Raw genomic sequence first — 72,089 nt, 5'->3', positions numbered from 1 at the left:
CGCAGGTCATAAATAAATAAAGACAACTCCTATGGCTCCTGCCGGTTGTCATACTCATCGACATGCAAGTCGTGATTCCTATTACAAGAACATGATCAATCTCATACATCACATATCATTCATCACATTCTTCTTGGCCATATCACATCACATAGCATACCCTGTGAAAGGATCGATATGGTTGACTAGAGGGGGGGGGGTGAATACGCAACTAACAATTTTTAGCTTTTCTTTAACAAATTAAACTTTGCATCAAAATAGGTTGTCTAGAAATGCAACTAGGTGAGCAACCTATATGATGCAACGAGGATAGGTACACAAGCAAGCAAGAGATATGAAACAAGTAAGCTTGCTTAAATAAAGGCACGAGATAACCAAGAGTGGAGACGATGGATACGAGGATGTGTTGCTGAAGTTCCTTCCCTTTGAGAGGAAGTACGTCTCCGTTGGAGCAGTGTGGAGGCACAATGCTCCCCAAGAAGCCACTAGGGCCACCGTATTCTCCTCACGCCCTCACACAATGCGAGATGCCGTGATTCCGCTATTGGTGCCCTTGAAGGCGGCTACCGAACCTTTACAAACAAGGTTGGGGCTCTCTCCACAACTTAATTGGAGGCTCCCAACAAAACCACGAAGCTTCACCACAATGGAATATGGCTCCGAGGTGAACTCAACCGTCTAGGGTGCTCAAACACCCAAGAGTAACAAAATCCACACAAGAAAGTATGGGGGAACCAAGTATCCTTTGGTGGAAGTGTAGATCTAGGTCTCCTCCTTCAATCCCTAGCAAATCAACAAGTTTGAGTGGCTAGAGAGAGAGATCGGGCAAGAGAGCTTGAAGGGCATCAATGGTTGAGTGAGAGAGGTCAAAGGTGGGAGTGGTAGGTGGGAGAAGCTCCCTTATATAGTCACCCTCAATTTCCAACCGTTACTGTGTTTTTGCACTGCAGCGGTACAACCGGTCCTCGTCCCGGTACAACCGGGACTCACGGTGTAACAGCAGAACCCTACCAAGCGGTACAACCGGACAGGCGGGCGGTAGTACCGGCTAAGAAAGATAACCGGACTAACCGCCTGGCTACCGCACAACCACCGCATCAAAACAGGAGCTTGACCGGTACTTGGGCGGTGCCTGGCCGGAACAACCGCATGGCCTTGAGCTCTTGGGCAGCTAAGTTCTAAGCGGAAGAACCGCTCGGACCACCGGTGGTACCGGTCATCGTGGAACGACCAGACCAACCGGGCCACTACCGCCCAAGAACAGCATCAAACCAGAGGCGAGAGCGGTACTTGAGCGGTATATGGACGGAACCACCGCCCTAGCTGTTGCAGAGCATGGTGGCGGTACCACCGCCCGGAGGCAGCGGTACAACCGCTCGAGCAAAAGCTGGTGAGCGACAAGACCCGGCGGTACAACCACTCCAGAGAGCGGTACAACCGCTGGGCAGAAACAGTGAGCAGGAAAGAGGGGAAGAGGCAAGGAAAACTCTCTCTCACACACACACCTGAGGAAGGCAAAGAGAGGGTGAAAAAAGTGTACGTGAACTGATTCCCCCAGAGCTTCCTAATGAGGATTCCCTCTTGATAGTACGGGTACTCTACGACCAAAGAAAATAAAAACATAGAGGACACGTCTTCGATCTTTTCCTTCGAGAGGTAATAGCAATCCGATGTAAGCCTAAGCATCGAGAACCTGAAACATATATCACACGTTTAGACCACAAAGGGTTGTCATCATCATCCAAAGCATAAAGTAGGGAAATGCCCTTTCAATCTCCCCCTTTTTGGTGGATGATGACAACAATACGATTTGCAAGAGATAAGTCAATGAAATCTAGATGGAACTCCCCCTGAATGTGTGCCCCAACAAGTACTAGCTGTTAGAAGGCATGGGCACACTTTCAGGACTAGACTCCCCCTAGATTTTATAGACTCATGACTCTGAGCTCAAAAGGATAGACAATATAATACTTAGAGGCAATAATAATGATAAAGACCTACGAATAAACGGAGTAGCAAGTCTAGCAAGTCTCACACACAACACGGAACGAAACAAGTCCACAAACAAACACAAAAACACAAGAACAAGAGAAAACAACCCAAGCAGATCCCCGAGACCTATAGAACCCTCTCCCCCTTTGGCATCAAGACACCAAAAAGGAAAAGAGCGAAGCTAGCGACCCAAAGCTCAGGCGTCCTCCTCTGACTCCTCAGTCGCATCTGGATCTTCATCATCAGAGTCATCATCATCGTCGTGATCAGATTCTTCCATGGCATTGTCAGCTGCTGCAAACGAGGATGATGGCTGGGGAGGGGCTTCATCATCAGTCCAGGTGCTATGGGTAGAGATCCAACGCTCCTCTGGGGTGATGCTCTTCTCAGAGCCACTCTGAACCTTCATGTTGAGGTGCTTCATCATTGCAATTTGGCGACGCCGTGCGAGCTTCTCATTGACATGTGCCTCATACATCTTCTTCTGGATGTCAGCCTGGAGACAAAAGGTCTTCTTTACCTTGACAGTAAGTTTGGCCACCCACGAAGGCTTGGCCCCTGGCTCCATCTCAAAGTCCTCATCGTCAGAAGTAGCATAGACATCCTCAGGAGCATGTTCAGGGAAGCGAGGCTCGGCATGCTTCTTCTTCTTAAGGAGCTTGACCTCATGAACAGTGAAGTTGTCTGGAGAAGTGAGGAGCTCTCCAGGACGACGAACAGCCCACACAAAGTTCAGAAAGCACATGACAAACGGAGTGTAGATTGGGACTTTATGGTAGATGACCATGTTGTACATCTCATGCCACAGCCAATTTGACACATCAAACGTTGCCCCTGTCCCCACCATGGTCTTCATAGCAACCATCAAATCAACCAGATATCCATGAATTTCATCTTGATTGCCCATTTTGGGCAAGAGCACATTGCGGAACACTCGGTGCATGATGTCATAGACCTTCTCCAAATCCTTGGATTCTCCAATAATCCCACGGCCCCGAATGTACAGAGGGGCAAGCTTCTCCTTAGGCATGGACTCAGGAAAATCATGAGGGCGAATGCCACCCCTTCCTTGCAGACCGGTATCCTCGTACCCAATAGCATTACAGAAAGCCCTCCAGGGAACGTGAAACAATTCATCGCGACACATGAAGGTGAGAGTGCGCGCATCGTCTTCCCCAAAATGAACCGTGGCATAGAACTGATGGATGAGTTGAACATCAAAGTCACAGTTGACCTGACATGATCTTGACAAGATCAAGCTCCTCGCAGAGAGCTAACGCCTCACCAAAATACTCCATGTTGTTCCTCCAATGATCAAAATCAATCGTCCACTGCTTGGCATATCTATTCTTGTTGTGCTCAAAGAGTTCATGAACAATCCGCACTTGCATCTCATTCCGGAACTGAACAGTGGTCCAACGGGGAGCAATGGGAACCTCATACGGATTCTTTAAGCGGTAGGCTTCCCAATCCTTGGCTTTCCAACGATGCAACGACATGACCACACGTTGCTTAGCAGCTGCAGACTTTTCACGGCGAGTGGGCTTGGTGGGAATCACAACTTCTTCATCATCTGACACAACCGAGCGCAAGGTCCTTCGTGCCCTCTTCTTGGTCTTGCGAGGAGCAGAGCGAGAACTAGAGCCACCTGAGCACACACACGAAAAGAACACACAAAAACCCAACAAGGATGAGAGGATTGCACCCACTAGCAGAAAAGGAACAAGTTGCAACAACAGAGAAGATAGAACAGTGCTTAGTGGTTGATATACTCCGGTTGTACCGGATCTTCCGCCGGCAGTACCGCTCCAGCGGTTGTACTGCCCGTAGGGGTGGTAGAACCGCTGACAGTGGCACTACCAGGGAAGATAGATCTAACCGAGGCATACGAATCACACAAGTAATATTCCGAATTCTAAGTGCTGCAAACAAGACAGGAGGCTAACAAAGAACTCTTCTAAGCCATAGATCGAACACTAAACGCGGAAAGATGGGTAAAGCCCTAGGCAAGGAATAACCCTAAACAAAAATCTAGAGGCAAAGAACACGAGGCATTACCACCATCCATGGGAAGAGTTCGGAAGGCATCCACGGAGAGAATCCACGGAGAGCCAAGGATCCGAAGCACGAGACGCACTCCGGGGCAGGGGTGGAGATGGCCGGCGGCTAGGGCAAGAAAAAGAGGAACGAGGACGAAGGCAAAAGGACAACCCTTCAGCCCCGTCGAGTATATATAGGCCCGTACGCACGCCCCGGTAGAACCGCTTAGGGGAGTGGTTGTACCGCTCGTCTGGTACAGACCGGTGGATGGAGGCGGTACTTCCGGTGCCTGGAAGGCAGCGGTAGTACCGCACGGCAACAACCGGTAGTACCGGACGTGGGTTACCGTGGGATTGTGCGGTGGAACCGCCCAGGCACCGAACGGAAACCCTTGGGACGGCACAACCCGGTACCAGCGGTAGAACCGCTCGTGGTACCGGTTGTACCGCCCGACCACCTAAGCCCAAGCCAAGATCAAATGAGTGCAATCCGAAGGGAGGAAGAAGGGGCACAAAAACAGGAGAGAAACAACACCCTAGGAGAACCTAACACAAAGAGCAAAGAGAGAAAGAGAGAAAACAACACGAGAACAACAAGGCTAACTCCAACTCCCCGAAGAGAGGACGGTGGCCGAGGCCACCTATGTTTGAGTCAATTGGTATGGCACCGCGAAGAATTATCCTTGGGTCCATGACCAAAACTCGTCTTTGAAGCACAAGTACCATCAAATATGGCTAATGTGAAAGACACAATCAATTTATGCATAATGGGGGGAGGGAGAGTTCATTGAGAGAACAACACTCCCCCTATGTCCATGCCTACACCTAAACTAGACAACAAGTTGAGCGTGGTAGAGTGTGCAAGGGTTCAAACCACATTGCTCGAATCAATGATATTTAGCTCATGCCTTAACTCGCGAAATCTTGCTTCATCCAAGGGCTTCGTGAAAATATCTGCAAGGTTGTCATGAGTGTTGACATAGTTGAGCTCGATCTCTCCTCGTCTAATGTGATCCCGGATGAAGTGATACCGGATCTCAATATGCTTCGTCTTGAAATGTTGCACCAGATTGAGATAGATATTGATGGAACTTTCATTGTCGCACCAAAGAGGCACTTTGTCACAAGTGACACCGTAATCCTTTAAAGTTTGCCTCATCCATAGGAGTTGAGCACAACAACTACCGGCGGCAACATACTCCGCCTCAGTGGACGAGAGAGACACACAACTTTGCTTTTTGGAAGACCAACTTACCAAAGAGCAACCAAGGAATTGGCACCCTCCGGAAGTGGACTTCCTATCCACTTTGTCTCCCGCCCAATCGGAATCCGAGTACCCTACAAGCTTGAAGTTTGATCCTCTGGGGTACCATAGGCCAAAGTTTGGGGTATGAGCCAAATATCGAAAGATTCGTTTGATCGCCACATAGTGACTTTCCTTAGGTGCGGCTTGAAACCATGCACAAATTCCCACACTCAACATGATGTCCGGTCTAGATGCACAAAGGTAAAGCAAGGATCCAATCATGGAATGATATACCTTTTGATCCACCACTTTACCATTGGGATCTAAGTCAAGTTGGCACTTGGTGGGCATTGGAGTGGAAGCCGGCTTGACGTCACTTAGCTTGAATCTCTTGAGCATGTCTTGAGTGTATTTGGATTGATTGATGAAAGTTCCTTCTCTTCTTTGCTTCACTTCGAACCCTAGAAAGAACTTCAACTCTCCCACGAAGGACATCTCGAACTTTGAGGTCATGAGAGCGGCAAATTCCTCATTGAAAGCTTTGTTAGGAGAACCAAAGATAATATCATCAACATATAATTGGCACACAAACAACTGCCCTTTGACCTTCTTAGTAAAAAGAGTGGGGTCGATTAGCCCAACTTCAAAACCACGGTCTTGTAACAACTCGGTAAGGTGGTCATACCACGCACGTGGGGCTTGTTTAAGGCCATAGAGCGCCTTATCGAGTTGATACACATGATCGAGAAAGTAGGGATCCTCGAACCCGGGGGGTTGCTTGACGTAAACCAATTCATTAATGGGACCATTAAGAAAAGCACTCTTCACATCCATTTGTTGTAACTTAAAATTATGATGAGAAGCATATGCAATTAACAAGCGAATGGATTCAAGACGAGCAACGGGAGCAAAGGTTTCACCGTAGTCGATACTCTCGACTTGGGAGTAGCCTTGTGCTACCAAACGAGCCTTGTTGCGAATGATAATCCCATGGGCATCTTGCTTGTTCTTGAATATCCATTTGGTTCCAATGACATTGTGGTTCCCCGTTGGCCTTCGCACCAATCTCCACACTTTGTTGCGCTCGAAGTTGTTGAGTTCGTCGTGCATGGCATTGAGCCAATCCGGATCTTCTAGCGCCTCATAGACCTTGTGGGGTTCCACACAAGAGACAAACGCGTGATGCTCACAATAATTTGCTAATTGTCTACGAGTGCTTACCCCCTTTCTTAAGCTTCCAAGCACATTCGTCATGAGATGATCCTTGGTGGAGAGCTTGGATGCAATCTTGGCGGCACGACACTCTAATTCCTCCTCGGTGGTGAGTTGAGGAGCGGTTACTTGATCATCTTGAGCGTCGTCGTGAACTTGTTCTTGATCTTGAACTTGCTCGGGGGAGAGAACTTGACCTTGGGCATCACTTGGTGTGTCAACACTGTCTTGAGTATGATCTTGCCCTTGGTCTTGTTCATGAGGTTGAGGGCCTTCACTTTGTTCTTCAGAAGCGTGTGGGCCTTGGGTTGGTGATGGCTCCACTTGAGTGGAGCATTGACCTCCTTCGGCCACAAGGGGTTCCTCAATGGGTAGGATAAAACCAACACCCATTCTTCTTATGGCTTGAGGAGGAATTTCATCACCTACATCACAAGTGCCACTTTGCTCCACTTGGGAGCCGTTATTCTCATCAAACTCCATGTTACACGTCTCCTCAATAAGTCCCGTGGATTTATTGAGGACACGGTAAGCATGAGAGTTTGTAGCATAACCAACAAATATGCCCTCATGAGCTCTAGCCTCAAATTTAGACAACCGAACACCTTTCTTGAGAATGAAACACTTACACCCGAACACCCGGAAGTACTTGAGGTTGGGCTTGTTACCGGTGAGTATCTCATATGGAGTCTTGTTCAAGCCCTTGCGGAGGTAGAGCCGATTGGATGCATGACACGCGGTGTTGATGGCTTCGGCCCAAAAGTTGTACGGAGACTTGAACTCGGCCATCATGGTCCTTGTCGCATCCATCAACGTCCGGTTCTTCCTTTCCGCAACACCGTTTTGTTGAGGGGTGTATGGTGCGGAATATTGATGCTTGATTCCCTCATCACTAAGAAATTCATCCAAGGTGTAGTTCTTGAACTCGGTGCCGTTGTCACTTCTTATTGTCAAGATCTTTGCATTGTGTTGACGTTGTGCTTCATTTGCAAAGTCAATGACGGTTTGTTGGGTCTCGCTCTTCCTCTTGAAGAAATACACCCACGTGTACCTTGAGTAGTTATCCACAATCACCAAGCAATACTTCCTACCACCAAGACTATCGAAGGATGGAGGCCCAAAGAGATCCATGTGAAGGAGCTCCAAAGGCCTCTTTGAATAAATGATAGTCGTGGGAGGGTGAGCCTTCTCATGTAGCTTTCCTTCGATACAGGCACTGCAAGCACGATCTTTAGCAAAACTAACATTCGTTAGTCCACGGACATGGTCCCCCTTGAGGAGACTTTGCAAAGATCTCATATTGACATGGGCTAAACGGCGATGCCAAAGCCATCCCACATCAACTTTATCCATTAGGCATGTCGCGGTCTTAGTGGGTCGCTCCGAAAAGTTAATCACATATAGACTATTCTCGACATGCCCAACAAAGGCTACTTTAAGAGTCTTGCTCCACAAGAGGGCCACAATATCGATATCAAAGAAAGTGGCAAAGCCCATGATTGCAAGTTGACGAACAGAAAGTAAATTGTATGCAAGGGACTCAACAAGCATGACCTTCTCGATAATGAGATCATGAGAGATGACCACCTTGCCAAGTCCCAATACCTTAGAAGATGAGGCGTCACCCCACTCGACATTGGTGGGCATAGATGGAACCTTGTGCACGTCCACCACCAAGTCCTTGCTTCCGGTCATATGATTTGTAGCTCCGCTATCAAGCAACCATGATCCACCACCGGAAGCAAACACCTACAACAGATCAATGCTTGGTTTTAGGTACCCATTTTGTAATGGGTCCTTTGATGTTAGTAACAAGGGTATTAGGAACCCAAATAGACCATTCAATGTATTCATGAAGAGACCCAACAAATTTGGCATAAACATGCACATCACTAGCACGGCATAACACATAAGAAGGATTAAAATCGCCGGCTTTGTTGGGAGGGGTGACATTGTCCTTCTTGACATTATTCTTCTTCTTCTCCTCGGGGGCACTCTTTCCCTCCCTCACAAAGGTTTGCATGAGAGGAGGAGGCCGTTTGGTCTTGTCATTCTTCTTCTTGTTCTTGGAGTCGGGGACGTACCCAACCCCTTCCTTGGCCACACCTCCCTTTTGGTTGGTCAAGAGATCGTTGAGGTTCTTCTTGCCTTGTATGCAAGTCGCAAGACCTCTCTCAAGTTGCTCCTTCAACTTAGCATTTTCCTCAACAAGATGTATATGCTCACAACACAGGTTAGTAGCATTTGCATTATCAATTAAAACCATATGAGGAAAAGTTGCTTTCTCCTTAGTTAGCTTCACTTGGAGTTGATCATGAGACTCCTTGAGACTAGCGTGAATACCCTTCAAGGCCTTGTGGGCCTTGTCAAGTATATCAAATTCCTCTTTGAGTCTAGCAAGATCAACCCCGAGTTTGGCCTTCTCGGAATTTAGCACACGAGAAACAACAAGGGCATGATCATAATCTTTCTCTAACTTAGCATGATCTACGTTGTGTGACTCCTCAAGAGCCAAACGAAGATCACGCTCTTCCTCAAGAGCATTGGAAAGATCCGATATCTCATCAGCATAGTCACGACTATGTCCTTCCATCTTAGAGATGGTGTCCTCGTGAGCCTCGATCATGTCATTGGCCTCACCAAGTTGTTCCAAGAGAGCAATAAAGTGCTTCTTGGATTTTCCCTTGAATTTGCCCATAAAGGCCTCAAACTCGTTAGCCTCCACATTAGCTCCCTCAAATTCATTAATGTTATCCGTTGGGGAAGGATGATTAATGATGGTAGTTTTGATGTTGGAGGTTACCTTGTTGGTGGCTTTAGCCATGAGGCACTTGGCGGTGATGCTCTCGTTGGGTGAGTCGAAGAGAGACACCCGTGATGTTGTTGCAATGGCAACGGAGGCCATGGCAACCGACTCATCATCTTCATCATCGTCATCGTCCTCATTGTACTCTTCTTGCACAACCAAGGCCTTGGGATGAGTCTTCTTGGTGAAGTTCTTCTTGTTGGGGAACAACTTGGCCTTGTCCTTTCGAATGAGTTTGCCACCATTGTCTTCCCTCTTCTCATACGGGCATTCCACAACGAAATGACTCACGTTGCCGCAATTGTAGCAAGTCCTTACACGTTGCTTGCCCCTTGTACCAATCGAGTTGTTTTTGCTAAAGTTTGGCCTTGAGTTTTTCTTGCTCCAAAATTGCCTTGAAGCAAGTGCCATGTGTTCATGATATGCATGCTTCGTATCTTCGGGGTTGCTCTCCTCTTCTTCCTCTTCTTCATCTTCCACTATGAGCTTGGCCTTCAATGCAAGGTTAGGCTTCTTTGCCCGTTGAGAACGGAGCACCGCATTGTCGGCGGTCTTGTCCAAAATGTTCATGGCCACAAACTCATCCAACACTTCGCTTGAGGTTAAAGTGTGGAAGTCCGGTCTTTGACGAATGACGGAGGACATGGCCTTGTGATAGGGCATCATTGCCTTGAGGAATTTGCGCTTGATCCAATTGTCATCCGTGTCCTTGCTCCCGTGATCTCGTAGTGAGACCGCGAGTTTGGTTACTCTCCGATAGAGCTCACGAGGTCTTCATCTTCCTTCATTGCAAACTCATCGGCCTCATCTTGTACCACTTCATAGTTGGAGTGTTGAATGATTGCGCTTCCCCGGTGAGAGACACGACACAATGCCATGCATCTTTGGCCAAGGCGAAAGGACGAAGATGAGGTAGGTCTTCGGGTGGAATAGCATCTTGAATGATGAAGAGAGCATTCTCATTGAATTGATTGTCCGCGGCTTCTCGAGGAGTGAAGTTGCTTGGATCATGTGGATAGAAACCTTCTTAAATGATTCTCCAAAGATTAGTGTTCACATGATTTAAATGACGTTTAAAGCGGTAAACCCAAGAATCAAAATTCTCATTTTTCACAATCTTAGGGGGAGGACCGGCATGATTCAAATGAGTGGAAGGAACCGATCCACCATAAACAAGTGGTGGTTCCACATGGGCAAAGATGCCGGTGCCATTCTTGCCACTAGAAGAAGGAGCCTTTTCACTACTAGCTTCCCCCTTGTCGGGGATAGCATCCGTCACCTTGTTGGCGGGATCACCCACTTTCAACGGTGCGGTGGATAGTTTAAGCCCCTCAAGAAATTTAGTAAACATGCTTTCGACTTCGGTCGTCATGGATGTTTTCAATGTCTCCAAGGCCACATTGAACTCCTCATGAGAGACCGAAGTTCCCCCATCTCCCGTAGACGAGATCGGATTCACACCGGAGTGTTCCTCCACACCGTCTACAGTATCAACTATACTCTTTGGACGGTAAAGTCCTTAATAAAGAAACGAGGCTCTGATACCAATTGAAAGGATCAATATGGTTGACTAGAGGGGGGGGTGAATAGGCAACTAACAATTTTTAGCTTTTCTTTAACAAATTAAACTTTGCATCAAAATAGGTTATCTAGAAATGCAACTAGGTGAGCAACCTATATGATGCAACGAGGATAGGTACACAAGCAAGCAAGAGATATGAAACAAGTAAGCTTGCTTAAATAAAGGCACGAGATAACCAAGAGTGGAGACGGTGGAGACGAGGATGTATTGCCGAAGTTCCTTCCCTTTGAGAGGAAGTACGTCTCCGTTGGAGCGGTGTGGAGGCACAATGCTCCCCAAGAAGCCACTAGGGCCACCGTATTCTCCTCACGCCCTCACACAATGCGAGATGTCGTGAGTTCACTATTGATGCCCTTGAAGGCGGCTACCGAACCTTTACAAACAAGGTTGGGGCTCTCTCTACAACTTAATTGGAGGCTCCCAACAAAACCACGAAGCTTCACCACAATGGAATATGGCTCCGAGGTGACCTCAACCGTCTAGGGTGCTCAAACACCCAAGAGTAACAAAATCCACACAAGAAAGTATGGGGGAACCAAGTATCCTTTGGTGGAAGTGTAGATCTAGGTCTCCTCCTTCAATCCCTAGCAAATCAACAAGTTTGAGTGGCTAGAGAGAGAGATCGGGCAAGAGAGCTTGAAGGGCATCAATGGTGGAGTGAGAGAGGTCAAAGGTGGGAGTGGTAGGTGGGAGAAGCTCCCTTATATAGTCACCCTCAATTTCCAACCGTTACTGTGTTTTTGCACTGCAGCGGTACAACCGGTCCTCGTCCCGGTACAACCGGGACTCACGGTGTAACAGCAGAACCCTACCAAGCGGTACAACCGGACAAGCGGGCGGTAGTACCGGCTAAGAAAGATAACCGGACTAACCGCCTGGCTACCGCACAACCACCACATCAAAACAGGAGCTTGACCGGTACTTGGGCGGTGCCTGGCTGGAACAACCACATGGCCTTGAGCTCTTGGGCGGCTAAGTTCTGAGCGGAAGAACCGCTCGGACCACCGGTGGTACCGGTCGTCGTGGAACGACCGGACCAACCGGGCCACTACCGCCCAAGAACAACATCAAACCAGAGGCGAGAGCGGTACTTGAGAGGTATATGGATGGAACCACCGCCCTAGCTGTTGCAGAGCATGGTGGCGGTACCACCGCCCGGAGGCAGCGGTACAACCGCTCGAGCAAAAGCTAGTGAGCGACAAGACCCAGCGGTACAACCGCTCCAGAGAGCGGTACAACCGCTGGGCAGAAACAGTGAGCAGGAAAGAGGGGAAGAGGCAAGGAAAACTCTCTCTCTCACACACACACACCTGAGGAAGGCAAAGAGAGGGTGAAAAAAGTGTACGTGATCTGATTCCCTCAGAGCTTCCTAATGAGGATTCCCTCTTGATAGTACGGGTACTCTACGACCAAAGAAAATAAAAACGTAGAGCACACGTCTTCGATCTTTTCCTTCGAGAGGTAATAGCAATCCGATGTAAGCCTAAGCATCGAGAACCTGAAACATATAGCACACGTTTAGACCACAAAGGGTTGTCATCATCATCCAAAACATAAAGTAGGGAAATGCCCTTTCACCCTGCAAAAACAAGTTAGACGTCCTGTAATCGTTGTTTGCATGTTTTACGTGGCTGCTATGGGTTTCTAGCAAGAACGTTTCTTACCTACGCAAAAACCACAACGTGATATGCCAATTGCTATTTACCCTTCATAAGGACCCTTTTTATCGAATCCGATCCGACTAAAGTGGAAGAGACAGACACCCGCTAGCCACCTTATGCAACTAGTGCATGTTAGTCGGTGGAACCAGTCTCACGTAAGAGTACGTGTAAGGTCGGGCCGGGCCGCTTCATCCCACAATGCCGCCGAATCAAGATTCGACTAGTAAAGGTAAGCATATTGAACAAAATCAACGCCCACAACTACTTTGTGTTCTACTCGTGCATAGAAACTACGCATAAACCTGGCTCATGATGCCACTGTTGGGAAACGTAGCAGAAATTCAAAATTTTCTACGCATCACCAAGATCAATCTATGGAGTAATCTAGCAACGAGGGGAAGGAGAGTGCATCTACATACCCTTGTAGATCGCTAAGCGGAAGTGTTCAAGTGAACGGGGTTGATGGAGTCGTACTCGTCGTGATCCAAATCACCGATGATCCTAGTGCCGAACGGACAGCACCTCCGTGTTCAACACACGTACAGCCCGGTGACGTCTCCTACGCCTTGATCCAGCAAGGGGAGGAGAGGTTGGGGAAGACTCCATCCAGCAGCAGCACGACAGCGTGGTGGTGGTGGAGGAGCGTGGTACTCCAGCAGGGCTTCGCCAAGCACCGCAAGAGACGAGGAGGGAGAGGGGTAGGGCTGCGCCAAGAAGGAGATTGAATCGTGTCTCTGGCAGCCCAAAACCTCAAGTATATATAGGGGGAGGGGAGGGACTGCGCCCCCACCTAGGTTTCCACCCCTAGGGGTGGCGGCCAGCCCTAGATCCCATCTAGGGGGGGGGGGGCGGCCAAGGGAGGAGAGAGGGGGGCGCACCACTAGGTGGGCCTTAGGCCCATCTGAGCCTAGGGTTTGCCCCCTTCCACTCTCCCTTGCGCCTTGGGCCTTGGTGGGGGGCGCACCAGCCCACCTGGGGCTGGTCCCCTTCCACACTTGGCCCATGCAGCCCTCCGGGGCTGGTGGCCCCATTTGGTGGACCACCGGGACTCTCCCGGTGGTCCCGGTACATTACCGATAAAACCCGAAACTTTTCCGGCGACCAAAACAAGACTTCCCATATATAAATCTTTATCTCCGGACCATTCCGGAACTCCTCGTGACGTCCGGGATCTCATCCGGGACTCCGAACAACATTCAGTAACCACGTATATCTATTCCCTATAACCCTAGCGTCATCGAACCTTAAGTGTGTAGACCCTACGGGTTCGGGAACCATGCAGACATGACCGAGATAACTCTCCGGTCAATAACCAACAGCGGGGTCTGGATACCCATGTTGGCTCCCACATGTTCCACGATGATCTCATCGGATGAACCACGATGTCAAGGACTTAATCAATCCCGTATGCAATTCCCTTTGTCTAGCGGTACGATACTTGCCCGAGATTCGATCGTCGGTATCCCGATACCTTGTTCAATCTCGTTACCGGCAAGTCTCTTTACTTGTTCCGTAACACATCATCCCGTGATCAACTCCTTGATCACATTGTGCACATTATGATGATGTCCTACCAAGTGGGCCCAGAGATACCTCTCCGTTTACACGGAGTGACAAATCCCAGTCTCGATTCGTGCCAACCCAACAGACACTTTCAGAGATACCTGTAGTGTACTTTTATAGCCACCCAGTTATGTTGTGACGTTTGGCACACCCGAAGCACTCCTACGGTATCCGGGAGTTGCACAATCTCATGGTCTAAGGAAATGATACTTGACATTAGAAAAGTTTTAGCAAACGAACTACATGATCTTGTGCTAGGCTTAGGATTGGGTCTTATCCATCACATCATTCTCCTAATGATGTGATCCCGTTATCATCCATGGTCAGGAAACCGCAACCACCTATTGATCAACGAGCTAGTCAACTAGAGGCTCACTAGGGACATGGTGTTTTCTATGTATCCACACATGTATCTGAGTTTCCTATCAATACAATTCTAGCATGGATAATAAACGATTATCATGAACAAGGAAATATAATAATAACCAATTTATTATTGCCTCTAGGGCATATTTCCAACACCAACGCCGAACGAGAGGGTCTGGCCGGCTCGTCTCCTAACCCTAGCTTCTCACGGTAGGAAATAGAATGGGGATTGGCATACTGCTACGGAAAAGGTACAGAAGGGCTCAGGGTCTGTACCGAGGTGCAGAATTCTTGCGGGTTTAATTTGCAATTTGTACATCCTTCCATCTCACAGCACACATTTTCCATCCAACGGCACAAGACCAAGTTTTCAGGTTTTCGCTGGATGTACGGTTTCCACCAGATGTGTACTCGTGCGGTGTGTGCCCGCGCACTTCTGGCAGCACTGCGCACAGCGCACGTAGAGCGTCGTTCATCGGCACATCAACTTTTCATGGCTCTGTATGTCTCCGGAATCTACCATGGCACACTGTCACAGAAGATCAACATCCTCTGATTGCCCGATCCAGCGTGCCAGCAAAAGAGCAAAGCGTCATCCTAGGTACAGGCGTACAGCCATTAGCCAGACACCACTCCTTGCTTCCAGTTCCACCCCGCGCTCGTAGAAGCACCTCCCAACGGAGACCGATGGCCGCTGCTAAGCCAGCCTGCTCCGCTCCCGCCAATTCCGCCGACGCAGCCAAACCGGCGGCGGCGCCAGAACCCGAGCAGCAGCTGCTGGAGGTGGCGGAGGAGGAGGTGGTCGTCGACTTCAAGCCCAACGCCAAGTGCCGCGTCGACCTCCGCCTCCGCTCGCTGCACCCGACGCTCCCCGTCGCCTTCAAGGTGCAGACCTCCTCCCCGCTCAAGTTCCTCGTCAGCCCGCCGCGCGGCGCCCTGCAGCCGCTCTCCACGGCCACCATCCGCGTCGTGCTCCGCCCGCAGCCGCACGCGCCGCCGTCCTTCCCGCGCTCCCGCGCCGACCGCTTCCTCGTCCTCTCCTCCCTCTCCGCCGCGCACCTCGACTCCGCGGCCTCCGTGCCCGGCGGCGCCGGCGTCGGCATCGGCGCCATCCGCCTCCGCGTGTTCTTCGGCGGGCCCTACCTGCTCCGCCTCGCCGCGGACGCCGGGGACTCCGCGGCCGTGCGCCTCATCCTGCGCCGGCAGCCGCACCTCCTGCCGGTTCTCGACCCCGAGGCGGCCGTGCCGGACGCCGAGCCGTGGGCGCCGCTGCACGCGGCTGCCGCGCGGGGCGACTGCGGAGAGGTGAGGAGGCTGGGGCAGGAGGCGCTCGCGGCGCGCGACAAGGACGGCAGGACGGCTCTGCACGTTGCGGCCGCCGCCGGGGAAGCAGAGGCCGTGGCAGAGCTGGTGGACATGGGCGCCGACTCCGCCGCGGCCGACGCGCGCGGGCGGACTCCGCTGGACGTGGCACGAGAGAAGGGCTACGTAAGTATACCTCTGTCCTTTTTGCACTGCCGTGTAGTAACTTCATGGCTTCAGAGCTTTTAGAATGGACAAAAATTGCACTTTGCGCTAGCGTAGTACTCCACTAGTAAAAAACCAACCACCATGATCGCAGAAAACAACCTTCTGTTGTCTTACTTGGACTCGAAGGTGGCAAGAACAAATTGTCATGTCAGAAAACGTAATTTGAAGATCTTGGCTGGTTTTGTCACGGACAGAACAGTGAGAGAATCAACTGCGGTTCCAGCGGGCTGGGTACTGTACGTAGCTTGGCTTATGTGGCTTGCGTCGTTGCGCTCGTGAACGACACACAGCATCCAATGTTCTTCGGTCTTCTACTCAAAACTTCACTCCAATCTCGTGTAAGAATGTAACGATCGACGACGCTTTTCTTGCCGATTACGCGCAGAAGGAGGTGGTGGACGTGCTGCAGCGGTGGGAGCAGGTGATGACGGCGGCGAGGCGGGGCGACCTCCGGAGCCTGGAGTTCCTCCTCAGCAAGCGCACGGGCCTCCGCGGCCGCGACCAGTACGGGCTGACGGCGCTCCACGTGGCCGCCATCAAGGGCCACTGCGACGCCATCGCCCTGCTGGCGGGGTCGGGGTGCATGGACGTGGAGTGCGAGGACGTGGAAGGGCACCGGCCGCTGCACCTCGCCGTCGAGGGCGGCTGCGCCGACGCCGTCGACCTGCTGCTCGACATGGGCGCCGACGCCCACGCCAGGACCAAGCGGGGCGCCACGCCGCTCCAGATGGCCGACACCATGGGCTATGACGACATCTCGAAGCTGCTGCGCGCCCGGGGCGCCGACGAGGCGGCGGCGGCGGCGGCGGCAGGTGACGCGCAGCTGTGCATCGCGTCGTCGTCTTCCTCGTCGATATCCTGTGCATAAGGCCTGGTTTGCGTCTCCCATTCAGAGTTGATCGCAAAGACAATGTTAATACTGCACTGTATAGGTGACAGAAGTGATTACTGTTTTTTTTCTGTGGCTGTTGATATGGACTTAACAATAAGATGGGACTTTGCGTTCCCCTGAGCAGTTCTAAATGTTTTGCATGTGCACAAAATATATTTTTTCTGAAACATTTTATGTTTTCTGCCCATGAATTAAGCATTTTTTTTACACTCATGCTTGTTTTTTAGCACTGCACTTCCTGATATTCATACTTTGCAAATAACACATTTCTATTCCCTGAAAGAGCCGATTACTCATAAATTTACTAATCTGGAGCGTAATTGTCGTTTTTAATTATTTTTAAAGTAAATATTTATTTACTACTAAGAAATAAGGTCCTGTAGCTCAGTTGGTTAGAGTGTTGGTCTGATATGCCAAAGGTCATGGGTTCAAGCCCCGTCGGGACCAATTGCGATGACTCTTCTCAATGTTTCTTCTAGTTACCTGAAAGAGCCAATTACTCATAAATTTGCTAATCTGAAGACTAGATTGTTCAAACCAAAATGCAGAATAGGCATCAAGCCCTGTCAGGACCAATTGTTTTTTAATTGCAATTACTCTCTATTCATATTCTCTAGACGCTCAATGTTTTTTCTAGTTTCCTGGAAGAGCCAATTACTCATAATTTTGCTAATCTGAAGACTAGATTGCTCAAACCAGAAAGCAGAATAGGCAGACTTTATTCAATGTTCTATTCAAGGAAAGAGCTTGAAGATAAAAACAATTATGCCTTTAAACTTATCATTTTGTTCTTCAAATGGGAAAGGGGCAATTAGTAAATTCTTGTCAACTTTAATAAGTTTCTAACTGAATCTGCAATGGTCGGCTAGGTGATGTATGCAACATACAGTTTCAGCAGTGGAACTGGGAGTCCTGGTGACTTCTTTTAGCCAGGAAAATAATAATCTGTAAATGATCTCGATACTGTATGCATTTAGAAGATGAAGCTGTCACTCAACACTTTCCTATCCAGGGCGAATCTGGTATACAGCTATTTGGTCCCAATGGAATCCATACATCCTTCAGTAATCTAGTCTTTGTCATTGCTCACTAGTGGAAATTGCACCTTAAAACACGTAGCTAACCCCAAATCCTCTGATCTTCTAGCTTCGCCACTGGTCCTATCTAGAACATCACTACTAGAAACTGAGAAATATACTCTTAGATACTAAATTACACTACAAAAGACTGCTGAATATCAAAATACATGTTTGTTGTCACACCTTCCTTGCTTGACACAACCCGTCGAGACGATTTTTCTCAGTTCCCTTTCCACTATAGGCATCCAAAATGTCCCCTTTCGCATCTTATCCAGGTAACATCAAACTTGGAGACTCAGCCTCTTCTCCCAGAACATGAACTTAATAATACTTTCCTGCATCAGGTAATTTCAGAGGATCAAATGTCAGAGAAGAACAACCAGCTCTCCAGTACTCCGGTTTCAACAGGCAAACCGAATAAGAATTTAATAGACAAGTGTTATTAGCAGAAGGTAATATCAGTGCTACAATAGCACAAAAGCTGACAATCTCAGGGCTTGTATACCAGGAACTTAGAATGAAGGAGCAAGGGCTTCGGGATTGACACATGATGGTCTCTTTGCATTGTAGTAGAAATAGGCAATCATTTGAACTAGTTCGTCAGCTGTTCTTATCTCTGTTAATACAATCCATGAGACAATAATCAGATACAGTCAGAGTGAGTATTCCCACCCCTAAGAAAGAACTGGCAAAAGATGTCCAGCCTACAAATTGTCACCTTTAGCATCCCAAACAATAAGCCTCATGTGTGTGCAGATGCAGTTTTTCTTAGACAAATTTGACTAACCTTTTTCTCTGTATAGGATTTTGTTTCCTCTCAAGAACAGCAATTGCGGGCATTCCTTTGCTTGGAGTGCATATGCCAGGTCTCTCTCGATGTTCAGATCAATCTTCACAGTCTGAAATACGTAGTTATATTTAGCATTTGTTAAATTAGCAGAGCAATCATGACAGTTAATCGAACAGTAACCATGATATGATTCACACACCCGTGGAGGTAGCCGATCTTTTGTATCCCAATATACCTTAGTAGCCTTCTCCAATTCTTGAAGGAACCTCCAATTGTCAGCCGCCCTACAAAACACAATAAGCACACTACATCTGTAAACAGTGCTACTGGAGACTTAATTTCTCTGAGGCAACACAAAACATCAGTGAATCTGGATACCAAAGCCAATTTAAAGGCCAGCCAACCCTCTTTTGAGCTCATTGGATTCACCCATGTTCCTAAATATAATCCCCAATGGTTTACAGCTATCCAGTAGACACTAGGAATGGACGAATGGCTTTACCTGTTGTAGCGCTCGAAGACTAGGACGATAAGGGGGCTGGGGTGGAAGGCGAAGCTCTCCCACTCCAAGCAGTTGATCTCCTTGACCCAGCCCCGGTCGACCTCTCCTTCCCAATCGATCTCCACGCCGTCCACCGTCACGTTCTTGATGGAATGCTTGTCGAAGTACTCCGACGCCCGGACCCCCCACCCGACGTCGGCGTCCAGTGGCCAGCTCGGGTCCTCCTCCTCCACCACCGTCTTCTGCTCCCCATCTTCCTCCCCGGGCTCCTCGCCGGAAGCCCGCTCCTCCTCCTCCTTTGGCTTCAAGATGTCGCCTTTGCCTTGGAGGACCTCGGGGTCGCGCTCCTGGATGGAGGCGAAGACCTGCTCGAGGCGGTCGCGGACGAAGTCCTCCACGGCGGCCGCCTCGCTTCGGCGACCGCGGCGTGGTTTGCGGGGCTTGGTTGTGGGGAACTCCGCGGCGGCGCCTTCTGGATTCTGGGGGCCCGCGCGGGGTTCGGGCTTCGGGGGTTTCGGGGCCGTGGCTGGATTGGGAGTCCGTCGCGGCGGCGGCGGCGGTGGCGGCGGCGTGGTGGAGGAAGCGAGGAGGCGTTTGGGGCCGCGGTGGCCATGGCTGCGCCGGGTGGGGTTTAGGCCGGTGGTCGGGGCCGAGGGTTTAAGAGGGAGGAGAGCGGGGAGACGAAGCATTGCGCGCCGGGAAGACGGCAGAAGCCGACGGAGAAGAAAGGGAGCGGCTGGGTTCCAGTGGCTACCGGCTGCGCTGGTGGATGCTATCTGAATTTTGCGGAAAAAAATTATATAAGACCAGGTCTCATGATTAGCAGGTGAGATCCGTCCTGATGGATGACATGTGACATTCACAAATCACAAAGTATTTAATCTCTCTCCCCCCTCTGATTTTAAGTGGGGTGGAGATGCTTTGTGATTTGTGAATGTCACGTGTCAACCATCAGAATGGATCTCATGTGAGACCTGGTCTCATAGAATTCTTTTCCGAATTTTGCCACTGCTGCTGCCCGGTGTGGTGGTGTCCCCTCTCACTGTTGAATTTACTGCTACCTTCTTTGAAGAAAAAGAATACTGCTGCTTTTTTCAGATTTCAGAAAAACTCTAAGTAATATAAATCAGCGACAGGTAATATAAATTGGAGGAGGGAATACATGATTTTAAACCTTTTTTTTGCAGTGCCTGCCTTTGGATGGTGCACATGAAAGAACCAACTTTTGAAGGATTGAGAAGAGACAAATAGAATGAAGAATACATTAGACATCTCAAAAGAAAAAGGAGTAAATGTTTGAGGTCATGTTAGACTTCCTAAGGAATTGGGGCATAAGAATTGGTTAGTAGTTAGGAGAAATTCCTCCAATGAAGCCCTATGTCTTCATGTATTAAACCGCATGAATTTGAATGAAAACGTGTTTGATAGTAGATGATAAAAGAATTTGATAGTACAGGACAAACAAGAAACTCTACAAGTGGCTTGAATGGATTAATTTTTTTCTCCAAAATATAATACAAATGAATCCTATGAATAGTTCTTAAAAATTTCAATCTTGCGAATCAAATAATCACCATAGGAATATTCTTAAGGTCTAAATTCTCTAGAAATCCTATGAAATTTCTTTGAACCAAAGGAGCCTTGAAAGCTCGTACGTTGTCTCACAGGAGATCTCACGATAGCCTTAAGTATATGATCATTAGTGGATTGTGTTTACCGCTACTTATATATTTCTATATCACGTCGCCATGGCTTACTACAGCTTTGTTAGAATGTATTTCTCTCGGCCTAGGAATTATTATATCTTTCTAGTTTCTACAAAATCTTTGTGTTACATGCATGGATTTTTTTTCCTTTCTTGAAACCTGTAGATATGGGTTTTCACCAAGTTATGATATCATGATTATATGATCATCTTTGTTATCTCTTTCCTGCCCCCCCCCCCCTGTTCGAGCTACCAACGTGTTTTGGGAAAAAGCTTCGTGTTTGACAATGTTTTTATCTTTTATCATACAAAAAAAGTTCAGAACATTTGACAAAAAATGTTTGGATGTTTTAAAAATATGTTCATAACATTTAAAGAAAATATTCATCATTTGTTTAAACAATGTTAATGTGCATTTGTAAAAAAATTAACTTTTATTCAAAAAACACTCAACCCTTATTTACAAAATGTTCACCGTGTATATAAAAATGTCCGGCCTATACATAATAGGGTCTCTTTGATTCAAAGGATTTCATAGGATCTTTGAAGGATTAGAATCCTTAGGAATTTTTCCTATGTTGGTCGATTGATTCGTAGGATTGAATCCTGTAGCATTTTTTCCCAAGGATTCATTTGTACTACATTTCACAAGAATTTTAACATCCACTCCAACCTTTTGAAAGAAATCCTTTGTTTTTCCCGTGGCACAATCAAACAAACTCAAATCCTATAGGGATCCAATGGACATGCCATTCCAATCCTACACTTCCCCTATTCCTATGTTTTTGCAATCCTATGAATCAAAGAGGCCCTAAATGTTGAATATACATTTCGCAAATGTTTGACAAGTATTCATAGAATTTTTTTAATATGTATTTGAAAAACATTCAACATGTATCCACAAAATGTTTAGCGTGTGTATGAAAAATCTTCAACATGTATTCAATTTTTTTCACATGCATTCAAAAATATAAGAACTTAAAATAAAATTAATAAATGACAATAAAGAATAAAATATTAAAGCAAAAAACCCAATAAAATTGGCAATAAAAGCATAAGAGAAAAACCATCCAAACCTTCCCAAAACCTGGTGGAAGGTTCCCAAAACTAGTGACTATAGTACATAGAAGCTCCCCCAAACCAAAATAACAAATATTATTGGGTTACCCATTATAGTGATATTTGAAGGCGAGATGAGCATCCATCTTGCAATAAACGATATATAAAAAAGAAAGCTCTGATGATTTCCAATAGCTTGTCATGTTGTGTCCCAAACTCCTAGGCTTTGTACTTTTGTTTAACTGAAGGTCTATTTTCACCCCTTCAGTTCAGGCGAATACCCGCATACACAGTTATTTCAGGCCGATGACCATTAAAACTTGAGCTTAAAATTGTGTGCAAGATACCTGGACTGGTGGCTGATGTTGTTTCTTATTTATTTTGCGAGGTAGATTTCACATTGAATTATTGTAACAGTTGTTTCAGGCTAATGGTGTTGTTTCTTATTGTGGTAGATTTCATTATTTTACTTATAGGATTTCTAACATACAGAAATAGAAAAAAAACACAGGAATATAATGTAATATCATGTTTAATGCTACAAAATTTCATTGATGTTTGATTTCATAGAAAAACAAATTTAGAAGTATAACCAAGAAGTTGGAGTGGATGAAATATTTCAGGTGGATTTTAAAAGTACATGTTAGATACGATTAGCGTTGAACCATTGAAATATGATGCTTTGTTGCAACACACACACATAGCCTAACTAGTGGTCCATATACGTGAGGTTTGATATGTGATTTTTGAATTCTTTATGGGCTTGAAGTCCATGAATCGAACAATTATTCAATAAGAGCCATATATGGGCCTATGTGACTATTCAATAAGAGCCATATATGGGCCTATGCGACTATTCAATAATTGTTCGATTCATGAATCGATTCCTCATACACGCGCATGCATTTCTTAGCACCTGTCATATATATGAGGTCCCAATTTTTTTGGGCTGTTTGGTCTGCAACTAAAGTTACCTTAGGTTGCCACATTTAAAATTAGACAAGTTTTACCAACTTAGGATAGTGTTTGCTTCAAGCCTCACCTTAGGCAAGATGTCTCTTGTCATACTAGAGCCTCACATCATGTACAACCAGAAAGTGTGGCTAGATTCTATTAGTGTTGCCAACTTATGGCTCTTATTCCATAGAACTAACCTTGGGCAAGTTTAGCAAAAAAATATGTGGCAAGATTTGGAATTGTAAGGCCTAGAATCAAACTATCCTCTTAGTCTCATTCCAGGCATGGGATTCTATAAAAATTTCTCAGACATGGAGGAGAGTGGGACCAACATATAAAGAACTCTCTTCCTTGTCCCCACTAGAGCATGAGAAAAGGAGTATTACATGCACACTCATCCATCGTACTCCACGTCTCGCCCATGCGTCTTGTGTTTTATGGATGAGCCAAACTAAACTTAAATCTAGGTTACATATTTTTTGCTCGTTGGAAATGAAGAATTAAATGCAAATTAATTATGAGTAGTTCACGAACTCGTTAAAACAATTGTGTCTCATCCATTCGGATAGTGGACTTAGGACATCTCCAACACCGATCCTCAAACTGAAGGAAATATGCCCTAGAGGCAATAATAAAGTTATTATTTATTTCCTTATATCATGATAAATGTTTATTATTCATGCTAGAATTGTATTAACTGGAAACATAATACATGTGTGAATACATAGACAAATAGAGTGTCACTAGTATGCCTCTACTTGACTAGCTCGTTAATCAAAGATGGTTATGTTTCCTAACCATGAACAAAAAGTTGTTATTTGATTAACGAGGTCACATCATTAGGTGAATGATCTGATTGACATGACCCATTCCATTAGCTTAGCACCCGATCGTTTAGTATGTTGCTACTGCTTTCTTCATGACTTATACATGTTTCTATGACTATGAGATTATGCAACTCCCGTTTGCCGGAGGAACACTTTGGGTGCTACCAAACGTCACAACGTAAATGGGTGATTATAAAGGAGCATTACAGGTGTCTCCAAAGGTAGATGTTGGGTTGGCGTATTTCGAGATTAGGATTTGTCACTCCGATTGTCGGAGAGGTATCTCTGGGCCCTCTCGGTAATACACATCACATAAGCCTTGCAAGCATTACAACTAATATGTTAGTTGTGAGATGATGTATTACGGAACGAGTAAAGAGACTTGCCGGTAACGAGATTGAACTAGGTATTGGATACCGACGATCGAATCTCGGGCAAGTAACATACCGATGACAAAGGGAACAACGTATGTTGTTATGCGGTCTGACCGATAAAGATCTTCGTAGAATATGTAGGAGCCAATATGGGCATCCAGGTCCCGCTATTGGTTATTGACCGGAGACGTGTCTCGGTCATGTCTACATTGTTCTCGAACCCGTAGGGTCCGCACGCTTAAGGTTACGATGACAGTTATATTATGAGTTTATGCATTTTGATGTACCGAAGGTTGTTCGGAGTCCCGGATGTGATCACGGACATGACGAGGAGTCTCGAAATGGTCGAGACGTAAAGATTGATATATTGGAAGCCTATATTTGGATATCGGAAGTGTTCCGGGTGAAATCGGGATTTTACCGGGTTACCGGGAGGTTACCGGAACCCCCCGGGAGCTATTTGGGCCATAGTGGGCCTTAGTGGAAAAGAGAAGGGGCTGCCCTTGATGGGCTGCGCCCCCCCTTCCCCTAGTCATATTAGGACTAGGAGAGGTGGCCGGCCCCCTCCTCCTCTTTTCCCCTCCGAGGAATCCTAGTTGGACTAGGATTGGAGGGGGAATCCTACTCCCAGAGGGAGCAGGACTCTCCTGCGCCTCCCCCCCTTGGCCGGCCAGCCTCCCCTCCTCTCCTCCTTTATATACGGAGGCAGGGGCACCTCTAAACACACAAGTTGACACAAGTTGATCCACGTGATCTATTCCTTAGCCGTGTGCGGTGCCCCCTGCCACCATATTCCTCGATAATACTGTAGCGGAGTTTAGGCGAAGCCCTGCTGCTGTAGTTCATCAAGATCGTCACCACGCCGTCATGCTGACAAAACTCTTCCCCGACACTTTGCTGGATCGGAGTCCGGGGATCGTCATCGAGCTGAACGTGTGCTCGAACTCGGAGGTGCCGTAGTTTCGGTACTTGATCGGTTGGATCGAGAATACGTACGACTACTTCCTCTACGTCGTGTCATCGCTTCCGCAGTCGGTCTGCATTGGGTACGTAGACAATACTCTTCCCTCATTGCTATGCATCACATGATCCTGTGTGTGCGTAGGAAATTTTTTGAAATTACTACGAAACCCTACAGTGGCATCCGAGCCTAGGTTATTGATGTTGATGTTATATGCACGAGTAGAACACAAGTGAGTTGTGGACGATACAAGTCATACTGCCTACCAGCATGTCATACTTTGGTTCGGCGGTATTGTTGGACGAGACGACCCAGACCAACCTTACGCGTACGCTTACGCGAGACCGGTTCCCTCGACGTGCTTTGCACAGAGATGGCTTGCGGGCGACTGTCTCTCCAACTTTAGTTGAACCAAGTATGGCTACGCCCGGTCCTTGCGAAGGTTAAAACGGAGTCTATTTGACAAACTATCGTTGTGGTTTTGATGCGTAGGTGAGATTGGTTCTTACTTAAGCCCGTAGCAGCCACATAAAACATGCAACAACAAAGTAGAGGACGTCTAACTTGTTTTTGCAGGGCATGTTGTGATGTGATATGGTCAAGGCATGATGCTGAATTTTATTGTATGAGATGATCATGTTTTGTAACCAAGTTATCGGCAACTGGCAGGAGCCATATGGTTGTCGCTTTATTGTATGCAATGCAATCGCGATGTAATGCTTTACTTTATTACTAAACGGTAGTGATAGTCGTGAAAGCATAAGATTGGCAAGACGACAACGATGCTACGATGAAGATCAAGGTGTCGCGCCGGTGACGATGGTGATCATGACGGTGCTTCGGAGATGGAGATCACAAGCACAAGATGATGATGGCCATATCATATCACTTATATTGATTGCATGTGATGTCTATCTTTTTATGCATCTTATCTTGCTTTGATTGACGGTAGCATTATAAGATGATCTCTCACTAAATTATCAAGAAGTGTTCTCCCTGAGTATGCACCGTTGCCAAAGTTCGTCGTGCCCAGACACCACGTGATGATCGGGTGTGATAAGCTCTACGTCCATCTACAACGGGTGCAAGCCAGTTTTTGCACACGCAGAATACTCAGGTTAAACTTGACGAGCCTAGCATATGCAGATATGGCCTCGGAACACGGAGACCGAAAGGTCGAGCGTGAATCATATAGTAGATATGATCAACATAAACGATGTTCACCATTGAAAACTACTCCATCTCACGTGATGATCGGTCATGGTTTAGTTGATTTGGATTACGTAATCACTTAGAAGATTAGAGGGATGTCTATCTAAGTGGGAGTTCTTTAAGTAATATGATTAATTGAACTTTAATTTATCATGAACTTAGTCCTGATAGTATTTTGCAAATTATGTTGTAGATCAATAGCTCGCGTTGTTGCTTCCCTGTGTTTATTTTGATATGTTACTAGAGAAAAATTGTGTTGAAAAATGCAAGTAGCAATGATGCGGATTGGATCCGTGATCTGAGGTTTATCCTCATTGCTGCACAGAAGAATTATGTCCTTGATGCACCGCTAGGTGACAGACCTATTGCAGGAGCAGATGCAGACGTTATGAACGTTTGGCTGGCTCAATATGATGACTACTTGATAGTTTAGTGCACCATGCTTAAACGGCTTAGAATCGGGACTTCAAAGACGTTTTGAACGTCATGGACCATATGAGATGTTCCTGGAGTTGAAGTTAATATTTCAAGCAAATACCCGAGTTGAGAGATATGAAGTCTCCAACAAGTTCTATAGCTAAAAGATGGAGGAGAATCGCTCAACTAGTGAGCATGTGCCCAGATTGTCTGAGTACTACAATCGCTTGAATCAAGTGGGAGTTAATCTTCCAGATAAGATAGTGATTGACAGAATTCTCTAGTCACCATCACCAAGTTAGTAGAACTTCGTGATGAACTATAATATGCAAGGGATGACTAAAGTGATTCCCAAGCTCTTCGTGATGCTGAAATCAACGAAGGTAGAAATCAAGAAAAACATCAAGTGTTGATGGTAGACAAGACCACTAGTTTCAATAAAAGGGCAAAGGGAAGAAGGGGAACTTCAAGAAGAACGGCAAGCGAGTTGCTGCTCAAGTGAAGAAGCCCAAGTCTGGTCCTAAGCCTGAGACTAAGTGCTTCTACTACAAAGGGATTGGTCACTGGAAGCGGAACTACCCCAAGTGATTGGCGGATAAGAAGGATGGCAAAGTGAACATAAGTATATTTGATATACATGTTATTGATGTGTACTTTACTAGTGTTTATAGAAAACCCCTTAGTATTAGGTACTAATTCAGTTGCTAAGATTAGTAACTCGAAACGGGAGTTGCAGAATAAACAAAGACTAGTTGAAGGGGAAGTGACGATGAGTATTGGAAGTAGTTCCAAGATTAATATGATCATCATCGCACACTCCCTATACTTTCGGGATTAGTGTTGAAACTAAATAAGTGTTATTTGGTGTTGGCGTTGAGCATGAATATGATTTGATCATGTTTATTGCAATACGGTTATTCATTTAAGTAAGAGAATAAACTGTTGTTCTGTTTACATGAATAAAACCTTATATGGTTACACACCCAATGAAAAATGGTTCATTGGATCTCGATCGTAGTGATACACATATTCATAATATTGAAACCAAAAGATGCAAAGTTAATAATGATAGTGCAACTTATTTGTGGCACTGCCGTTTGGGTCATATCGGTGTAAAGCGCATGAAGATACTCCATAAAGATGGATTTTCAGAATCACTTGGTTATGAATCATTTGATGCTTGCGAACCGTGCCTTTTGGGCAAGATGACTAAAACTCCGTTCTCCAGAACAATGGAACGTGCTACTGACTTATTGGAAATAATACATACCGATGTATGCAATCCAATGAGTGTTGATGCTCGTGGCAAGTATCATTATTTTCTGATCTTCACAGATGATTTGAGCAGATATGAGTATATCTACTTAATGAAACACAAGTCTGAAACATTTGGAAAGTTCAAAGAATTTCAGAGTGAAGTGAAAAATCATCGTAACAAGAAAATAAAGTTTCTACGATCTGATCGTAGAGAAGAGTATTTGAGTTACGAGTTTGGCCTTCAGTTAAAAACAATGTGAAATAGTTTCACTACTCATGCCACCTGGAACACCACAATGGTGTGTCCGAACGTCATAATTGTACTTTATTGGATATGGTGCAACCTATGATGTTTCTTACCGATTTACCACTATCGTTTTGGGGTTATGCATTAAAGACAGCTGCATTCACGTTAAATAGGGCACCATCAAAATCCGTTGAGACGACGCCTTATGAACTGTGGTTTGGCAAGAAACCAAAGTTGTCGTTTCTTAAAGTTTGGGGCTGCGATGCTTATGTGAAAAAGCTTCAACCTGATAAGCTCGAACCCAAATCGGAGAAATATGACTTCATATGATACCCAAAGGAAACTGTTGGGTACACCTTCTATCACAGATCCGAAGGCAAGACATTCATTGCTAAGAATGGATCATTTCTAGAGAAGGAGTTTCTCTCGAAAGAAGTGAGTGGGAGGAAAGTAGAACTTGACGAGGTAACTGTACCTGCTCCCTTACTGGAAAGTAGTTCATCACAGAAAACTGTTTCTGTGACACCTACACCAGTTAGTGAGGAAGCCAATGATGATGATCATGAAACTTCAGAACAAGATACTACTGAACCTCGTAGATCAACCAGAGTAAGATCCGCGCCAGAGTGGTACGATAATCCTTTTCTGGAAGTCATGCTACTAGATCATGATGAACCTACGAACTATGAAGAAGCGATGGTGAGCCCAGATTCCGCAAAGTGGCTTGAAGCCATAAAATCTGAGATGGGATCCATGTATGAGAACAAAGTATGGACTTTGGTTGACTTGCCCGATGATCGGCAAGCAATTGAGAATAAATGGATCTTTAAGAAGAAGACTGACGCTGATGGTAATGTTACTGTCTACAAAGCTCGACTTGTCGCAAAAAGGTTTTCGGCAAGTTCAAGGTGTTGACTACGATGAGAGTTTCTCACTCGTATCTATGCTTAAGTCTGTCGGAATCATGTTAGCAATTGCCGCATTTTATGAAATCCGGCAAATGGATAAACAAAACTGCATTCCTTAATGGATTTATTAAAGAAGAGTTGTATATGATACAACCAGAAGGTTTTGTCAATCCTAAAGGTGCTAACAAAATATGCAAGCTCCAGCGATCCATCTGTGGACTGGTGCAAGCATCTCGGAGTTGGAATATACGCTTTGATGAGTTGATCAAAGCATATGGTTTTATACAGACTTGCGGTGAAGCCTGTATTTACAAGAAAGTGAGTGGGAGCACTACAACATTTCTGATAAGTATATGTGAATGACATATTGTTGATCGGAAATAATGTAGAATTATTCTGCAAAGCATAAAGGAGTGTTTGAAAGGAGTTTTTCAAAGAAAGACCTCGGTGAAGCTGCTTACATATTAAGTATCAAGATCTATAGAGATAGATCAAGACACTTGATAAGTTTTCAATGAGTACATACCTTGACAAGATTTTGAAGTAGTTCAAAATGGAGCAGTCAAAGAAAAAGGTTTCTTGCCTGTGTTACAAGGTGTGAAGTTGAGTAAGACTCAAAGCCTGACCACGGCAGAAGATAGAAAAAGAATGAAAGTCATTCCCTATGCCTCAGCCATAGGTTCTATAAAGTATGCCATGATGTGTACCAGATCTATTGTATACCCTACACTGTGTTAAGCAAGGGAGTACAATAGTGATCTAAGAGTAGATCACTGGACATTGGTCAAAATTATCCTTAGTGAAATAAGGAAATATTTCTCGATTATGGAGGTGACAAAAGGTTCGTCGTAAAAAGTTACGTCGATGCAAGTTTTGACACAGATCTGGATGACTCTAAGTCTCGATCTAGATACATATTGAAAGTGGGAGCAATAAGCTAGAGTAGCTCCGTGCAGAGCATTGTTGACATAGAAATTCACAAAATACTTACGGATCTGAATGTGACAGACCCGTTGACTAAATTATCTCACAAGCAAAACATGATCACACCTTAGTACTCTTTGGGTGTTAATCACATAAATGATGTGAACTAGATTATTGACTCTAGTAAACCCTTTGGGTATTGATCACATATCGATGTGAACTATGGGTGTTAATCACATGATGATGTGAACTATTGCTGTTAAATCACATGGCGATGTGAACTAGATTATTGACTCTAGTGCAAGTGGGAGACTGAAGGAAATATGCCCTAGAGGCAATAATAAAGTTATTATTTATTTCCTTATATCATGATAAATGTTTATTATTCATGCTAGAATTGTATTAACTGGAAACATAATACATGTGTGAATACATAGACAAATAGAGTGTCACTAGTATGCCTCTACTTGACTAGCTCGTTAATCAAAGATGGTTATGTTTCCTAACCATGAACAAAGAGTTGTTATTTGATTAACGAGGTCACATCATTAGGTGAATGATCTGATTGACATGACCCATTCCATTAGCTTAGCACCCGATCGTTTAGTATGTTGCTACTGCTTTCTTCATGACTTATACATGTTCCTATGACTATGAGATTATGCAACTCCCGTTTGCCGGAGGAACACTTTGGGTGCTACCAAACGTCACAACGTAAATGGGTGATTATAAAGGAGCATTACAGGTGTCTCCAAAGGTAGATGTTGGGTTGGCGTATTTCGAGATTAGGATTTGTCACTCCGATTGTCGGAGAGGTATCTCTGGGCCCTCTCGGTAATACACATCACATAAGCCTTGGAAGCATTACAACTAATATGTTAGTTGTGAGATGATGTATTACGGAACGAGTAAAGAGACTTGCCGGTAACGAGATTGAACTAGGTATTGGATACCGACGATCGAATCTCGGGCAAGTAACATACCGATGACAAAGGGAACAACGTATGTTGTTATGCGGTCTGACCGATAAAGATCTTCGTAGAATATGTAGGAGCCAAGGCATCCAGGTCCCGCTATTGGTTATTGACCGGAGACGTGTCTCGGTCATGTCTACATTGTTCTCGAACCCGTAGGGTCCGCACGCTTAAGGTTACGATGACAGTTATATTATGAGTTTATGCATTTTGATGTACCGAAGGTTGTTCGGAGTCCCGGATGTGATCACGGACATGACGAGGAGTCTCGAAATGGTCGAGACGTAAAGATTGATATATTGGAAGCCTATATTCGGATATCGGAAGTGTTCCGGGTGAAATCGGGATTTTACCGGGTTACCGGGAGGTTACCGGAACCCCCCGGGAGCTATTTGGGCCATAGTGGGCCTTAGTGGAAAAGAGAAGGGGCTGCCCTTGATGGGCTGCACCCGCCCCCCTTCCCCTAGTCCTATTAGGACTAGGAGAGGTGGCAGGCCCCCTCCTCCTCTTTTCCCCTCCGAGGAATCCTAGTTGGACTAGGATTGGAGGGGGAATCCTACTCCCAGAGGGAGCAGGACTCTCCTGCGCCTCCCCCCCTTGGCCGGCCAGCCTCCCCTCCTCTCCTCCTTTATATACGGAGGCAGGGGCACCTCTAAACACACAAGTTGACACAAGTTGATCCACGTGATCTATTCCTTAGCCGTGTGCGGTGCCCCCTGCCACCATATTCCTCGATAATACTGTAGCGGAGTTTAGGCGAAGCCCTGCTGCTGTAGTTCATCAAGATCATCACCACGCCGTCGTGCTGACAAAACTCTTCCCCGACACTTTGCTGGATCGGAGTCCGGGGATCGTCATCGAGCTGAACGTGTGCTCGAACTCGGAGGTGTCGTAGTTTCGGTACTTGATCGGTTGGATCGAGAAGACGTACGACTACTTCCTCTACGTCGTGTCATCGCTTCCGCAGTCGGTCTGCGTTGGGTACGTAGACAATACTCTCCCCTCGTTGCTATGCATCACATGATCCTGTGTGTGCGTAGGAAATTTTTTGAAATTACTACGAAACCCTACACAAACCACCTACAACCTTCCAGACCACGCGGACCGGACATGTTTTGCCATCCAACATGGTCCCACATCTATCTGTTTGGCCCAGACGCACTTTTCCCCATAAACTGGTGACAAACTAGGGGCGTTACAGGCATCCGGATCGCTGGCACGGCAGCGTTTGACTAACCAGGCTCACAAAAAACCCCTTTCCCAAGGTCACGCGCTTTCCTGCCTGGAGTTAGCTACCCGCATTCATGCCAGCCTAGAGCGGGCGTGGTCGCTCACTCGAGTCGGCACTGAAGCAGCTCGTCGCAGATAGTGCCACCGCTACTCGACAGCTACGCACGCCTTCTCTCCCCATTGAAACGACATCCGTTCGCCCACTTACTTCCATTAAACTGGCACGTGTGCTGAGGAACCTACTCCGACGCCCCGAGCGCCACACGTCCGTTCCTGTTACGGCGAGCATTAAACACCTCTCTGGCTGGCTGGCCCCTCTCACCGTTGAATTTACTGCTACCTTCTTTGGAGAAAAAGAATACTGCTGCTTTTTTTTCAGATTTTAGAAAAACTCTAAGTAATATAAATCAGCGACAGGTAATATAAATCGGAGGAGGGAATACATGATTTTAAACCTTTTTTTTGCAGTGCCTGCCTTTGGATGGTGCACATGAAAGAACCACATGGCTTTTTAAGGATTGAGAAGAGACAAATATAATGAAAAATACATTGGACATCTCAAAAGAAAAAAGGAGTAAATGTTTGAGGTCATGTTAGACTTCCTAAGGAATTGGGCATAAGAATGGGTTAGTAGTTAGGAAAAATTCCTCCAACGAAGCCCTAAGGAATGGAGTGTCATGTCTTCATGTATTAAACCGCATGAATTTGAATGAAAGAGTGTTTGATAGTAGATGATAAAAGGATTTGATAGTGCAGGACAAACAAGAAACTCTACAAGTGGTTTGAATGGATTAAATTTTTTCTCCAAAATATAATACAAATGAATCCTATGAATAATTCTTAAGAATTTCAATCTTGTGAATAAAATAATAACCGTAGGAAAATTCCTAAGGTCCAAATCCTCTAGAAATCCTATGAAATTTCTTTGAACCAAAGGAGCCCTGAAAGCTCGTATGTCGTCTCACAGGAGATCTCACGCTCGCCTCAAGTATATGATCATTAGTGGATTGTATTTACTGCAACTTATATGTTTCTATATCACGTCGACGTGGCTTACTACAGCTATGTTAGAATGTGTTTCTCTCGGACTAGGAATTATTATATCTTTCTAGTTTCTACAAAATCTTTGTGTTACATGCATGAGTATTTTCCTTTCTTGAAACCTGTAGATATGGGTTTTCACCAAGTTATGATATCATGATTATATGATCATCTTTGTTATCTCTTTCCTGCTCCCTCTGTTCGAGCTACCAACGTGTTTTATATTTAGGAACAGGGGTAGTACTTACTAGCAACGTGTCCATACGTTACATCAGTCTCAAAATAGATCGACACATGCTTAAAACCTGAAATACAGTTAAATAGTTTATACAAACACTCAGACACTTTAGGTTTCGTCTTGATTTGGGTTCGTACATGCATTATTCTTCATTTGGGTGCACATGCCAACTATTTTATGCCTACTCTTTTTCACACAAAAATCCCGCATACAAGAGCAAAGAATGGCCAATAAACTCATTGCCAACTCGAACATTTAAAAGTAGGATGAAAAATAAAGAATGGAAATTATGATAAATTCACTCGTGGGACCATTAACATTCACGAACAAACAAATACACTTCTCCCCACATGTGAGACTAGCGCTTTTCATGAGACATAAATAAAACATTACTCACAAGTGTGGCTCATCGCAAATAAACAAGTACACTGCTACTTCCATATGAGACAGATACTTTGTAGAAGGTACACACAACAAATTCAGAAATGCGACTTCAACTCAAGATCATGCTCTTGTTCCCAGTTTGTCTTTCCAATCAAGTTCTCCCAATTTTATATCACGGAGAAAGAGAGTGAAGAAATTGTAATTCCAAAAGGGTGATAGACCTTGTCCTTCTACCCGATCCACGAGCTTGTGCAGTCAACTTACTAAAGCTCATTATTCTATGTTTAAAAAATCAAAATGTTGTGTCCTGCAAATACCCACTATATTTAAAAGTCTCCATTGTCTGTCGCATGATCTTTTGTTGTATGTTTGCTTCTTTTTAATCTTTAACCGTATACAACTGCCATAGGGCGTCAATGTATTTTGACGATTTCCTAACTTAGTAACCTAACTCCTTGAATGTTATAGTTTCACAGTAATACATGGGCATTGTGCTAGTACAACTAGAAATCCCACTTTGAGTATCATCAAAACAAGAACAGCCATAGTGCTTAGATGAATTGCCGATATATAGGGAAATGTGCTTGCTCCCGAAGCAAGAAGGGATCCGACCAAGATTTAGTAAATCTCACAAGTGTCGTGTCATTTTATTTTATTTAGCAAAATCTGATATCCAACTGACGACTGCAAGTTTGCAACTTTTTTCGGAGAACCTACATATCTTCAAAAAGAAACGGTTAGCTGTTTTTTGAATGGACGTTGTTCCGAACTTTGTTTTGCAGTATGCCGCGATGGGCTTTCCACTAGGTGCGTCTTTACTCGCCTCTAGCGAGACGGAAGAACGGCTTGCCTCAGGGAATGCTTCATCTTGCTTGGTTTGGGTCGGCCCAGTTCGGTTTGTTCATCGTTTGGTTCTTTTGTAGGTTTGTTTCATTCGGTTCATTGGTAGGTTCGTTCCCTATTTCTGTTATTTATATATGGACTATTTTAGAAAAACATTTCTATAGTTTGTAAAAGTGTTTTAAAAATTTGTTCAGGAAAAATTGTAAAGTTTTCATATAATCTACTACCCCTATAAAAGCACGAGAGGGCGGAGAATCAAATCATCCTATCCGTTGAAACTTGCAATCTGATGGTCCAAATGGCTCCAATCTATCAAACGTGTTTTACACTTTAATTACCCACCAATGCCACTCCACGTTTTCACTAACCCACTGATCCCACGCTAATCCATTTGTACCCCTTCGTCGTCTTAGAATACATGAGCACGATGCCACGATCCACATGCCATCCCTCCCCTATTGCTGCTGCCAACCGCTTGGAGGGTCACCGATCACCGCTCCTCCACTCCGCCGCCCCGCCACCGCCCCATGCCGTCGCCACACCCCTATGAGCGCTCGCATCTGCTTAAGCGTGGGTCACGATCTCGCCGCCAGCTGATTCTCCGCTGAGCCGAGGCTTAATCTGCTTAAGAGTGGGTTCGGGAGGTGTGTCTCCGTCCGAGTGACTGCACGCTGAGGCAGCAGCGGTCGTCCAGGCCGCCACCCAGGAACCGCGGCCCTCCTCCGCAGACCCGCCAGCATGGGCTGCCGCCCAGGCTCCACGACGACGACGGCGAAGAACAAGGTACGCCAGGGAGGCGAGGCCCTACTGGCGCACCCAGTCGCCACCACCAGGGGCGCGGGCCGCCGAGAGGCTTAGCCGAGCGGCCGCCGTCCAGGGAGCAATCCAGACGCGCGCCGCCGGCAGGCATGGCCCGCTCGCCCGACGCTCTGCGGCTGGATGAGAATTTCGACGATGAGGCAGGGTATAGGGACTATGACAACGAGGAGGCTGAGGGGGAGGGGGAGGTTCGCTGGGGGGGGGGACATGGTCGGGCGACGCCATGCCCAAGCCACCCGCTGGCTTCGTCCTTGACGACCATGGCCAGTGCATCGCTCCCGCCTCCAAGCGCATCGTCACCCTCGTCAGGTGCTCCACATTCAGTTTTCTCCTAGCTAGCAGTTCATACTTGAAATGCATTATCCAAGTTCATCTTGCAAATTTGTGCAGATTGATGACGCGAACAATAGTCCATTGGAGTGCATAATCGGGAGGGTGTTCAGCAGTACGTAGGATCATGAGTGCTTTCTTCTCTGTCCGGTCGACTGTGATTAACCACACTCTACAAATTAGTTGCAAACTTGCAATGTTCATTAGTGATTTCCCTCTCCTATGATTACTTATTTCGTGCCTGTGCAGGTGCTCAAGAGCACAAACTTCAGTGGCTGGATCGTTGTATGTCACTAACTACATACATTACTCATTTATAGTTCAAACATGGTTTCAATTGATGCTAGAAATATTTATTTCGGACAATGTAATTGATGTGTGTTTGTAGGTTGCCTCTCTTGGGTGATATGATTTTTTGCGGTTTCTCATAAACTGCAGTGTGTTATGCAGATGGAAAAAGCATTCAGGTTCTGCATCCTGCCCAGCAGGTTATTTGTTATGACACAAGAACTTTATTATGGTTTTTGATAAAAGAAATATGGACTTCGAAATAGCTTGAAGGTTATCGATTATATGTAGCAAGGCCATTTGATTAAGTTGGCTCTTTCTTGACACCATTTTCTATGCAAGCTATTTGAATACATATTTTCCAAAACAAAGTACATAAGTGTGTTTGGGTGAGGCCCAGATTAAACATCTCACATTTTGTTTCAGAAATCATCTCTATTTAAGTCCAAGAGGTCACCAGGTGAAGGGATGGATAAACTATTAGGTTGCATTAATTTGGAGCTATGAAACTGGTAAAAGGATTATAGTTGCTGCAACTCCTAGGGTCAAGGTTTGTTCCACATTTCTATAATTTTATTTATATTTGTACTAATTTATCACATATCATGCATCTTTTCTCCTTTAGACTAATTATTACAGTAGAATATATTGGCCAATAGACTGCCATTCTCACCTTTGGTATTGCATCTTTTTTCTTGACAGCCTGTTACATTGGAACTTGGTGAAGATGTCGTATTTGAGTATGTTGACATTGACAAAAGGTACATGCCGAATGCTGAGACATATATACGTTGTGTGAGGCAGAGGTTAAATGCTCTGTAAATAAAGAGAGACAACAAGGATTGGTGAGTTTATGATCCCACTTTCGTACTGTTTTTATACAAGAACAACAATGAGCGACATATGTACTTCTCATCCAATTAGTTTTCTAGCAGGTAAATGTAACTATTTCTTCATGCACGTGAGAAAGACAAATATTAGTTCCTACATGTTTGAGGATATGTATAACCATACTATGGAATGCAATTGTGCCGAGGAGGAACGAGGATGAGAGATGTGTCCTGCTAGACATATTAGCAAATTCTTAGTTCATTTGATTACATTCATGAGTATTATTCTATTCCAACATACAGGCTTTGTTCAGTGCATATACAGATATACTATCTTATAGAAATATGTTGTTCAGGGATGAAGAGGTGGATAAGTTTGTGGCTTTACTTACTGAATGTCCAGATCTGTCTTGCTTCTCAGCCAAGGCCTACATTTAGAGTATACATATTCATATGTAAGTGATTTAAGGTCAATTACCTCCCCCTATTGTAATGCTCATCATCTTAATTCAGACTTTGTTATATATATGCACCATGTTCACGACTATACTTTTTTCCGTAGGGCCTATGCAAATCCATTTGGAACAGTGTTAATATTTTACATTTTGCTACAAAAAGTTATGTGCTGCAAGTGTCTATACACGGGAACCAAAGAAGGCAACTCGGCAGTTTCTCCCTGCCCTAATCAAGATTCACAATGATAGGAGGGCACAGAGATCATGCTGCCATGGAATCCATCCATTTTCATTGCCTTGCTGCTTTCTAGCTTGTTTCTTGATATTCAATAGCCATATACCTTTAGGACTTGGGATGCGATTTCACATGCATCGCGTAGTTGATGCTTTTGTCGGTTCATGATGAGCTATTTTTGTGTAAAGCTGCTATTGGCCGTGGAAAGACTAGCTATGCATGGCTCAGTTTTATTGAGCTTAGATGAAAATTTGAGTGAACCGACTAAATTCATACAAAAAAAGGGGCCAAGTACAACCCCAAATTAGAGACACGATGGGATGCCCATCCTGGTCACTATTAGATTTTGTTATTTGTCATCTAAGAGCTACTATTAGACTTGCAATCTCGAACGGCTATCTATATTTTTTAATTTGTTTGTGGACCTGGAATGACCATTATTTGGGCATAGGACATGCCAGTACGTTTTCTGAAAGTTGCAGGAGAGGCATGCTATTTAAAATGGATAGATTGCAAAAAAAAAATTATACCTCCATTGGTCAGGACCTGACCATGGAAGAATGAACACTAAATGTTGTCAAATGAACTACATTGGTCTGGATCTCCACGTAATAAGTGTTATTCTTGCTGCACTGGCTCGGGCATCTGCATTGTCCGTCGACGGGTATGTATGGGTCGTCGCTTGGTACAGCCGCAGGGGGAATGGCTGGCCATTGAACTACATTGGTCAGACCTGTAGGTAATGAGTAGCATGATTCATGTCTTATTTTGGTGATAAAGATATGATATCGATGCAGCCTGATGGTTTGCTGCGAGCGAAGCGATGCCGTTCTATGAGGGAGGCGAGCGGGCCGACGACAACTGTTGTGAGTCGGGCGAAGCGGCTCCGTCGACGGGTATGTATGGGCCGTCACTTGGTACAGTCGCAGGGGGAAGGGATGGCCATTGAACTACATTGGTCAGGACCTGTAGGTAATGAGTAGCATGATTCATGTCTTATTTTGGTGATAAAGATATGATATCGATGCAGCCTGATGGTTTGCTGCGAGCGAAGCGATGCCGTTCTGTGAGGGAGACGAGCGAGCCGACGACAGCTGTTGTGAGTTGGGCGAAGCGGCTCCGTCGACGGGTATGTATGGGCCGTCTCTTGGTACAACCGCAGGGGGAAGGGCTGGCCATTGAACTACATTGGTCAGGACCTGTAGGTAATGAGTAGCATGATTCATGTTTTATTTTGGTGATAAAGATATGATATTGATGCAACCTGATGGTTTGCTGTGAGTGAAGCGATAAATCCTGTCAATTCCCACATGATATCTGGGCATTCTTACACCTGGGGCCACTTCACTCGGATAAAAGTAAGTAAACAAGAATTAATTCTAACTCCCACATGATAAAAAATAGTAAAAGGTCTTGCAAAGAAAATAATCCTATTTGACCACTATACATAGCGAGTATCAGGAAATAGAATAATCACGAATTCCGTGTAATTGGCCAAGCTGCTAAAGTAGCTAAAATAGTGATAAATCCTGTCAATAAAATAGATCCTATCTTTATGACTTGGGGATTAGAAATATATATTTTTGAAATGAAATTATGATAAAAAGTTATGTTTCATTGTATAACATGCTTTCAGTCCAGACTTGCGTTGCACGTGCAAGCTTACTAGTTCAAAGAAGTAATAATGACATTTGAAAAAATAACACATTTAAGAATAGGTACAAGAATTTTAAAAATATATATTCATGTAATGTAAAAAATCAAGTAATTTGCAGAAAATGTTTGTATCATTTTAAAATTCTTCATTGCATTTAAAAAAATTCACCTATTTTAAAAATATGTTTGTGACATTTGAAAAATGTTCATACAATTGTTTTTATCTTTTTGAGTAATTTTTGGAAAAAGCTTCGTACCATTTAGAAAAAGTTCAGAACATTTAACAAAAATGTTTGGACATTTTAAAAATATGTTCATAACATTTAAATAAAATGTTCATCATTTGTTTAAACAATGTTAATGTGCATTTGTAAAAAAATAACTTTTATTCAAAAAACAGTCAAAATGTTCACCGTGTATATAAGAATGTCCGGCCTGTACATAATAAATGTTGAATATACATTTCGCAAATGTTTGTCAAGTATTCATAGAAATGTTTAATATGTATTTGAAAAACATTCAACGTGTATCCACAAAATGTTTAGCGTGTGTATGAAAAATCTTCAACATGTATTCAATTTTTTTCACATGCATTAAAAAATATAAGAACTTAAAATAAAATTAATAAATGACAATAAAAAATAAAATATTAAAGCAAAAAAACCCAATAAAAGCATAAGAGAAAAACCGTCCAAACCTTCCCAAAACCTGGCGGAAGGTTCCCAAAACTAGTGACTACAGTACATAGAAGCTCCCCCAAAGCAAAATAACAAATATTATTGGGCTACCCATTGTAGTGATCGTTGAAGGCGAGATGAGCATCCATCTCACAATAAACCAGACATAAAAAAGAAAGCTCTGACGATTTCCAATAGCTTGTCATGTTGTGTCCCAAACTCCCGGGCTTTGTACTTTTGTTTAACTGAAGGTCTATTTTCACCCCTTCAGTTTAGGCGAATACCCGCCTACACAGTTATTTCAGCCGATGACCATTAAAACTTGAGCTTAAAATTGTGTGCAAGATACCTGGACCGGTGGCTGATGTTGTTTCTTATTTATTTTGCGAGGTAGATTTCACATTGAATTGTTGTAATAGTTGTTTCAGGCTAATGATGTTGTTTCTTATTGTGGTATATTTCATTATTTTACTTATAGGATTTCTAACACATAGAAATAGAAAAAAACACAGGAATATAATGTCATATCATGTTTAATGCTAAAAAATTTCATTGATGTTTGATTTCATAGAAAAACAAAATTAGAAGCATAACCAAGAAGTTGGAGTGGATGAAATATTTCAGGTGGATTTTAAAAGTATATGTTAGATACAATTAGCGTTGAACCATTGAAATATGTTGTCTTGTTGCAACACACACACATAGCCTAACTAGAGGTTTGATATGTGAATTTTGAATTCTTTATGGGCTTGAGGTCCATGAATCGGACAATTATTAAATAGTCGCATAGGCCCATATATGAAGCCATATATGGGCCTATGCGACTATTTAATAATTGTCCGATTCATGAATCGATCCCTCATACACGCGCATGCATTTCTTAGCACCTGTCATATATATGAGGTCCCAATTTTTGGGGGGCTGTTTGGTCTGCAACTAAAGTTATCTTAGGTTGCCATATTTAAAATTAGACAAGTTTTACCAACTTAGGATAGTGTTTGCTTCAAGCCTCATCTTAGGCAAGATGTGTCTTATCATACTAGAGCCTCACATCACGTACACTCAGAAAGTGTGGCTAGATTCTCTTAGTGTTGCCAACTTATGGCTCTTATTCCGTAGAACTAATCTTGGGCAAGTTTAGCAAAAAACATGTGGCAAGATTTGGAATTGTAAGGCCTAGAATCAAACTATTTTTTTTTTGATTCATAGGATAGGATTATCATAGGAATAAGAATTTTATAGAAAATGAGATGATATGTATCTCAAATTCTATGAGTAGGAATAGGAAACGAGATGTCATTTGATTGACATCAAAGAAATTTTTTCATTGAGTCTAGGCTCATTTTTATTTTCCTATGAAATATGAAGGATAGGAACCAATCCTATGTAGGAATAGGAATCTATTCCTATGAACCAAAGGACTCTAAAGGAAAAAATTCTATAAGAATTCTATCCTCCAAAATTCCTATGAAATTCCTCCAAACCAAAGGAGGCCAGTCTCATTCCAGGCATGGGATTCTATAAAAATTCTCAGACATGGAGGAGAGTGGGACCAACATATAAAAAACTCTCTTCCTTGTCCCTACTAGAGCATGAGAAAAGGAGTACTACATGCACACTCCTCCATCGTTCTCCACGTCTCGCCCATGCGTCTTGTGTTTTATGGATGAGCCAAACTGAACTTAAATCTATATTTCATATTTTTGCTCGTTGGAAATGGAGAATCAAATGCAAATTAATTATGAGTAGTTCACGAACTCGTTAAAACAATTATATCTCATCCATTCGGATAGTGGGCTTAGGACATCTCCAACACCGATCCTCAAACCACTCACAACCTTCTAGACCACGCGGACCGGACGTGTTTTGCCATCCAACATGGTCCCGCATCTATCTGTTTGGCCCAGACGCATTTTCCCCCATAAACTGGTGGCAAACTAGGGGCGTTACGGGCATCCGGACCGCTGACACGACAGCGTTTGACTAACCAGGCTCACCAAAAACCCCTTTCCCGCGGTCACGCGCTTTCCCAGCTGGAGTTAGCTACCCGCATTCATGCCGGCCCAGAGCAAGCACGATCGCTCACTCGAGTCGGCACTGAAGCGGCTCGTCGGCAGAGAGTGCCGCCGCTACTTGACAGCTGCGCATGCCTTCTCTCCCTATTGAAACGACATCCGTTCACCCACGTACTTCCATTAAACTGGCACGCGTGCCGAGGAACCTACTCCGACGCCCCGAGCGCCACACGTCCATTCCTGTTCTGGCGAGCATTAAACACCTCTCTGGCTGGCTCCTTGCATCCGCCTGCTATATAAACGTGTCCAGACGTCGGGCAAGAACCACACCTCACACCCCCCGCTATATAAACGTGTCCAAACGTCGGGCAAGAATCTCACCTCACATCCGCTCTCTCCATCTCCTCCTTGCACAACAACCGCCATGGTCTTCGGCGAACAGAAGGGGTTCTCCGGCATTGCAGCTGCCTCGGTTGCCTGGCGAGCTAGCCCGATGCTGGTTGGCTTGCTGACAAACCCTCCGGGTCCGGCGCCACCACCATCGCCGTCGCCATCGCCATCGTTACCCCTGCCTCGCCCATCCAGACTAGACAACACCATCTCCCGACAAATCCGTCATGAGCAATGATGACAACGTGTCAGGCAGAAGGAGAAAGAAGCCATGTCGGTAGAGGCCGGCATGTCCACCACAGACAACGAGGAAAAGTAGATCATGGGAGGTCGCTGCCGCTTGGGTTCCATGAAGGCCACCACCACCGCATAACCGGGTTACACAACCGGTGTCTTGCCCGGTGAGCAGCGACGTAGACCACACGGCCATCTTGCTCCCGCCCAAAAACCAACCTCGATCCGTGCTTCACGGAAGCGAAGGGAGGCTACTCTTCCCTCTCACTAAAGCATATCCCTCTAGGTCTACCATCAGTCCGATGAGTAGGTTGCCAAACATGGGGAAGACATGTCGTGCGAGTAGAGATCCACTGCGCCCGGACGTAGACTAGTTTTGCCGCAATCCACTATAGTTTAGTTAAAAATATGCCCAAAATGTAAAACAAAATTCGTCCAGTTTGAATGAAAATCATCCGGTTTGCATGTAATTCGTCCGGTTTGTTTAAAGCATATTTAAAATGTATGCAGATAGCATTGGAAGGGCGGTTCTCACATCCGTGTTTGTGGACTGGTCCCACCGCCCGCGGACAGATGCAGTGTCCGGTTTACGGGCCAGCGTCGGAGATGCCCTTACCCTCATATCCCCTACATGTTGGAGGCGTTGGCCTCCCTCCATCGCCTCATTACATCACATCCGCTATCCCCTCCTCGTGTATGTATCATTGTCTGACCTCTCAATATTGCTGCTTTCAGCTACTCCACCCTGATACATCTGTGCACGAATGTATGGTAGAGTAGGCCTTTGGACCCTACTCTTCGTGATCCCGCACCGGGAGAAGAGTGATACTATTTTGGGGGACGTCTCGGCATGACTACTCGCTCATGGTCGTCTACGTCCACGACTTCGAGTCTTCAACTACTTCCACATTTTCTCTAACATTGCCACGGGTGTCATCACTGATGCCGCAAAGAGGGTTGCTGATGTCATTTCTGTCGTCACGGTCTAACCCTTATCAGCTGGTGAGTATGATTTGTTCACCCCTCTTTTGACGGTTCATGTGTTAGCGGTACTTGTCGTTATCATAGATTTACCCATTTTTGTCTTAATACATGCTTACATGATTATCTTTTAATAAGATCCTGTTTTACTTATAAAATTAAATTAATCAGAATACTAATACATCCAACAGTGATAATGTGAAATTCACATATGCATCACTTTTTTTTACTCGGCCTGCCGCCGTGTATGACATCTAATTCACCAAGATCGAACAAAGGAAAAATAGAAGGCATATGTGGTCGAATGTAATGACTAGTTCGACTTTTATTTCAAAATAAGATGAAACAATAGATTTCTAAACTTCTGGATTAACGTCGGGATTTCTAACGTTCAAAATAATTGTAAGGTGATATATGTACCACTTTTTTTATGAAACAAGAAGATGATGTATATACATGTTAAATCTCTCATGTGTTGTTCTTTTTATATCAGCTCACGTGTTGTTCGTAGAGTGACTAATGCTAGACCATAGATTCCACTAGCAGCCCTGCACGGCCCACGGACAGAGACAGGGACGTCCGGGCCTAGAAACAGGGAAGCCGAGAGAAGCAGGAAGTACAAAGATTGGACGCCGGAGGGCCGGGTGCCGATCTGATCTGAAGCTCACTTCCCCGTCTCTTTTCACATCATTTGCCTCGTCCGTGCGAACGGAAGGCCGGTGTCGATGAACACGCGCAGTGTCAGGCCAGCGCACCTGGGCTCGCCGAGGCGGCGGCCAGACCAGATCGGGCCAGCGTCGGCCGGCACCGGGTCAAACAAGCTCTGTTCCCGCTGCTGCTGCCTGCACGCTCCTGTCCCGGCTCGCCCCCACTCCGCTCGATCACTCGATGCATCTGCGCGTTGTCTCCGTCTCCACCGGCGAAGTGCGTGCGCGTGCGCGTGCAGCGGCAGCTGAGCGGCAGAACGAGGGACCTGGGACTGAGGCGGATGCTGGCTATTTGATCTGACAGCAGTTAGGCATCACCGAAAACTCTAAGCTTCCAGGAAATCAAGCTCCCTGAATTCTTTCAGCCCAAGAAAGCTCCCTGGTGCGTCGTCGGTTTTGGGGGCGGGTGTCCCCATGCTGTCAGCGTGTGCTCGCAGGGCTAGACGGGCTGGGGCTTTTCATCTTTTTGAAATAATGAACATTTTCGAAATCATGATCTTTTTTCAAATTCTCGAAATGTTCTTACGAATTTATGATTTTTTAAATTATGAACATTTTTCAATTTAGGACATTTTTTTACCAATTAGTGATTTTTAAACCCTTGAGCATGTTTTTTAGATTAGCGAACATTTTTTAATCAGCAGAACATTTTTTGAATTTCTTTTTTAAAATTTACGAATAATTTTTGAGTTTTATTTAAATTAGAAAAATCATGAACATATTTCAAATTTGTGAATATTTGTTCAGTTTCACATACATTTTTTGAATACACGGACATTTTTCAAAATCATGAACATTTTTTGATTTCTTGAGCAATGTTTAAAATGTGGTGAGCATTTTTGTTGGATAAGCAAACATTGTATTTCAATCGTGAACATTTTTTTGAAACAACGAACATTTTTTGATTTCTTGAACATTGTTTTTAGAAATTTCACAATCTTTTTAAATTTTGGAACTTTTTGAAAATGCTGAATTATTTAAATAAGAAAAATAAATACAGAAAATAAAACGAAAAAACAGGGAGCCGCACACATGGGCCGGCCCAAAAGGGCGCACTATTAGAGCCCCACCCCCACCTGGGAGGGGGGGGGGTGGTGCGCACGCACATTGTGTCTCCCCTCCCCTCGCGCGATGCACCAAATAGGACCTCCCGTGCCGGGTTGCGTTCTACTATAAAAGGTGGTGGTTTGCGTTAGTTCCAGAGCGAGGGGGTGGTGTTGGAGCTTGTTGTGGTTCCGAGTGTGGCCTTGACGTAGGTGGTGGGAGGCTTGCTGTTGGAAATATGGCCTAGAGGCAATAATATTATATTATTATATTTCTGTAACATCCCAAATTTTCAATTTGGAATATTATACATAGATCATTCTTGCATATCATATTGTATTGCATTTCGTCTCGTGATCCTTGAAAATCCTAAGCAACTCAAGGACCCTCGGAGAGAGTTGGGGATTTCCCGGTTTTCAAATTTGATTATTATCAAATATTGAAATGAGGATTTTTGGGTTTAATTATTTTTCTCTCCGAGATTGCTGTGCTATGCTCGTAGACGTGGTTTGGTTGAGTGAAATCCATGACAGATGTGAGATTGTTAAATTAATGGTTCAACTTAAGGTGGCAACTTGAGCACACATCTGGGTGGATTGAGGCACCTGGAGAACTCAGTGTTACCTGTATTTTTTGGAAATCCCGGGGTTCCGTATGATTTTCCTATGGACCGCCACCCAGGCTCAAAGGGAACTGAGATGATTCATGCTAGAAACTTCCGTGTGCAGCCACAAGCTATTATGGGCTCTAACATAGTTGAGTAAGTTACATCAAGCTATCGAAGAGGTAGATCAGCAGATAGTGGGTTGTAGGTTTGGTATGGTCTGCCCGGAGTAGAGAGTTAATGTTTTTGAAAGACTGTGTCTCGGTCATTTGTTTCTCAAAAACCATGTAGTGCGAGAAATTCAACGGAGGCGATCGAGTCTTGTGGGGAAAAGTGCGCAAACCTCTGCAAAGTGTATAAACTAATCATGGTTAGCCGTGTCCCCGGTTATGGACAATCTTGAGTATCTAGTACTTGGAGTATCTTAAGTATCTCATCACTTTTTAACTTAATATTGTTAGGTTGATAATTACTTTAATTGGGATTGAGTTGGAGGAACCTTCTCAATGATGTTTCAACTACCATGATAGTTAAATTAAAAATTATTCCTTTGTTGTAGGAAAAAAATGGTTTTTCGCAAAACTATAACCATAGAGTTTTCCACCAGCCAAATATGCATGTAGTGATAGCATTATTCTGTTCTTGTTCTATTGTGTTATTTTGCCAACATATTCCATGTGCTGACCCATTTTCGGGCTGCAACGTATTATGTTGCAGACTTTTCAGGCGAGGAGTAAGGTTCGTTAGGTCGTTGCCGTGCAGCTCAGCTATGCCGTTGGAGTTGATGGACTCACTTTATCTTCCAAGCCTTCCGTTGTTATCGTATTAGATGGCCTTAAGCCATATTTATTGTAATGAGTTCTCTTTTGAGACATTCGATCTAATAAGTGTGTGATTGCTACTCTGTTATAAATCCTTTGAGTATTGTGTGTGTCAGCATGACTGATCCAGGGATGACACTGAAGTACAGAGACTTGACCGTTTGAGGTCGGATCGCTACAAGATGGTATCAGAGCACATGCTGAGTGTAGGACGCGACCACTAAGCTAAAGCCCAAGATCACTATTCTCTTCTCATTTCCGACTCCTCTCCATTTTACACTCTTTAGGATGGCGGACGCAAGGAACAAGTTTGCACAACCGGATGAAGACACACCCTTTGGACGACACTTGAAGGAAGTCGCTAGGTACCTGAACATAGGAATTCCAAGCTTCACCGGGACTTACAATGCCACTTTACCAGAAGAGGAGCGATGGATGATTCAAGTTCAAGTTCCAGGAAGGACATTCACGCCAGTCACTAAGCCCATAGAGTTTTCTTTCAATGCACCAACCTGGAGTCTAGGAAAGAGTATGGCAGCTCACATCACCACGGGACGCATTGGAGAAGTTTACTAAAAGGAGCTTAAGGATACTATCTACCAGATCTGTGGGCGCCGAGATGAGCAATGGGAGATGATCAGCACTAGGAAAGATAGATCAACTGCAACTTTCATCCAGGAATTAAACCAGCACATTCGACGCCAGGAGAATCAAATGTGTGCAGGCATGATAGATCTGAAGAAGGCGAAGACAAGGATCATCGAGCTGGAAGAAGAACTTAAGTCTACACGCGATGGATACAAGGAGGAAATTGCGACACTATTGGAGAAGAATGACGGCCTGATTAAGAAGATTGGAGTATTCATGGGAGACCCCGCACCAGGAGAAGAAGACGAAGAACCCAAGGAGATCCGCCCGGAGGACTACATCATCATCGACGACACCGACTCTGACCTTAGCGATGATGACTTTGAAGACGAAGCTAGAGCAGATATCATGGAGTCATCAACCAAGGAATATTTTTAGTAGACCACCACATCAGTAGTAGTATTCCACCATGTAAATAGTGTAGTCCGAGCACTTTTGTGATAGTTCTAGATTGATTGTATGCCCTTGCTTGATTGATTGCGTGAAATGATTGTGTTTGTCTCAGGTGCATATGGGTAGTGCTTTCTCATTAGACCTCATTCTATTCTAAATCTCTCCCCTCTAAACCCATCAGATGCCTCCGAGACGTGACCCCGGATTAGCTTTCCCACCGGAGCTCACTCAGTTGATCTAGCAGCAGAATACCCTGATGCAGTTGTTAGTCCAGAACCAAGGCAACAACAACAATCCACCACTACCACCAGTTGACAACTTAGCCTGTTTTCTGAGGTTGCAGCCGCCGGTGTTTTCCAGTAGCACCGAGCCCATAGTAGCAGATGATTGGCTCCGCAGGATTGGATGGGAGTTAACCACTGCAGGATGTACCGATGTTGAGAAGGTGCGTTTTGTCGCACATCAGTTGGATGGACCAGCAACCTCATGGTGGGAGAGTTACACTGTCACCTACCCTATAGCCACGGTGACATGGGATCAGTTTCAGCAAGCTTTTCGCATAGCCCGTGTTTCAACTGGAGCCATGAATATGAAGAAGCGTGAGTTTCGCAACTTACGCCAGGGGAACCGTACTGTGGCTCGGTACGCGGATGAATTTAGCAAGTTATCTCGCTATGCCCCTGATGATGTGGCCACAGATGCCGCAAAGCAGGAGAAGTTTATGGAAGGGCTGAATGATGAGATGAGCATGCAGTTGATGGTGGCAACATTCAACAACTACTAGGAGATGGTAGATAAGGCTCTTATGATTGAAGGGAAGCAGCAGCAGATTGAGAACCGTAAGAGGAAGTATGGACAAGGGAGGTATAACTCAGGAGCTCAGCAGAAGCCTCGCCTAACCCCGAACTCGGGAGGACTTGTTCATAACCATGGAGGCCACACCCATAATGGAGGAAGTAACCATAACCATACTGGCCCAAGGAATGGGAATGGGAATGGAGCAAGCAACAATCAGAACCGCCCCAATCCAGCCACACCCGCCAATAGAGACCTAAGCCACGTTACTTGTTTCAAGTGCGGGAAGACTGGACATTATGCCACGGAGTGCCCTGAAGGGAAGAATGGAAACGGAAAAGGGAGCGCTGGGAACAAGCCCAATCCATTCAACAAAGGACAAGTAAACCATGATAACATGGAGGAGGTTGAAGAGCAGCCACACGCGGTTATAGGTAAGTTTTTGGTTAAGTCATTTACCACTCTTGTTCTTTTTGATACTGGTGCATCACATTCATAGATATCAAGGGAATTCATGGATAAGTTTAAACTACCAACCCAAACCCTTAGGACCCCTCCGTTAGTGAGCTCACCTGGAGTAGAGTATATGGCTAGTTGATGGTGCAACCAGATACCCTTAACCATTGGCAACCATGTTTTTCCGTCCGACCTAATTATCTTGGAGTCACAAGGATTTGATGTGATATTAGGAATGGACTAGATATCAAAATACAGAGGAAGCATTGACTGTGCTAGTAGGTTAATTTTGTCTCACCACCCCTGAGGGAAAAAGGATCAAGTATGTATCTAGGCATGCGCCAAGAAGTAGCCAAGTAAATACCCTCACGGGAGTTGTTCAGGAGGAAGTGCCTGTAGTAAAGGATTACCCGGATGTTTTCCCAGAGGAATTACCAGGCATGCCACCGGATCGAGACATCGAGTTTTTGATAGAATTATTACCATGTACAGGGCCAATATCCAAGAGACCATATTGGATGCCCGCGAATGATCTGGAGGAGATTAAGAAACAGATCAAAGAGTTATTGGAGAAAGGTTACATTCGACGGAGTTCATCACCATGGGGAGCCCCAGTGCTTTTGGTTGAGAAGAAGGATAAGTCCCTAAGAATGGTTGTTGATTATCGGGCCTTGAATGAAGTGACAATCAAGAACAAGTACCCATTGCTGATGATCAATGATCTGTTTGACCAGCTGCAAGGAGCTAAGGTGTTTTCGAAGATCGATTTGCGATCAGGATACCACCAGTTGAAGATTCGAGAGAAGGATATACCCAAGACAACATTCACCACACGGTACGGGCTATACGAATATACGGTCATGTCGTTTGGACTGACTAATGCCCCTGCCTATTTCATGAGCATGATGAACAAGGTGTTCATGGAGTATTTGAACAAGTTCATTGTGGTGTTTATTGATGATATAATGGTATACTCGAAGAACGAAGAGGAGCACAAGGAGCATTTGCGTTTAGTTCTCGAGAAACTCAGGGAACATCAGTTGTATGCCAAGTTCAGCAAATGCGAGTTTTGGTTGAAGGAAGTCGGATTCCTTGGACATGTTATATCAGGAGAAGGTATAGCAGTAGACCCCACCAAGGTTCAGTCAGTCACTGAATGGTTGGCACCCACTTCAGTTAGCGAGATCCGCAGTTTTCTTGGGCTCGCGGGATACTACCGGAGATTTATTGAGAATTTTTCCAAGATTGCGAAGCCAATGACGGAATTATTGAAGAAAGATACCAAGTTTAATTGGACGGAAGATTGCGAGGCAAGTTTCCAGGAGTTGAAGAAACGTTTGACTACAGCCCCAGTGCTAACACTGCCAGATATACATAAGGATTTCCAAGTGTATTGCAACGCATCTCGCTTAGGACTTGAAAGTGTGCTTATGCAGGACGGAAGAGTTGTTTCATATGCCTCACGACAACTAAAACCGCACGAATTGAATTATGCCACGCATGATTTGGAGTTAGCAGCCGTAGTGCATGCGTTGAAGACCTGGAGGCATTACCTTATTGGAAACCATTGTGATGTGTACACAGATCATAAGAGTTTGAAGTACATCTTCACACAGAAGGAACTAAACCTTAGGCAGAGGAGATGGTTGGGGCTTATAAAGGATTATGACATGAAGCTGCACTATCATCCAGGAAAGGCCAATGTCGTAGCAGACGCTTTGAGCCAGAAGAGTTATGCAAATACCCTAGAGAGAGCAGAGGATCTCCGGGAACTTCAATTGGAGATTGTTCCTAGAGGTTTTGTTGCAACAATGGAGGTTCAGTCTATATTGTTGGGAAAGATTCGAGAAGCTCAGAAGGATGACAAAGAGATTGCCGAGATAAAAGAGAGAATGAGCGAAGGAAAGGCCAAAGGTTTTCGTGAGGATGAGCACGACACCTTATGGTTTGAGGATCGAGTTTATGTGCCCAATGACCCAGAGATTAGGAAATTAATACTTCAGGAGGCTCATGACTCACCATACTCGATACACCCCGGAAACACCAAGATGTATTTGGATTTGAAGGAACGTTTTTGGTGGACAGGGATGAAGAAGGATATCGCCGAGTATGTAGCCGTATGTGATGTATGCCAGAGAGTGAAGGCAGAGCATCAAAAGCCAGCAGGATTGCTACAGCCTATGCCGATACCCGAATCGAAGTGGGATAAACTTGGCATGGATTTTATCACCGGATTGCCCAAGACCAAATCAGGATATGATTCTATATGGGTAGTAGTTGATCGCTTGACCAAAGTGGCACACATTATCCCAGTGAAAACAACTTATACAAGTGTGAAGTTGGCCAAGATATATATGTCCAGGATCATATGTCTGCATGGAGTTCCAAGGACCATTGTATCCGATAGAGGAACATGGTTTACCTCAAAGTTTTGGCATTAGTTGCACCAAACATTGGGAACGAGATTGGAGTTCAGTACAACATTTCACCCGTAGATGGATGGACAGACCGAGAGAGTCAACCAGATTCTGGAGGACATGTTGAGAGCCTGTGCGCTAGATTATGGATCTAGTTGGGATGACAATTTGCCTTACGCAAAGTTCTCATACAACAATAGTTACCAAGCCAGTTTGAAGATGGCACCGTTCGAAGCCCTGTATGGACGAAGGTGCAGAACACCGTTGATGTGGGATGAAGTTGGAGACCGATAGTTGTTTGGACCAGACTTGATCAAAGAGTCTGAGGAGAAAGTTAAACTGATTCGAGATAGACTGAAGATAGCTCAGTCCAGACAGAAGAGTTATGCAGATTCAAAACGCAAGGAGGTAACCTATGAAATTGGAGAAAGAGCATATCTGCGAGTATCACCTTTGCGAGGAGTGAAACGTTTTGGAGTTAAGGGAAAGTTAGCCCCGAGATTTGTAGGACCGTATCTGTCGGTGTAAAAAAGAGGGGTACACTTTTTGTACCCCTATAACTGTGCACGGGCAGTCTGAGCCACGGGCACCACCACACTGAGCAAGGCAAGGGAGGTGAGCCAAGGTAAGGCCAAAGCTCAGGAGAAGCAGAACGACGCCAAGACCAAGACCACAAAGAGCAAAGGGGACGAAGCAGACCCCCCCGGCAAGATCCTTGCCGGGAGGCGGTTTTAGCAAACCCGGCAAGACCCTTGACATGGCAGCTCGCCCCACACCTACGGAGTGAGTCACCCTTGAGTCCACTGCCCCCATGGGGCAAGGATTCGGGAGACATCCCCGTGGTGGCACGCAGATCTTTGTGAAGACATTCGAGATCAGATACACCCTTCAGAAGATGATGATCCTTGGCGGGATCCCAGCCAAGGAGGACCACAAGGCCCCCGTCAAGAGCCTTGCCGGGGATGACAGCAGGCGCCACGGCAAGACCCTTGCCGGGGCCCCGGCAAGGCCCTTGCCAAGAACACCCATTGGGCCACCATCAGGCCCACACCAGTCAAACCTCCACCGCCGTTTGCATGCAGCTGCCGACCCAACCAGCTGGGCAAGCACCTGCATGGCGGCATGCAGATCTTCATGGAGACCCACCACTGCGCCACCTCAGCTGCCTGCCTGCCTACATGGCACCGCGGGCGCCGCTGGCCAGGGCGCGTGTCGACGCGAGAGGGAGCGGCGACGGACGAGATAGGGCTCTCCCCCGTCCCCGATAAAGCAAGGACACCTGGGCAAGATGCATTAAATGCGCCTTGTCATGTAATGCGAGGGATAACCTCACATCACCGTACCCTTTCCACCTCCTGTGTGCCACTGTGGCAACCCCCTTTCCTATAAAAGGAGGCCCTAGGCGACCGGGAGGAGGATTCGGCTTTTTGGAGCTCCTCACGCCCCATAGCTAGCTCAAGAACACAGATATACAATCCACCAAAGCAGGAGTAGGGTTTTACGCATTCCCGCGTCCCGAACCTGGATAAACGAATCGTGTGCTATCTGTTTGATCCGCTCTTCTCACGACCCCGCGCCTCACAACTGTAGTAGGGATTCTTGTGATCCCATAGGTGTCGTTCCCACCGACATCTTTGGCGTGCCAGGTAGGGGGCGCAGTTGTGAGAATCGGCTTTATCAGTTAGTTCGACGCTTTTTCATCGTCATGGCGCCCAAGAAGAAGACGACAGTGGCGGTTGGCCCGTCGGAAGCCGGACATCCTGTCCCAACGCGGGTGAGCAGCGAACCGGTCGTAGAAAGGACCCGGGGCGCCGTTCGCGAACACCAACACCGTCCCAGCAGCCGGAGTTTGGGAGGCGGCGATGTTCGTGCGCCTGGTAATGGGCTGCATGCCGCCAAATCCGAAGACGGAGCTAGGCCCTCCGCGGGTGGCGCGGGGCCTTCCAAGATCACTACCGCCCCGCCCGAAGGCGATGCGAGGGCCTCCAAGACTCCCACGCCGGCACCGACGGCGCGCTCCTCTCAAGCGGCGCGCGACGAACGGCGCAATCACGCCGAAGACCCCGGGCGTCGCCGCGGGAAGAGCACCAAGCGCCACTCCCGGGAGGTAGAAGATCTGCCTGCTCGTCGAGGCGCTGGTGAAGATGGCATGCGACCACGGGGTCGTGATAGAGCTCCTTCTGACATGGTCAGAAGTCGAAGCGCGTCGCGATCCGTGCAGGTTTCGCTGCCACCAACGCCAGCAGAAGCCCTGGCGCGCGCGCAGTTGCTCCTCGATTTTCCTCCCACTACGGGGAAACTCGACGAATGGAGAGCCACTATCCGAAGCCTTGTTGCGGTGGCCAACAAAGAAGAACCGAGTCCGGTGGAGCCCCCGGGTCGATGCTCCGACGGAGTCCCACGCACCAGTGGCAGGAAAGCCAGCGGCGCCGCGACCACGATGCACTCGCCTCCTCCTCGCCCGGTACCGCGAACGCCAGCCCATCGCGACGTTGCGGGCGACAAAATCTCCATAGCGTCGTCCGACCCGCAGACCCACTATGACCAGCGCCAAGTCCTTCGGGAACGAGAACATGAAGATGCTCGAACCACTATCGAGCGCCGGTGCGGAGCGCGCCACCAGTCAGACAGGCGAGTAGGGCTTGCTGTGAACCACCCGGCACCGGAGAGCCCTGGAGGCCTACCTTACGAGGTAGGCTGTCCGACTTTTACCCGTGAGCTGCGGCAATTCCAGTGGCCCACTCATCACACCTTCAAACCTGACGTGGGCGAAAAGTACAGTGGCAAGACCCACCCGTCCGAGTTCCTCAGCATCTACACCATTGCCATGCAAGCTGCCGGAGCCCGCGACGATAAGGTGCTTGTGAATTACTTTCCGTTGGCTCTTAAACCCAACGCCATGTCATGGTTGATGCACTTGCCGGTAGACTCTATTTCCTCCTGGTCGGATTTGTGCCATGAGTTTGTGGGTGCCTTTACTGGAGGCCACCAAGCCCATGGCCAAGCGAGCGACCTGCACGTCATTCCCCAGAAGGGAGGCGAGAGTCTCCGTAAGTATATACAAAGGTTCAGCCGGATACAGTATAATATCCCTGATGTTCACCCTGCTGCCATCATCAACGCGTTCCATCAGAACGTGCGTAACCGCAAGATGCGCGAAGAGCTGGCAATGAACAAGGTGAAAGATGTAGCAGAACTCTATGTTCTTGCTGACAGATGTGCCCGGGCTGAAGAGGGAAGGAAGTACCCTGGCAAAGACGCTGGCGTGGAAACCGACTCCTCAGATGAAGATACTGCCGCCCCGGCAAAGAAGGGCCGACGCCGCAACAGGAAGCGCAAAGGTAAAGCCGTGCTTGCCGTCGAGGGATCTGGTGACACCGGCTCCACCAAGAAAACCAAGGCAGATGACCCCGACAAGGAAATTGCCGGATGTGTCGCCTGCGGGCCTTGGCGGTTGCCGAGAAGCCAGGGAACTCCGACAAGCGATACTGCAAGATCCATCGCACCAAAGGCCATGCACTCCAAGACTTCCGATAGGTTGAGCTCCTCGCTGAGAAGCAGAGGGCTGAATATGAGAGGCGGGACAAGGAGAAGGGCCAAGACGGTGCTGAGGGGTCCGACAAGAAGCGTGACGGCCAGGCGGGCCGTCGCGGCAAGGATAAACAACAGGAGAGGCCTGCCCGGGGCCGTGACAAAAAGCCAGAAGACGACGATCACGAAGAGGACAACGAATCCGGCGACCAAGAGTTTCAGAAAGCTACAGAGGCCATGTGCATCGACGGCGGCGCCTCGCTGCATACTTCTCACCGCCAGCTTAAAACAGTGGGCGCGAGAGATTACAGCGACGGAGCCATCGTTTGATGCCCAAAGGCCGCTGAAGTGGTCCAGCACACCTATCATTTTTGACACTGAGAATCACCCTGATCGCACTACTGCGGTCGGGTGCTTGCCATTGTTGGTTTCACCAACAATACGCAACCTCAAGGTGACAAAGATGCTAGTCGATGGCGGGGCCGGTCTGAACTTGATCTCGCCTGCCGTGATCGAGAAACTGCAGATTCCTGATGGAGACCTCGAGGAGACGGGCACGTTTCAGGGGGTCAACCCAGGAAGAAGCCAACCTAAGGGAAAGGTCATGCTGCCGTGACTTTTGGAAGCGATCTGAACTACAGGACGGAGAGGATCGTGTTTGATGTTGCCAAGATCCCCTTGCCCTACAACGGGATCCTTGGCCGCCCAGCGCTGGCCAAGTTCATGGCGGCTTCACACTACGCCTACAACACCCTGAAGATGCCAGGACCTATGACGATCATCACCATCCCCTCTGATAAGAAAAATGCGCTGATTTGCGCTGACCAACTATACCAGCAAGAAGTTGCAGCAGGTGCCACCACTAGGGCACTTGCTCCTGCCGCTGGGACCCCGGGAGGGAAGAAGAAGAAGACCGGTGAGACCTCGGACACCCACTCCGGCAAGTGCACCTCTTCGGAGTGTAGTGCTCCCGTCGAGGACGTGCCAGAGAGCTCCACCGCGGAAACAAGAAGCCCAGGGCCATACCGCCGGGAACCAAGAAGGTTTCTGTCAATGAGGACGGCACGGGAGGGGCTTTCACCATAAGCTCCACCCTTGACGACAAATAGGAAGACGCGCTCGTCACCTTCCTGCGGGCGAATGTCGATGTGTTTGCATGGCAAGCTTCCGACATCCCCGGCGTTCCCAGGGAGGTGATTGAGCACCACCTTGCTGTCTGTCCTCATGCGCGGCCTGTCAAGCAGAAGGTCAGAAAGCAAGCTTTGGAACGACAAGAGTTCATCACAAAGGAGATCCGGAAACTGGAAGCAGCGGGTTTGGTAAGAGGAGTGCTCCATCCAACGTGGTTGGCCAATCCGGTCATAGTGCGCAAGGCTAATGGGAAGTGGAGGCTGTGTATTGATTACACAGATATCAATAAGGCTTGTCCTAAGGACCCCTTCCCGTTGCCGCGCGTCGACCAGATTGTTGACTCCATAGCTGGGTGTGATCTGTTGTCATTCCTCGATGCCTACTCCGGCTACCACAAGATCTTCATGGCAAGAGAAGACGAAGAGAAAACAGCATTCATCACCCCATGTGGTACGCATTGTTTCATGCGGATGCATTTCGAGCTGAAGAGTGCTGGTTCGACGTTTGCAAGGGCGGTCCAGATTGGTTTTGAACCCCAGCTCCATAGAAATATGGAAGCTTATATGGATGACATAGTGGTCAAAACCAAGGACAGGACAACCCTCATACCGGATTTGCAAGAAACATTTGCAAACCTGCGCAAGATCAATCTCTGAACCCTGAGAAGTGCGTCTTTGGCGTCCCGTCCGGCAAGCTTCTCGGGTTCTTTGTGTCACAGCGTGGGATAGAGGCCAATCCGGACAAGATCAAAGCTATAGAGCAGATTGAAGCACCCAAGCGAATCAAGGATGTGCGTCGGCTTGCTGGTTGCGTCGCCGCCATGGGCAGATTCATTTCCAAGTCCGAGCGCGCCCTTCCCTTTTTCAAGATCCTGAAAAAGGCGGGCCCGATTGAGTGGACGCCAGAAGCCGAAGCAGCATTGCAAGATTTGAAGAAGTACCTCTCCTCTGCGCCAATACTAGTTGCGCCTAGGCCACAAGAGCCGTTGCTGCTATACCTGGCGGCAACGAACCAGGTGGTCAGCGCAGCACTAGTGGTGCAGACAGAGGTTGACGACGAGGTAATGGCAGCAACAGAGCCCGACACCACCAATGCAGAGACGACACAACCAGTTGGAGTGCCGCCGAAGAAGAAAATGATGCAGCACCCGGTCTACTTTGTTAGTTCCCTCCTGCAGGGAGCTAGATCAAGGTACTCCGGCGTGCAGAAACTACTCTTAGGCCTTCTTATGGCCTCGAGGAAGCTGCGTCACTACTTCCAGGCACACAAGGTCACTGTCGTCACTCGCCTCCCTCTGCAACGGATATTGCATAATCCAGATGCAACGGGAAGAATTGTGGAATGGGCACTGGAGCTGTCCAGCTTTGGCCTCAAGTTTGAAAGTACTTCGACGATTCAGAGCCGAGTCCTGGCGGAGTTCATTGCAGAATGGACCACAATGCCCGATGAAGAAGCCCAAGAGACTGCTCTCCCCGGCAAGGAGGCAAGTTGCAGTTGGATCATGTACTTTGATGGAGCTTTCTCCTTACATGGCGCCGGGGCTGGCGTACTGCTTGTCGCGCCAACTGGAGAGCACCTCAAGTATGTGATCCAGATGCACTTCCCCAGGGAGGTGTCAACAAACAATACGACAGAGTACGAAGGGCTGCTTGCCGGTCTTAGGATCGCGGCAGACCTCGAAATCAAGAAGCTCATCGTCAGGGGCGACTCGCAGCTCGTTGTTAAGCAAGTCAACAAGGACTACCAGAGCCCGTTGATGAAGGCCTACGTCGATGAAGTGATAAAGCTGGAAGAGCGTTTCGACGGTATACAGGCTGAATACGTTCCCCGAGTAGAGAACGATATCGCCGATTACCTGTCAAAACGCGCTGCCCTCAAGCTACCTGTGGAACCAGGTACCTTTGTGCTCCAGCTAACTCAGCCATCCGTTGATCCATCAACAGAGCAGAACAAGAGGAGGAAATCAGGACCCGGCAAGTACTTTCCCGCTGAGCTCCCCGAAGCCGCCGGCAAGGACGATGCCAGGGACACTGAGCCCGCCACGGGACGGCTAGCTTCGGCAGAGCGTCAACCTCTTACCGTCGAGACAGCCGCTCCTATAGCGGAGGAAATGCCTTTAGTCCTCGCCATCGAGCCCCAGGCTCCAGCGTGGGCACAACATACCGTCCGGTTCCTCTAAACAGGGGAACTTCCTGAAGAGCGGGAAGAAGTGGAAAAAGTAGCCCATCGCTCTACCATGTACCAGTTTGTCGATGACATCATGTATAGAAAGAGGATGAACAGTGTGAAATTGAAGTGTATCCCTCGGGAGGAAGGACTGGAGCTGTTGGCGGAGATACACAGAGGCATATGTGGGTCCCACATCGGGTCAAGGGCCCTTGCCGGCAAGGCACTTCGGCAAGGCTTCTTCTGGCCCACCGCCCTCCAGGATGCGACGACACTAGTCACCAGGTGTGAAGCGTGTCAGTTCCATTCAAAGAAGCTTCATCAACCAGCTCAAGCCCTTCAAACCATTCCTCTCTCCTAGCCCTTCTCGGTCTGGGGGCTCGACATACTGGGCCCTTTCCCCCGCGCTGTCGGGGGCTTTGAGTACTTGTACGTTGCAATCGACAAGTTCACAAAGTGGCCGGAGGTGGAGGCAGTGAGGAAGGTCACAATTCAGTCAGCCGTCAAGTTCTTCAAGGGACTAGTGTGCCGTTTTGGTGTACCCAATAGGGTCATCACCGACAACGGCACATAGTTCACAAGCCGCACCTTCATGCAATATATCCAAGACCTCGGCAGCAAAGTCTGTTTCGCTTCCGTTGCTCACCCACGAAGCAATGGTCAAGCTGAGAGGGCAAACGCTGAAGTACGGCGAGGCTTAAGGACCAAGACCTTTGACAGGATGCACAAGAGTGGAAGGCGCTGGATTGATGAGTTGCCGACGGTTCTTTGGTCGATCAGGACGACGCCAAATCGAGCCACCGGCCAGACACCTTTTGCCCTGGTATACGGGGCAGAAGCAGTTCTCCCCACTGAACTCATATACGGGTCACCTCGAGTGCTCGCTTATGATGAGCTTGAGCAAGAGCAACTGCGGCAAGATGACGCAATGCTCCTTGAGGAAGATTGTCTTCGGGCGGCTGTGAAAGCAGCACGCTACCAGCAAGCCTTGCGCCGCTACCATAGCCGGAAGGTTCATGCCCGAAGCCTTGAGGAAGGCGACCTTGTCCTTCGGCGCGTTCAATCGGCCAAGAATTCCAACAAGTTGACGCCAAATTGGGAAGGCCCTTATCGGGTAATACGAGTCACCATGCCCGGCGCAGTCCGCCTGGAGACCGAAGATGCTGTTCCGGTGAGTACCTCCTGGAACATTGAGCATCTTCGCAAGTTTTACCCGTGAGGCGCGGCTTGCCGGGCCCCCCGGCAAGCCACCTTTTGTACAAGCATTGCCGATGATGCATGTAACCCTTTGTACAAAGCCAGGCGCAGACCTTGAGCATAAATAAATGAAGCGCTGGCGCCCTAAGTTATAGCATGCATGCTAGGTCGAGTCTCGTCCTTGGTTAGGGTTGATAGTGCTTAGCAGCAACTAACCCCTAGCTTAGAGGTCGAGTGTGCGTCTCTTTGCCATTATTTCGTCTTCTTTGGTTCGCAGGACTCATAGGTATCCTTGCCGGATCACTTGAGGACGAAAAAGAGAAGAGGGACAGACCAGCATCTAGACCCCGGCAAGCCAGAATTGCCGGGGGCTACAGCTTCAGATAAGTTCTTCATCCCTTATCATGCATTCCCTTATGGACTGAGGTATGTGAAACCTCGTTTTTCCTAAAACTACCATGCTCCCCTAACTCTAGGCCCTAGGGCTCGTTCCTGGGGCCAGGTTTGGTAGTAGTCGCAGCAGCGAGAGGATGAAACAAGGAGCCTGAACCCACCTCATCCCTGCCTCCGCCAAAGGTGTGAGAAAGGTCGAGCAAAGTGGGGAGACGGCAAGGCCTGTTGCCGGGCAAGGAAATGTTTATCTTAAGGATATCAAGGATTTACTGCTTGTCGTGGGTTCTACCCACAAACAAATGACCCGGCAAGCATCCCTTTTTCATTAAAAACATTCCACTCAGGTACAGTCCATAGGGAATGAAAAACATGAATGATAGGATTACAAGTTTTAAATTCAGCTAAGGCCCGAAGGCTTACAAACTAAAAAGAGATAAGGTGCCCGTAATCCCTTTCTTGTCCCTCTCCTCGGGAGGCAGGTCAAGGAGGCGAAAAGGGAAAAAGGGGCGCCTAGGCGAGCTACGGGTGGCAGAAGACACAAAGAGAACATCTCGGTGGCCGTCCGAAGGCTGGATGGTGATGGCGGTGCCGGAAGCAAAGCTCGAAGACGAGGCGGCAGGACGTCAGCACGCGTCGAAGGCGTCGGTGCCCGCGTACTCCGACTTGACGGCCTTGCCTGTTGGAAATATGCCCTAGAGGCAATAATAAAAGGATTATTATTATATTTCCTTGTTCATGATAATTGTCTTTTATTCATGCTATAATTGTGTTATCCGGAAATCGTAATACATGTGTGAATAAATAGACACCAACATGTCCCTAGTAAGCCTCTAGTTGACTAGCTCGTTGATCAACATATAGTCATGGTTTCTTGACTATGGACATTGGATGTCATTGATAACGAGATCACATCATTAGGAGAATGATGTGATGGACAAGACCCAATCCTAAACATAGCACAAGATTGTATAGTTCGTTTGCTAGAGTTTTTCCAATGTCAAGTATCTTTTCCTTGGACCATGAGATCGTGTAACTCCCGGATACCATAGGAGTGCTTTGGGTGTACCAAACGTCACAACGTAACTGGGTGACTATAAAGGTATACTATGGGTATCTCCGAAAGTGTCTGTTGGGTTGACACGGATCAAGACTGGGATTTGTCACTCCGTATGATGGAGAGGTATCTCTGGGCCCACTCGGTAATGCATCATCATAATGAGCTCAAAGTGACCAAGTGTCTGGTCACGGGATCATGCATTATGGTACGAGTAAAGTGACTTGCCGGTAACGAGATTGAACAAGGTATTGGGATACCGACGATCGAATCTCAGGCAAGTAACATACCGATTGACAAAGGGAATTGTATACGGGGTTGTGTGAATCCTCAACATCGTGGTTCATCCGATGAGATCATCGAGGAGCATGTGGGAGCCAACATGGGTATCCAGATCCTGCTGTTGGTTATTGACCGGAGAGCCGTCTCGGTCATGTCTACATGTCTCCCGAACCCGTAGGGTCTACACACTTAAGGTTCGGTGACGCTAGGGTTGTAGAGATATGTATATGCAGTAACCCGAAAGTTGTTCGGAGTCCCGGATGAGATCCCAGACGTCACGAGGAGTTCCGGAATGGTCCGGAGGTAAAGAATTATATATAGGAAGTGCTATTTCGGCCATCGGGACAAGTTTCGGGGTCACCGGTATTGTACCGGGACCACCGAAAGGGTCCCGGGGGTCCACTGGGTGGGGCCACCTATCCCGGAGGGCCCCATGGGCTGAAGTGGGAGGGGAACCAGACCCTAGTGGGCTGGTGTGTTGGGCCTTCCCCCTGCGCCTAGGGTTGGGAACCCTAGGGTGGGGGGCGCCCCACTTGCCTTGGGGGGCACTCCACCCCCTTGGCCGCCGCCCCCTTGGGAGATTGGATCTCCAGGGCCGGCGCCCCCCTGGGGACCCTATATATAGAGGGGGGAGGGAGGGCAGCCGCACCAATGCCCCTGGCGCCTCCCTCTCCCCTCCAACACCTCTTCCTCCTCCGTAGAGAACGGCGAAGCCCTGCTGCGGTGACTGCTGCATCCACCACCACGCCCTCATGCTGCTGGATCTTCATCAACCTCTCATTCCCCCTTGCTGGATCAAGAAGGAGGAGACGTCACGCTGACCGTACGTGTGTTGAACGCGGAGGTGCCATCCGTTCGGCGCTAGGATCTCCGGTGATTTGGATCACGTCGAGTACGACTTCCTCATCCTCGTTCTTTGAACGCTTCCGTGCGTGATCTACAAAGGTATGTAGATGCAATCCGATCACTCGTTGCTAGATGAACTCATAGATGGATCTTGGTGAAACCGTAGGAATTTTGTTTTGTTTTCTGCAACGTTCCCCAACAGTGGCATCATGAGCTAGGTCTATGCGTAGTTCTTTATGCACGAGTAGAACACAATTTGTTGTGGGCGTAGATGTTGTCAACTTTCTTGCCGCTACTAGTCTTATTTTTCTTCAACGGTATTGTGGGATGAAGCGGCCCGGACCAACCTTACACGTACGCTTACGTGAGACCGGTTCCACCGACTGACATGCACTAGTTGCATAAGGTGGCTGGCGGGTGTCTGTCTCTCCCACTTTAGTTGGAGCGGATTCGATGAAAAGGGTCCTTATGAAGGGTAAATAGAAGTTGACAAATCACGTTGTGGCTTTCATGTAGGTAAGAAAACGTTCTTGCTAGAACCCTATTGTAGCCACGTAAAACTTGCAACAACAACTAGAGGACGTCTAACTTGTTTTTGCAGCAAGTGTTTTGTGATGTGATATGGCCAAAGTTGTGATGAATGATGAATGATATATATATGTGATGTATGAGATGTTCATGCTATTGTAATAGGAATCACGACTTGCATGTCGATGAGTATGACAACCGGTAGGAGCCATAGGAGTTGTCTTTATTTTTTGTATGACCTGCGTGTCATTGAGAAACGCCATGTAAATTACTTTACTTTATTGCTAAACGTGTTAGCCGTAGTAGTAGAAGTAATAGTTGGCGAGCAACTTCATGGAGACACGATGATGGAGATCATGATGTTGGAGATCATGGTGTCATGCCGGTGACAAGATGATCATGGAGCCCCAAGATGGAGATCAAAGGAGCTATGTGATATTGGCCATATCATGTCACTATTATTATTTGATTGCATGTGATGTTTATCATGTTTTTGCATCTTGTTTACTTAGAACAACGGTAGTAAATAAGATGATCCCTCATAATAATTTCAAGAAAGTGTTCCCCCTAACTGTGCACCGTTGTGACAGTTCGTTGTTTCGAAGCAGCACGTGATGATCGGGTGTGATAGATTCCAACGTTCACATACAACAGGTGCAAGACAGATTTACACATGCAAAACACTTAGGTTGACTTGACGAGCCTAGCATGTACAGACATGGCCTCAGAACACAGAAGACCGAAAGGTCGAGCATGAGTCGCATAGAAGATACGATCAACATGAAGATGTTCACCGATGTTGGCTAGTCCGTCTCACGTGATGATCGGACATGGCCTAGTCAACTCGGATCATGTTATACTTAGATGACTGGAGGGATGTCTATCTAAGTGGAAGTTCATTAAATAATTTGTTTAGATGAGCTTAATTATCATGAACTTAGTCTAAAATATTTACAATATGTCTTGTAGATCAAATGGCCAACGTTGTCCTCAACTTCAACGCGTTCCTAGAGAAAACCAAGCTGAAAGACGATGGCAGCAATTATACGGACTGGGTCCGGAACCTGAGGATCATCCTCATAGCTGCCAAGAAAGATTATGTCCTACAAGCACCGCTAGGTGAAGCACCTATTCTCCCTGCAGAACAAGACGTTATGAACGCTTGGCAGACACGTACCGATGATTACTCCCTCGTTTAGTGTGGCATGCTTTACAGCTTAGAACTGGGGCTCCAAAAGCGTTTTGAGAGACACGGAGCATATGAGATGTTCGAAGAGCTGAAAATGGTTTTTCAAGCTCATGCCCGGGTCGAGAGATATGAAGTCTCCGACAAGTTCTTCAGCTGTAAGATGGAGGAAAATAGTTCTGTCAGTGAGCACATACTCACTATGTCTGGGTTACATAACCGCTTGAGTCAGCTGGGAGTTAATCTCCCGGATGACGCGGTCATTGACAGAATCCTTCAGTCGCTTCCACCGAGCTACAAGAGCTTTGTGATGAACTTCAATATGCAGGGGATGGAAAAGACCATTCCTGAAGTATTTGCAATGCTGAAATCAGCAGAGGTAGAAGTCAAAAAGGAACATCAAGTGTTGATGGTGAATAAAACCACTAAGTTCAAGAAAGGCAAGGGTAAGAAAAACTTCAAGAAGGACGGCAAGGGAGTTGCCGCGCCCGGCAAGCAAGCTACCGAGAAGAAGCCAAAGAATGGACCCAAGCCCGAGACTGAGTGCTTTTATTGCAAGGAAAGTGGTCACTGGAAGCGGAACTGCCCCAAATACTTAGCGGACAAGAAGGCCGGCAAAACGAAAGGTATATGTGATATACATGTAATTGATGTGTACCTTACAGTACTCATAGTAGCTCCTCGGTATTTGATACCGGTGCAGTTGCTCACATTTGTAACTCAAAGCAGGAGCTGCAGAATAAGCGGAGACTGGCGAAGGACGAGGTGATGATGCGCGTCGGGAATGGTTCCAAGGTCGATGTGATCGCCGTCGGCACGCTACCTCTAAATTTACCTACGGGATTAGTTTTGAACCTCAATAATTGTTATTTAGTGCCAAGTTTGAGCATGAACATTGTATCAGGATCTTGTTTAATACGAGATGGCTACTCATTTAAATCCTAGAATAATGGTTGTTCTATTTATATGAGAGATATGTTTTATGGTCATGCTCCAATTGTGAATGGTTTATTCTTAATGAATCTCGAGCGTAATGCTACACATATTCATAGTGTGAGTACCAAAAGATGTAAGGTTGATAATGATAGTCCCACATACTTGTGGCACTGCCGCCTTGGTCACATAGGTGTCAAACGCATGAAGAAGCTCCATGCAGATTGACTTTTAGAGTCTCTTGATTACGAATCATTTGACACATGCGAACCATGCCTCATGGGTAAAATGACCAAGACTCCATTCTCAGGAACAATGGAGCGAGCAACCAACTTATTGGAAATCATACATACTGATGTGTGCGGTCCAATGAGTGTTGAGGCTCGCGGTGGTTATCGTTATGTTCTCACCCTCACTGATGACTTGAGTAGATATGGGTATGTCTACTTAATGAAACACAAGTCTGAGACCTTTGAAAGGTTCAAGGAATTTCAGAGTGAGGTTGAGAATCAACGTGACAGGAAAATCAAGTTCCTGCAATCAGATCGTGGAGGAGAATACTTGAGTCACGAATTTGGCACACACTTAATGTGGAATAGTTTCACAACTCATGCCGCTTGGAACACCTCAGCATAATGGTGTGTCCGAACGTCGTAATCGCACTCTATTAGATATGGTACGATCTATGATGTCTCTTACCGGTTTACCGCTATCTTTTTGGGGCTATGCTTTAGAGACTGCCGCATTCACTTTAAATAGGGCTCCGTCAAAATCCGTTGAGACGACACCGTATGAGTTATGGTTTGAGAAGAAACCTAAGCTGTCGTTTCTAAAAGTTTGGGGATGTGATGCTTATGTCAAGAAACTTCAACCTGAAAAGCTCGAACCCAAGTCGGAAAAATGCGTCTTCATAGGATACCCTAAAGAAACTATTGGGTATACCTTCTACCTCAGATCCGAAGGCAAGATCTTTGTTGCCAAGAATGGATCCTTTCTAGAGAAGGAGTTTCTCTCGAAAGAAGTAAGTGGGAGGAAAGTAGAACTTGATGAAGTATTACCTCTTGAACCGAAAAATGGCGCAACTCAAGAAAATGTTCCTGAGGTGCCTGCACTGACTAGAGAGGAAGTTAATGATGATGATCATGGAACTTCAGATCAAGTTGATACTGAACTTCGTAGGTCCACAAGGACACGTTCCGCACCAGAGTGGTACGGCAACCCTGTCTTGGAAATCATGTTGTTAGAAAACGGTGAACCTTTGAACTATGAAGAAGTGATGGCGGGCCCGGATTCTGACAAATGGCTGGAAGCCATGAAATCTGAGATAGGATCCATGTATGAAAATGAAGTATGGACTTTGGCTGACTTGCCCGTTGAGCGGCAAGCCATAGAAAATAAATGGATCTTTAAGAAAAAGACAGACGTGGATGGTAATGTGACCATCTATAAAGCTCGGCTTGTCGCTAAGGGTTATCAACAAGTTCAAGGGTTTGACTACGATGAGACTTTCTCACCGGTAGCGAAGCTGAAGTCCGTCTGAATCATGTTAGAAATTGCCGCATTCTATGATTATGAGATATTGCAAATGGACGTCAAAACATCATTCCTTAATGGTTTCCTTAAGGAAGAATTGTATATGATGTAGCCGGAAGGTTTTGTCGATCCTAAGAATGCTGACAAGGTGTGCAAGCTCCAACGCTCGATTTATGGGCTGGTGCAAGCATCTCGGAGTTGGAACATTTGCTTTGATGAGATGATCAAAGCGTTTGGGTTTACACAGACTTATGGAGAAGCCTGTGTTTACAAGAAAGTGAGTGGGAGCTCTGTAGCATTTCTCATATTATATGTAGATGACATACTTTTGATGGGAAATGATATAGAGCTTTTGGACAACATTAAGGCCTACTTGAATAAGAGTTTTTCAATGAAGGACCTTGGAGAAGCTGCTTATATATTAGGCATCAAGATCTATAGAGATAGATCAAGACGCCTCATAGGTCTTTCACAAAGCACATACCTTGATAAGATATTGAAGAAGTTCAATATGGATCAGTCTAAGAAGGGGTTCTTGCCTGTGTTGCAAGGTGTGAAATTGAGCTCAGCTTAATGTCCGACCACGGCAGAAGATATAGAAGAGATGAGTGTCATCCCCTATGCCTCAGCCATAGGTTCTATTATGTATGCCATGCTGTGTACCAGACCTGATGTAAACCTTGCCGTAAGTTTGGTAGGAAGGTACCAAAGTAATCCCGGCAAGGAACACTGGACAACAGTCAAGAATATCCTAAAGTACCTGAAAAGGACTAAGGAAATGTTTCTCGTTTATGGAGGTGACGAAGAGCTCGTCATAAAGGGTTACATCGATGCTAGCTTCGACACAGATCTGGATGACTCTAAGTCACAAATCGGATACGTGTATATTTTGAATGGTGGGGCAGTAAGCTGGTGCAGTTGCAAGCAGAGCGTAGTGGCGGGATCTACATGTGAAGCGGAGTACATGGCAGCCTCGGAGGCAGCGCATGAAGCAATTTGGGTGAAGGAGTTCATCACCGACCTAGGAGTCATACCCAATGCGTCGAGGCCGATCAAACTCTTCTGTGACAACACTGGAGCTATTGCACTTGCCAAGGAGCCCAGGTTTCACAAGAAGATAAGGCACATCAAGCGTCGTTTCAACTCCATTCATGAAAATGTTCAAGATGGAGACATAGATATTTGTAAAGTACATACGGACCTGAATGTAGCAGATCTGTTGACTAAACCTCTCCCTAGAGCAAAACATGATCAACACCATAATTCCATGGGTGTTCGATTCATCACAATGTAACTAGATTATTGACTCTAGTGCAAGTGGGAGACTGTTGGAAATATGCCCTAGAGGCAATAATAAAAGGATTATTATTATATTTCCTCGTTCATGATAATTGTCTTTTATTCATGCTATAATTGTGTTATCCGGAAATCGTAATACATGTGTGAATACATAGACACCAACATGTCCCTAGTAAGCCTCTAGTTGACTAGCTCGTTGATCAACAGATAGTCATGGTTTCCTGACTATGGACATTGGATGTCATTGATAACGAGATCACATCATTAGGAGAATGATGTGATGGACAAGAACCAATCCTAAACATAGCACAAGATCGTATAGTTCGTTTGCTAGAGTTTTTCCAATGTCAAGTATCTTTTCCTTGGACCATGAGATCGTGTAACTCCCGGATATCGTAGGAGTGCTTTGGGTGTACCAAACGTCACAACGTAACTGGGTGACTATAAACGTATACTACGGGTATCTCCGAAAGTGTCTGTTGGGTTGACACGGATCAAGACTGGGATTTGTCACTCAGTATGATGGAGAGGTATCTCTGGGCCCACTCGGTAATGCATCATCATAATGAGCTCAAAGTGACCAAGTGTCTGGTCACGAGATCATGCATTACGGTACGAGTAAAGTGACTTGCCGGTAACGAGATTGAACGAGGTATTGGGATACCGACGGTCGAATCTCGGGCAAGTAACATACCGATTGACAAAGGGAATTGTATATGGGGTTGCGTGAATCCTCGACATCGTGGTTCATCCGATGAGATTATCGAGGAGCATGTGGGAGCCAACATGGGTATCCAGATCCCGCTGTTGGTTATTGACCGGAGAGCCGTCTCGGTCATGTCTACATGTCTCCCGAACCCGTAGGGTCTACACACTTAAGGTTCGGTGACGCTAGGGTTGTAGAGATATGTATATGCAGTAAACCGAAAGTTGTTCGGAGTCCCGGATGAGATCCCGGACATCACGAGGAGTTCCGGAATGGTCCAGAGGTAAAGAATTATATATAGGAAGTGCTATTTCGGCCATCGGGACAAGTTTCGGGGTCACCGGTATTGTACCGGGACCACCGGGAGGGTCCCGGGGGTCCACCGGGTGGGGCCACCTATCCCGGAGGGACCCATGGGCTGAAGTGGGAGGGGAACCAGCCCCTAGTGGGCTGGTGCGCCCCCCATGGGCCTTCCCCCTGGGCCTAGGGTTGGGAACCCTAGGGTGGGGGGCGCCCCACTTGCCTTGGGGGGCACTCCACCCCCCTTGGCCGCCGCCCCCTTGGGAGATTGGATCTCCAGGGCCGGCACCCCCCTGGGGACCCTATATATAGAGGGGGGGAGGGAGGGCAGCCGCACCAATGCCCCTGGCGCCTCCCTCTCCCCTCCAACACCTCTTCCTCCTCCGTAGAGAACGGCGAAGCCCTGCTGCGGTGACTGCTGCATCCACCACCACGCCGTCGTGCTGCTGGATCTTCATCAACCTCTCCTTCCCCCTTGCTGGATCAAGAAGGAGGAGATGTCACGCTGACCGTACGTGTGTTGAACGCGGAGGTGCCATCCGTTCGGCGCTAGGATCTCCGGTGATTTGGATCACATCGAGTACGACTTCCTCATCCCCGTTCTTTGAACGCTTCCGCGCGTGATCTACAAAGGTATGTAGATGCAATCCGATCACTCGTTGCTAGATGAACTCATAGATGGATCTTGGTGAAACCGTAGGAATTTTTTTTGTTTTCTGCAACGTTCCCCAACATTGCCGCCCGCCCTCTTCCTGTTCCGTAGCCTCCCAACGCGAGCCGCCCAAGGAGACGACCCCGAGAAGTTCAGGGAGCCGGCAACACAGATGATGGGGTCGCCGGTGCCGCACGGAGCGGCGCCCGACACCTAATCGGACCCGTCATCCTGCTGCCTACTACCCTCGTCGTCGCTGCCGCTGTCCTCCTCGTCACTCCCGCCCGAGGAGGAGTCTTCACTATCAGAAGAGCTCTCCACGCAACACCTTGCACGGGTCCCAAAGCACCCGAAGACCTTGACGGAGAGAAGGCCACCCTCCATCAGCTTAAAATGGAGAGTGAGCCCCTCTGTCAAGCGGTGGATATGGGAAAACGTCTTCCATTCCCGACGGAGATACATCACGTGAGGGGCGGGGAAAACGACGCGGGCCCGCGTGCCACTGATCGCGCAGCCCCTCATGTGCAGCCACAACGACTCCGGCGGATCTAGCTCCATCTCCCGCGCGAATGGAGTCGGGAGACGAAGACGACGGTGAGGCGGCCGACGTAGCCTGACGAAGAACTCGCAAGGGTCATCCCCGACGTGGCCCTCCACGGGAGGAAGAACTGCTGGCGGAGGCGAGGCCGGCGCGCTGCCCCGTCCTCCTCTTCCCCGAGCGCCTCAGCCTCGCCCACGGCCTCGCCCCCTCCCCCTTCCCCTCGCGGCTGGCTCTGCCACCGCGGGTGCAGGAGAAGGAGGGATGCATTGTCGAGTAGCGACCCTCGCCGCCACTGTTGAAGGACCAGGATTCCCTCTCTCCATGGCGGATGGAAGGGGGGAGCAGAAGCTGAAGGAAGGAGGAGATGAAGGAATGCGGGACGCCATCCCCCTCCCGCTCTTTATAAAGGAACAGGGTGGGGGCTCGGCCGCCCCGCTCGGCCAATCAAGACACGGAAGGCGCAGGGAACTGGGACCGACCCGCCGCCCCAGCCCACGGCGGCCCGTTTCCCGCCTCCACCGTTCACCACCCCAAGCGCATGAGAGCCACGTAGGAAGCATGCAGGACCGAGGCGACGGGTGAGGCGACCTCTCCCCACCCCGTGATCGTGGGGAGTGGACGCCTTGAAGACCACGCCTCGGCCCCGTTCAGTAAATGGGTCGCGCCTCCACGCCTCCCTCCGTTTATGGGGAAGGCGCAAACCGCCCCCTTTACTACGACGTGACGCATGCATGCAGAGCTCAGCCCCACGCATGCCACCCACGTCACACATGCCTCCCCACGTGTCGCCACGCGCGGGAAGCATGGGAAGCGCAGCGCGCGAAGAGACTTACTGCGGTAAAAACCGCCCCGCCTGCCTGCGCACCGTTTTTGGGCCTAGCCCAACGACGCGATTGCGCTTACGTGTGGCCCAGGCCCCGGGGCTCCTGTCGGTGTACAAAAAGAGGGGTACACTTTTTGTACCCCTATAACTGTGCACGGGCAGTCTGAGCCACGGGCACCACCACACTGAGCAAGGCAAGGGAGGTGACCCAAGGTAAGGCCGAAGCTCAGGAGAAGCAGAACGACGCCAAGAAAAGAGCAAAGGGGACGAAGCGGACCCCCCGGCAAGATCCTTGCCGGGAGGCGGTTTTAGCAAACCCGGCAAGACCCTTGTCGTGGCAGCTCGCCCCACACCTCCGGAGTGAGTCACCCTTGAGTCCACTGCCCCCATGGGGCAAGGATTCAGGAGACATCCTCGTGGTGGCACGCAGATCTTTGTGAAGACATTCAAGATCAGATACACCCTTCAGAAGATGATGATCCTTGGCGGGATCCCAGCCAAGGAGGACCACAAGGCCCTGGCAAGAGCCTTGCCGGGGATGACAACAGGTGCCACGGCAAGACCTTTGCCGGGGCCCCGGCAAGGCCCTTGCCAAGAACACCCGTTGGGCCACCATCAGGCCCACGCCAGTCAAACCTCCACCGCCGTTCGCATGCAGCTGCCGTCCCAACTAGCTGGGCAGGCACCTGCGTGGCGGCATGCAGATCTTCATGGAGACCCACCACTGCGCCACCTCAGCTGCCTGCCTGCCTACATGGCACCGCGGGCGCCGCTGGCCAGGGCGCATGTCGACGCGAGAGGGAGCGGCGATGGACGAGACAGGGCTCTCCCCTGTCCCCGATAAAGCAAGGACACCTGGGCAAGACGCATTAAATGCGCCTTGTCATGTAATGCGAGGGATAACCTCACATCACTGTACCCTTTCCACCTCCTGTGTGCCACTGTGGCAACCCCCTTTCCTATAAAAGAAGGCCCGAGGCGACCAGGAGGAGGATTCGGCTTTTTGGAGCTCCTCACGCCCCATAGCTAGCTCAAGAACACAGATATACAATCCACCAAAGCAGGAGTAGGGTTTTACGCATCCCCGCGGCCCAAACCTAGATAAACGAACCGTGTGCTATCTGTTTGATCCGCTCTTCTCACGACCCCGCGCCCCGCAACCGTAGTAGGGATTCTTGTGATCCCATAGGTGTCGTTCCCACCGACAATATCGTGTTTTGGAACGGATGGGAGACCACCCACAACTATTTTCTAGCCAACCCGAATCTCGAGAGTGAGATTCATCTTAAGAGGGGTAGGTTTCTAACATCCCAAATTTTCAATTTGGAATGTCATACATAGATCATTCTTGCATATCATATTTTATTGCATTTCG

General features: G+C 47.1%; 2 protein-coding genes and 1 non-coding gene across 5 annotated transcripts; 2 read left to right on the top strand and 1 right to left on the bottom strand.

The window, feature by feature from the left end:
* Positions 1–14,853: 14,853 nt before the first annotated feature.
* LOC123062478 (protein VAPYRIN) lies at positions 14,854–17,096 on the top strand. The gene is made up of 2 exons (XM_044486011.1): positions 14,854–15,955; positions 16,383–17,096. Exons 1-2 carry the CDS (start codon positions 15,155–15,157, stop codon positions 16,863–16,865), a joined length of 1,284 nt encoding a protein of 427 aa, XP_044341946.1. The 5' UTR covers positions 14,854–15,154; the 3' UTR covers positions 16,866–17,096.
* A 166-nt stretch (positions 17,097–17,262) lies between these two features.
* Positions 17,263–17,336, top strand: TRNAI-GAU (transfer RNA isoleucine (anticodon GAU)). Its single transcript has one exon. It is a non-coding gene; the product is annotated as a tRNA-Ile (tRNA).
* Positions 17,337–17,352: 16 nt separating this feature from the next.
* LOC123062479 (thioredoxin-like fold domain-containing protein MRL7 homolog, chloroplastic) lies at positions 17,353–20,045 on the bottom strand. 3 transcript variants are annotated; one of them, XR_006429702.1, is made up of 6 exons: positions 19,261–20,042; positions 18,958–19,042; positions 18,756–18,867; positions 18,474–18,584; positions 18,152–18,303; positions 17,353–17,372 (listed from the first exon to the last, which is right to left on the bottom strand). XR_006429702.1 is itself a non-coding variant. In XM_044486013.1 (5 exons), the coding sequence occupies exons 1-4, from the start codon at positions 19,947–19,949 to the stop codon at positions 18,481–18,483; spliced, it is 954 nt and encodes a 317-aa protein (XP_044341948.1). In that variant the 5' UTR covers positions 19,950–20,045; the 3' UTR covers positions 17,828–18,303; positions 18,474–18,480. The 3 variants fall into 3 exon arrangements, 2 of the variants coding, with proteins under 2 accessions (XP_044341948.1, XP_044341947.1); XM_044486013.1 differs by lacking the exon at positions 17,353–17,372 and having other exon boundaries at positions 17,828–18,303; positions 18,994–19,042; positions 19,261–20,045; XM_044486012.1 differs by lacking the exon at positions 17,353–17,372 and having other exon boundaries at positions 17,828–18,303.
* Positions 20,046–72,089: the final 52,044 nt, after the last annotated feature.

This window comes from Triticum aestivum, chromosome 3A (assembly GCF_018294505.1).
Source record: "Triticum aestivum cultivar Chinese Spring chromosome 3A, IWGSC CS RefSeq v2.1, whole genome shotgun sequence".
In the NCBI taxonomy this organism is placed as follows: Eukaryota; Viridiplantae; Streptophyta; class Magnoliopsida; order Poales; family Poaceae; genus Triticum; species Triticum aestivum.
The sequence above is the reverse complement of the archived record's forward strand: the minus strand, read 5'-3'. Positions and strand labels throughout refer to the sequence as shown.

What these genes read in the sequence shown, in the direction of transcription:
- LOC123062478 (XM_044486011.1), top strand. Translation starts at nt 15,155, where the DNA reads ATGGCCGCTGCTAAGCCAGCCTGCTCCGCTCCCGCCAATTCCGCCGAC. An exon ending in TGGCACGAGAGAAGGGCTAC is followed by an intron (nt 15,956 to 16,382) that starts GTAAGTATACCT and finishes GATTACGCGCAG; the next exon opens with AAGGAGGTGGTGGACGTGCT.
- LOC123062479 (XM_044486012.1), bottom strand. Translation starts at nt 19,949, where the DNA reads ATGCTTCGTCTCCCCGCTCTCCTCCCTCTTAAACCCTCGGCCCCGACC. An exon ending in GTCTTCGAGCGCTACAACAG is followed by an intron (nt 19,043 to 19,260) that starts GTAAAGCCATTC and finishes TGTGTTTTGTAG; the next exon opens with GGCGGCTGACAATTGGAGGT. An exon ending in AATCCTATACAGAGAAAAAG is followed by an intron (nt 18,585 to 18,755) that starts GTTAGTCAAATT and finishes TTGTATTAACAG; the next exon opens with AGATAAGAACAGCTGACGAA.